The sequence below is a fragment of the Corvus cornix genome, chromosome 3, assembly GCF_000738735.6.
Source record: "Corvus cornix cornix isolate S_Up_H32 chromosome 3, ASM73873v5, whole genome shotgun sequence".
In the NCBI taxonomy this organism is placed as follows: domain Eukaryota; kingdom Metazoa; phylum Chordata; class Aves; order Passeriformes; family Corvidae; genus Corvus; species Corvus cornix.
The window spans coordinates 48,767,033-48,823,530 of NC_047056.1; the positions used below are offsets into that span (position 1 = coordinate 48,767,033).

The following is a 56,498-nucleotide window of genomic DNA, read 5'->3' on the forward strand; positions in this document are numbered from 1 at the left end:
AGTATAATACACAGGAACTTTCTATCAATCAGTAATTTGCTGGGGATCCCAAGAACACTGCAACCCTGCACAGGTACAGAGGGTGCATTAGACTGGAGCACAGTTATTAGGATCTGTGAGCATCTGCTTTTGAAAGTGGAAGTATTATTTAAGTGTCCACAGAGAAAAGGCAGGCACATTGTTCTACTTAAAAATTAATCTGTCATATTTCATGTAAGTTTTAGGTCAGACTGCATTCTCCTAACTAATGAAATGAAGTTTTGCTATTCCATATAGTCAAGTATTTGTTTTTACACCGTCTTGTTTCTAAACAGCCAAAACACTTCTTTTTTCCCTGATGTAGATGTTTTAATTAGAAGCTTGATAAAACATTGGTGGTAAAAGGCTGGTTTCAGAAACGAAGCTTATAGTAAGTTGATATTTATAATGAGTATTATAATGAGTAATGATTTACTGCTACATACTGTTTTTCACTCCAGAAGCTCAAGGTGCTTTGATCTCCAAGTAAGCACTTGGCCTTTCTCATCCCTTTGTGTGCGGCAGAAGAACCAGGTTCCTGCTGGGGCTACCAGAACTCTGGGTTTGCTTGGGACATAGCATCCCAGTGCAAATGCACCACAGATGGCCTGGAGCATCCCTCCAAAAACTGTGTGGCTCACTCTGAGCAGGAAAGAAGCCATGTGCTGGACTAGTCTCCGATATTGGTTGATTTCTGGGTATTGATAAGGCTGATAGGACATCCTGAAAGGGCCCTGTGCTGAAATATGTTGGGACTTTTTCCAGCTCCCAAGGTGTACGAGGCTGGGCAGGATGCAGAGATGGCTTTATTGGATGTTGAAAAAAGAAACCTACCAGATGAGTTATTCCTGTATGTATTTCTGTAATGTTTACTGTAATGTTATTGCATATTTATACTGCCTAGTTACTTCTAAAAATAACATACTTTTTTTAAAACATGCTGCATAAACCCCCATGCAGAAAGTGGAAACCATCTCCTGTAGTGTCCTACCTATTGTTGCAGTATAATTTTCCAGCACAATTCCTAAAATGGTCAGTCCTGACAGAACTTGTGGAGCTTAGTCTGCACAAAAGGCTACTCCTAGCAATAAGCAGCTAAAATGGTTCATGCAGTTATCACTGCTCTCACATAGCTCAACTTAAAACTAAAAATTATGAATAGCAGTGCTTATCTGGTAACAAGTTCTTTAATTCTCAGTCTTCTTTCAGTCTTCAGACTATAAAAGTATTTCTTAGCTGCTGTATTGTCAAATTAGAACTAATGGTGAGAGCATTAGTTCATAGTTCTATCATAATTGTTATGAGAGGGACAGTTAGAATTCAATTAGAAGGTCTGGGTCCATAGATTGATTACTTTAGATTAATCAACATAATTAACTTAAACTAGAATAGGGTTTCTTTTATATTTATCTCAATCTCTTTGAAGAAATACTGGCTGTCTAAATTTTTCAGCAATGAACATTTTACCCAAATCACTAATATATCTAAATCAGCTTATCACATAATATAAATGTTTGCCTCTTTACAAGCAAGACTGCATACCATGTGCTGCCTTTCTCTTTTCTATAATTAGCAGAAACATTTGGAAATTGCAGTAACACTTTCTCTGTATCTTTACAAGAAAGAAAATGACCTAAAAAGGGAAGAAAGGCAAGTCTAGGAAGGAGCACAGCTAATCTAAATATCACCCACAACTTGCAATCAGGGACACCCCCTCCCTTCTCCAACCAGATCCTTTCTGTATTTGTGTTTTGTTTTTGTTATTCAAACTCTCTTCACTACAGATTTCCCTACTTGGAAATATTATCATTTGAGATCACTGTACAGCAAAAACAGATAAAGCTGTTCCAAGCTGCAAACTGGGCCATGGGGTAAAAGTTTGGAATCAGTAAAGAACACGTACACTGCAGACACAGGCTACCTCAACATGGAACTATTAAGTTCATCTGTCATTTTAGTAGTGTTCACGTTGATCAGGTAACTGTGTGCTGTCTCTATACCTAGTAGACACTTTTCAAATAAGAAAATTGTGAAGAAAAATATTACTTTCCACTTGGAAAGCTAATTTTGAACTGCTGTATATTGTCAAACTTCTCAACTACTGTCTTCACTAAAATTTCAGCCAGCAATACTTTACTCAAGTTTTTTGTCTGTAACCAATGGTTCAAAACTCCTAGGTTCACAGAAATATCATGACAATTTTATGCCTGGAAGAGACACTATAAGAAATTAAAGGGACTTCTGCAGAAAGTTAGAACTGTGATTCTGCAAAAGTTTAGTGCACAGCAAGTGAAAATGCCTTTAATGTGTTTTACATGTCTGCAAATAAAGTCACAGCTCCAATTTCTGGACATTCAAACTTTTCCCTAGAATCTTTTCAGATACAGCCATTAGGCAGAAACTGAAGGCATAACTCTTGGTTGATGTTAAGTTGGTACACAGCCTCGGTGAGTCCTCCTGTGAGATCCCCATCACCTGCACAATTTTTGGGTAATAAACCAGCTAATTAGCTGGAAATTACATAAGGCTACTATGTATTGGCACAATTTAGGCGAAATCCACGAAGCAATTGATTCTTGCAGAGACTGTGATTCTCTAGAGTCTGTTTTTGCACACTAATGTGAAAAAATAAGCTTTTCTTTTTCATACAATTCCCCCTTTGCCAGTTAGAAACAGCTTTAGCAAATGCCTGGGATGGTAGCAGCAACAATAAACTGAAGGCTTTAAAATAAACTTGGCTCTAAGCCTCACTGTCTTGCTAGTTCACTGTTTGATTTGAGGTCAATCAAGGCTTCCAGTCAGCAAGAGGCTGCTGTAAGTTAAGTATACTGAGAGATCCTAAACAGCTGTGAGGGACACAAATGCACAACATTTATTATTACAATTCAGACAGACCACTAAGATGGTAGTTTGTTCCCATAGGAATCAACAACTGACAACAGTTTTTGTGACAGTTAAAAGCAACTTGATTATTAGGGTTTTGGCCCCTTTATGCCACAGCTTTTTGATGGGAACCGTAAGGCTTGCCAAGTTGGAATGAGGACTTATGATAGTGGGGAAAAAAAAAGGAAATAGTCATGTTTAATTCATGGTTGTAAAAGATGACTGGATTATAGGGAAAGCTTTTAGGTTTCAGAATAGTGTTGAGGACTGCAGGGGAAGAGCACTGGCCAGGCAGTACTAGGATAACAGGTCATTTTGGCAAACGAAACTATTGTTAATTCCTTAAGAGGCTTAGGGTGACACTTAAAGCTAAATTTAGGGTTATGGCAATGGCTCAACTGTGGAAGTACTTCATCAACTCCTTCAATCCCAAATATTACCAGTAAATGTAACTCCTCCCCACCTCCCCTGCCTTTACTCCAGCTGAACTTCCCGTTTAGAAGATGACAAATCACAGACTATGCAAATCTAACAGGGCAAAAACATACATTTGCCTTTGCTTCTTGACCTTAAACACAAACCTTACAGCACCTTTAGCTTCTCAGTCTCAGATCTAATGCTAATGAATTTTATCCTGTCTACAGCCCTCACTCAGCCTGCAATTTCACCAATATAAACTGCTCTTCTATTCCCACTGTCCCCAGCCATGGGATGTCCCACGCCAATCTACATTTCTAGTTTTTTTCTCAGTCTTGCAGGATCCATCAGCAGATCCAGTTTTTCAGCCCTTCCTGTTGTTCTCTCAACCTAATCCTAATCTGCACTAGGGTTTTTGAGGAAACCACAGGAAATCAAGATGGCAACTTTCTGTCATCTTTAACCTTAATCTAACACACAATATTGACTGCCACAAAATGGATTAAGGCAGATCCCGGAGAAGAAATTGACTGAATTATTTTTAAAGATAGCACTTGACACATCAAAGTCTATGCAACAATTTTTTATTGTTCCACAAGGCTTACAGCTCTAATATGAGGACTCAACAGTTACAGGCATAAAGCATGTAAGATGAAAGTTGCTGGTCTGTCTTTACACTGAGGTTTAGACAACAGCCGGGAACTAAACTGTCAATCAGATGTACTATTGGATCCTGCAGTTTCTTAGCTGAGACTGTGACTGGAATGAACAGAAGCATATGGTTTTATGTAGACACAATATGCTGGGGTGGTTTTAGCACTCCTGTCATGCTTGAGCTTTAGGATAAAACCCCAAACTTGTTACATTCTGTCTTGTCCATGCTGCTAAGATGGTGTATGGTAAAGAGATAGATATTTGAAAGACAATTATGAGACAGAGTATGGGCAGCTCAACTGTAAGGCTGAGCAAAAACAGAGATTAAAATGTAATGCACTGTTCCACAATGGCAGCAGTGCTACAGTGAAGACGGCTGCTAGCAGAAATGGAGGACAGCAAGAATTCCATTAGCTTCCATTAGCTTTGGTTACGTCTGGAAAAGTGGTGGCATATCACTTGCACAAGTTCAATGAGTATCAGCGAAAATCAGCTAAAGCACTCTTAAAAATAAATTTGGCAGCATATACACTTCAGTGTCCTCACCCTTGAATACAGGAAACAAACAGCCATCTTTTGAGGCAGGATTTCTTTTGACTCACTGAAAGGCCTTCATCCTGTTCCCAGAACTTGACCTAAATAAAGTTACCACTCCTCTGTTTCTGTCCTTAAAAGCTTCTGAAATGCGTGTATTCAAGCAGGGACCACCCTATAATGGTTGGATTGCATCCTCTTCCTCAGTCAGTCTTTGTAAGTCCTGAATATTGCTACACGTAGGAGTTGCCAAATTTTCCCCTTCTGCTTGTAAACAGAATGCGTGCAGTGAGCTCCAGATTTTTTTAAAAAGCTTTCTAACCTCCCTCAGAATTTCACATTTCTGCTCTCACCACGACTGGCTGGCTGTCAGCGGGAAAGATACAAACATCATGAACACTAAAGCATTATTTGCAGCCAGTCCTTGTTTGTAGCTGCACGTATGGCAATTTTTAATGATGTGTTTGCTGCGCTAAATTAAGCCTGGGCTCTTCAGAGTAATTGCAGTGGCTTCCTTTAATGCAGCAATAATCCTTGTTAAAGTCAGCATACGTGATGCGTAGCCTTTGGCAACCAGGAGAGCCAGTGTTTAGCTGCAGGGAGGATTTTCCATCCCAGTCCGCACTTTAGGAGGCAATCGGGGGTCGGTGCTGTTTGAACTCCCAGCCGGTACTTTCGGAGGGGGAGTTCTCTCGGCTACGTGCGTGCGGCAGCCAAGAGCCCGACACACCCGCACCGGGAACAAGCCCGCCCGAAGGCGCCGCTGCCCGCACTCCGCCGAGCCAAGGGGCACGGGCGGTGTCCGGCCCCCGGCCCCGGCGGAAGGGCGGGCCCTGGCGGCCTCCCAGCGGCGGCCCCGTTCCCAGCCGTCCTGTAGCAGTACCAGAACTCTTCATTAAACCACATTCTCTCTGCGGCAGTAAAATGCTGTTCCGCTTCGGCGTGGTGCTGCCCGCCCGGGTGACGGAGGGCGGCGCGGAGCTGCTGGTGGCCGGGTCGCGGCCGGAGCTGGGCGAGTGGGACCCGCGGCGCGCCGTGCCCATGAGGCGGGCGCGGCCGAGCGCCCCGCTGCCCGCCCAGGAGCCCGCGCTGTGGCTGGCGGAGGTGGCGGTGCCGGACGAGGACGCCGCCAGCCCCTTCTGGTACAAGTTCCTGCGGCGGGAGGGCGGCCACTTCCTCTGGGAAGGTAACGGAGGTTGGAACCCCCTCTCCGCCCCTCCCGCCCGCGTCGCTGCCCGGCCGCGAGAACGTGCCCGCCCGCCGGCCCTGCCGGGAGGGGCGGAGCGGCGCTGCGAGCCCTTCTCCTTGAGGGATGGCTTTGGCTGCAGCCCGCTCCGGCAGCTCCGCCTGGTTCCTGCCGGGGCCGGGAGGGTGTCCCGGTCGGCCGAGCCGTGCCTGAGCCGGGTGCTGCCGATGCTCCGGCACAGCGGCGGCCTGAGCTGTGCTTGCAGGTGGAGCCGCTCAGGCTGTCGTGGCGTGACGTGAGTTCTTGCAAACAAAAACATTTTTTAACCGCGTGATGGAGGCGGGTGAATGCAGAAGGAAGCTACCCTTCTAGGTTGGTAAAAGTTATTTGAAACGGTTTCATTATTTTTTCCCCCCTTATTTTAGGCATCCATTGTCATCATGTTTTGGTTTTTTTCTTCCCCCAGAAGTACAGAATTCAGGATCTTATGCACTATGGTGTGGGTTGTTATTTTATGTCACTAGGTGAAATGTCATGATGGCATTTTCAGGCTGGTAAATTTTACTGTTGTGATTTCTTAAAGAAAAACCCAGGGAGAAATTCAGTTACAGCTTTTCCAATCTTCTTGCTCTTTCAGTAGTACTTCCACCGTGTTTTTCTCTTGCTATGTGTTGTCAAGCGTTGAATAAACTCTAGTCAGTTTCCATGTGCTGTTCTAGTATGTTTAAGTATCTTAAATACAAGACAATTGTCTGCTGAGTCAAATAAAGCTCTAAATATACCTCTTGTTACTGAGGAATGGATCTGACCTAATGAAAGGAAGAAGATCACTAGGTAATTTGTGAGGGGTTTTTTTAAACTCAGCTTTACAATCCATGTACCAAAATAACCCATTGTAGAGCAGTTACTCTTCACCCATTTTAAGAATACATACCACACTTCTGAGCTGTCTTTCTGTCATGTAAACTAAAACATGCATGTTGCCATAACTGTTGCATTTTTTGTTCTTCTTTATGCTAATAAAAGACTACGTGTTAATGCTACATTCACAGACATTTACATCATGAAGGACTAAGTATGTCATGCAGTAGTAATTGTTTTATTTAGCAGCTAAAACAAATAGTATATTCTGACTGTTTTAACCATGTTTTTCTTTTCCAGAATTGCAGGAAAAGTGAATTTATGGGATAAAAATCTTTACATCTGTCCAAGAAAGGAGAATTGGGTCTCTTTTGAAGGTGCCAAGTTGTATATAATAAGACAATGATACTGGTATATAAAGCTGTCCTCACCACACAGAATATAGAAATAATAATAGAATTAGAAGTTATTAGAATTCTAGAGAAATAATAGAGAATAACTACAGAGAATCAGCAATTGTAAGGCTGATGGTTACTGTCTGGTTTGGAAGTAGTGGTAGGTCAAATTATTGTCTGTTCCAGGGAGCACATTTAGGAAATGCAGACAGAGTAATAAACATACTGTGTTTTTGCAGATTTGCAGTTTTAGGATTAACCTGTGTGGCATTTTGTTCTTGTCATTGTGAATGCTCGGGGTTTTGAGCTCATTGCTTAGCTGGAATGATAGATATCAAATGGGCATATCATCCAAATGCAGAAGAGTTTTGTAATTAGTCACTCATATCATCAATTTTTTCCTAAATTGATATTTACAGGAAAGAACAAATTTTCTTAAACCTTGAACATTTATTATTCTTCATGTATTACAAGAAGGGAGCCTGTTTGAACCATGAACCCTGATTTAACTGCTTTGTTAAACCATTGTTGGATACACTGAAGTAGACAAGGTACAAGTACCATGGTGACTATAATGACAATCAAAACATACATGCCCAATTTCAAAAGCTCTCTCCATAATGGAGCGAGGCTCAACCAATCAAACAGATCATCCAACCATGATGCCCTTTCAACTCTGAATTTGATGAAACCTTCTTCTAACTGTTTTTCAACCAGAAATGCAGCGTTTGTGGTCCTCTGGAGGGCCCTTTGCAGAAAGGAGAACAGACATGGCACAAGGAAGAAAATGAGAAGGATAACAATTATAATTACACCTCCCATTTTTATGAGATCTTTGATCCATTTAGTAATTTGCTAGTTACCAGACAGATCATTAAACCAACCGGACTCCTCTTAATTTTGAAAAACCTATTTGCAGTTCTTTGATATCAGCAAAGACTGACTCAGAGTGCTCAGAAAGATTCATGCAACACATTCAAAAAAAAAAGCATGTGTGAAGATCGAACTCATGACCTTCAGATTATGAGACTGAGGTGAAATGGCACCAAGATGTCGCATTTTTGTACAATGCATGATTTGGAGTGACATCTGTGATTTTGTTTTTATTCTGACTCAGGAGAATCAAATATTATGTAAAAATCCATTTTTACTGATCCAAGGATTTCCAATTCTTGAGGTTCATAGGGTGTCTCAGGGAGAAATTTAGTCCAGACACCCCATTCCTCTGTGGGATTCATGAGGAGTCCTGAAAGATCTGAAGAGACATTTTTTGGTATTGGCCAATTGTCTACCAGTAAACCAACCAAGCAGATTGAGGATGGCTTTTCTGGACTTGAGTAAGTCAAACAAATGGTATCCAGGCCTGAGGCATTGGCTAAGGTCACCCAAACACTGGTTTTTGATTGACTCATGGGCAGGATTGCGTTACTTAAGGCAAACAATGAAGTAATAAGGCACAAGTATGATATCTGATTTAGTTTCATACTTCTCTTTGGTTTCTTTTCTCAGTCTCGTTCTGGGACAAGCTAAGCGTAAGGCACAAAAGTTATTTCTTTTGCATTCAATTCTGCAAATTTGGACCTCTTTAAATTCTCTCTAAAGTTCTCTCCAATTACTATGGAGACGAGGACTGTTTCCTTCCTCGTGACCCAATATAATTAAAATTTCAGTGGCCTTACACTTCTTATGTAATTCTCAATCATAACACGATCCACACCACGCACTTGTCAACAAGGCTTTACGATACCAACATTATTATACTGGCACAAAACCCAAGGTTCACAGCTTCTGCATGTGGTATAAAAGATGTTTATCATCAGCTGTGGTCTTTCTGCAGTTCATGTCTGCGTGCTTGCTTCTTTGCTTCTGGGGGTGTCTGGGTGTTCCTGTGCTTTGTAGGGCTTCACATTTTTTGAAGGAATCCACTTTGGACCAGCACCTGTAGAGATACAAGTGTACCCTTTGCCCCAGGTTATTAGTGGGAATGGGCCTTCAATTTTCCCGATCTCTGGACTTCTGATCAAAACTAAAGGGTTTTCCTTTAACTTTGCTTGTGTGGTGTTGGAAAAACGTCTGATTATTGGCAGATTTGGTTCTGCAAAAGAGCTGTTCAAAACATTTAAAACATATAGCGCTTTATTCAAGCGCATTTGAGGCGTAGCCTCTACCTTCCCCCTCTTTTTGTTTATCCAAAAGGGATTTTAAGGTGTGGTGTGTTCTTTCAATGATTGCTTGCCCTGTAGGAGAATGAGGAATACTGAAGGAGTGATGCACACCCCAATTAATTAAGAATTTATGTGGCTCTTTTGCTATGTAAGATGGACCATTGTCTGTTTTTGTTTCTTGAGGCACACCTAATGATGCAAATGCTTGCAGAAAATGCTGACGTGCATGTTTCGCTGTTTCTCCTGTGTGCAAGGAGGCAAAAAGCACATTGGAAAAATGTATCCACTGCCAGATGAATATTTTTATATTTTCCAAAAAATGGCTATTTGGTGATAACTGTTTGACACTCTGTTATGAGCCTCTTGAGCCTCAGGAGTAAGAATCCTGGGAGACATGATGTCCCAGTCTCCTCTTAGCAAGTGAAAAACTGGAGCAAGTTCATCATTGGTGATCCCCAAAATTGCCCTGATTCAATTGATTTCTCCCAAGAGCTACTGTAGATCCTGCAGGTTGTTGACACAGGTTCTAAGCTGTATCTTCTGTGGCTTGATGTTGTGTCGTTGTATCTCATTGATGTTGTTGTGTCTTCTTGGGCTTGTCTGCCCAGTTGGTAAAGCTAGGTGTATCTTCTGAAGAATTACTTGGATTGTTGTTTGAAAATACTCCTAAATTAGGAGAAAATGTGACTAATTCTCTGTTTGTACTGTGTAGATTGTTTGTATTTTGTAGATTTATGCCTTGTAAAGATGCTTTTCCTTTTGGCTTCAAAGCTGCATTCATGCTTTCTTCCCTTGTGCAGAAATCTGGTTGTCTTTGTGTCTGTTTATCATACATATTTGAGGGTGCAACAGTAGAAGCAGCCACAGGTGGCATCGCAGCTGGAGGATGAAGAGCTTGTTGGCTACAAGATGGCCCAGGCAGAAGTACGTAGGCATTGTTTATGGACGTGACCTGGGGTGGCACCATTTTGTACGGCGGAAGTAAGCTGGGTGCGCCATTTTGTGAAAGGAAAAATCCCATGCTCACCGCCGCGGTGGGGGGATTCTATAGGATTTTGCATAAAAGCAGGCAACCGGGGGGGACCACGCACCGCAGTGACGGGTAAAGTATCACATTATTCTTCTCTCTCACTTGTCTGGGGCAGCTTTTGTTGTTTTGACTGCTCCAGTCACGGGTCGGCCCGTGCCATGGTTTGTGAATTGACCAGGGACGAACCCGGGCTTCCCTGCACTCCCTCAGATGTTATCTGCTTTGCTTTTGCCGTATCTTCTGCGCTGGTAATTGTGTTTAGCATTTCGGGCAGCTCGCAATCCGTTACAAACTCCTTCTGTTCTGGAGTTTTAGCTGCCACCACGTGAGGAGGAGGCGGGGCTCCTTCCAGAGGCTCCGCGTGAGCCGTGTCACTGTGAGAAGCTGCTGGCATCTCGCTGCGCTGTTCTGTCTGATTTTTGCTTGCCATAACTTCGTATACAACTCTGCAAATGGGAAGAAGCCTTGCAGCGCAACTATTTCCAAGAGAGGTTGTATTGTATTGTCTTAGATGTACAGAGTCCCGGAGATACTGAGATCTCTTAATTGTTCTTTCAGGAGAGCTGTAGGGTGTTCTTTTACCATAGATTCTAACTTACTAAGTATGTCTCTCTGCAATATTGACATAACATTTCCCATTATGAATTAAGATTAACCCTGAAGCATATAAATCATACCTGACTTGATGTCAGAAGTCTTCCTCGTGCCTGTGTTCTGGGTCTGTTCAGCAGTCCAGTTCTGGTTCCTTTCACCAGCCTTTAGGGTTTTTGAGCTCCTTTTTCCCCAGGGAATATTCTTCTTCCTTTTCCTCTTCCAGCTCTAAGCTGCTTTTTCTTCTTTTCTCTCGTTTCTTCAGGGAGTCCAAACTCGGAGTCCTCACACACGGGCACCAATTGTTAATTTTCCCCGTTTCTTTTCTTTTCTTTTCTTCTTTGCCTCTGTTTCATGAGTTCTTTTGCTCAGAGTTCAGATTGAAACGCAGAAGACAGGGAGTTGTTCTTTGGACTTAGATGTTTATTATTTTCTTATTATGGTACAACTGCACGGGATGTGCTTCTTAGTTAACAAGGTGGAAAATGGCCCCGAGTTCTAACTTCCAAGGCCATTTAAAGTCCATACTATCCAATTATGGAATGCCAACTAATTTATTTTTACTTATAACCCAGTAACTCTTCATTTATGATCCACACTGTGGGTTTTTTTAACCAATACCAAACTTCCCAGATTTGTGGAGAGGAAGGAGGGAAGAAGAACAAACCCACACCCAAAATCCTCCATCTTGTTACACATATATGTATCGCTATATCCCATAAACCTAAATTTTCTAAACCCAGGGTTTCAACAGGAGCCTAAGGATATTTTCGTATCCAATAATTGAGCAATCTTGCAGTTCTTTTTTATCTAATTTGTTTTAACGTTTTTTGGGTTTTGATTTTTGTAACTCTTGATCAATGAAAGTTTTGGCTGTCATCTGTTTATTCTTATAAAAATCACAATTTGAAAAGACAACTTCCTTTTTTAAGAACTTTTTTTTTGTGCTAAACAAATGGTGTGCATTGTCTCTTTAGTATCCTGCGTGTTTAGAATTAAAATGTGCTTTGGGAAACATTTAGCACTTGCAGAACATCTGCAGTTTTGAAGATGTGGTTATGAGGGATAGAGGAAAGTGGAGCATGATACTTGCTCTAAGTTTATGAGTTGAGGCATTCATCTGTAACCAGAGAAATTCTACTCCAGTTATGGATGTCAGATCTTTACGTATACTGGATGTTGAAATCATGTGTTGTATTTAAGAAAATTACTTCAATTTTTTTATTAAGGCATGTTTGTGTGTGAGAATTCTACTGGCAATGCATCTTGTTTTTATAATAGTACAGTACTTACCGTATCATATATTTTGAGTACAAATTGCAGCCATTCCAGTGCTGTGGGGAGACTGAAAGATAAAGTGAGGGTAATTATTTCTGTGGACTGGAAGGGTCAAAGTCACAGGCCAGTGTTCTGTGGCTCTTGGTAGGAAGCTTTCAGGCTAGGCTTGGCCTGTTCAAGATTCGCTGGGTTGTTGCTTGTGCCTGGAGAGAACAAGTTCCCCTCCCTAGCAGGAGGAGGTGGGAGAGGACACTCCCCTGTGCTCCTGAAGGATCAGATACTTACCTCTGCTGTCCCAGGGAGATGTTGCTGGACTGCACCCAGGACTTGTCACTTAAAGCCTTTGAGCATTTCTGGCTCAGATCATGTGAGCTGTGTGGAGTACTTGTTTACCTACTGTGAAAGCTGAAGCCTGCTATCCAGGAGGGTTTGTGATATGCTGTGGTATCTGTAGAAGCAGGTTGGTTATGTTGAGGTTTAGAATTTGGGAGCAGGTTTAGAAAAAAAACCCCTAAATTCATGTATATACCTTTTTTCCCCTGACTGTACCTGTGTCTGTCTGTGTACTTTGTTTTTGATGGTGATTCTTCAAAACTGGACACAATGTCTCTCAGCTTGGAAACTAAAAGTATTTTGTGCCAACTGTCAAAATTAAATAAATGCAAGATGAAACTTATACTTGAATTTGGTTTTGTGAGTTTATGATGGAACACTCATCTGTGCCTTTATCCCCTTACTTTCATCTAAGTAAACTGTAGGTACTAATCAAGAAACATGCTCTGTAAAAGGACAGATAATTTACTAGGGTTATGCCCCAAACTGTATTTTGAAATGATGGAATACTATCTGCTGACACTTTATATTTTTGAGAAGGAGAAAAATAAATTATATAAAACCCATATACTTGTATTGTAAAATGCTGATTCATTGTTGCCCAGAGAAGTTCTGGATTCCCCTTCCTTGAAGTGTTGAACACCAGTTTAGATGGGGCCCTGAGCAACCTGGTTTAGTGAAAACTGTCCCTGCATGGGGAGGAAGTGGGGGGCTTGGAACTGGATGATCTTTAAGGCCCCTTCCAACCCAAACCATTCTGTGATTCTGTGAGTTTCATGTAGGTGTTAGTTTGGTGTAGATGGAGCTTGCTTGAAGCTTGACAGGTACAGTATGGCCAATGAAAGCTCAAAAGCAGGATCAGCCTATATTCTAGTAATTTGTTCAGGTGAGCAGAGCTTTAATCCTTCCAAAAAACCCCATCTCTGGTTTTGGGAAGGGGGAGGAGAGAAAAGGAGGTGTCTTGTTGGCAAGACAAAACAAGCAGTACAATACAGTTCAGTTTAGAAACAGTTATGTTATTCAGCCTGTGGTATGTTGGCCTTCCAACATTTCCAGCTCCTGTGAGCTTGTTCATATAAACCTGAAGATCAGTACATTTATCAAGTAATAAAGATTTACATATTGTTGTAATAGCAGTCAGTGAAAATATCAGAAGTAAATTCTGGTAATAGGTTTCAAGGGTTGAGCACCCGATTGATTGGTTGAAAACATCAGTGGTAGTTAAACACATTAAAATTTCATTTTTTAAGTGTGTTGAAACTTCAAGCAATCTGACTTCTTGGCTTCAGCTCTTTGAAAAAAACAGGTATAATTTCTTAATTTAAAGGAGGAGATTCTTGCAAGGCTGTATGAGAAGGTAAGGCCTCGTTGCTGTTTGCAATGGAGATACCGTAACAGAACGAAAAATACTTGGTGCTAAGCCTTAGCAGGATACACAGATATTCTCTTGAGGCCATTCTAAGAAGTAGAGTTGGATACAGTGCTAATTTCTGTAACTGAGATCCATTTTTTTTTCTTTTTCTTTCTCCAAAGCTAATCTACAGATCCCCAAAACAGGTAACAGTTCCATTATTAAAAACAAACAACCAAAACCAAACAAAAAAATCCGGCAAACTCTGAAGAGTTACATTTCTTCATCTCTCTTTTAATGCAGGTATTTCATGTAGTGCTGTTCCCACTGGGTGGTGCCATATTCCCTGTGTATAGCCAGTGGCTGCCTAGTGTCTTGCAGCTGCTTGCAAGTTTCATGAGTATTTAAGTGTAATCTGTTCTGGTTTTGAAAGTAATCCAGTTTTACTTATTTTGCCTATCCCAGTCTTGTTCTGAAGTAGGTGGTAACTAGAAATTAACATAAAGCACAGTTGGGTGTTGATAGTTGAATAATTGTGCATCATAGACATTTTGTTCCTGCAAAGCTGTTACTTTCTGGACAGTGCTAGATACCTTAACACCTTTCAGATGCGATGAAATTTAATGAGTAGAAGTGGGTTACTTTGAATTCTACAACCCAATACCTCTTTAAGGAACTGAAAGAAATTGGTTACGAAATGCAGTAGCTCCTGGTGTTTTGTTCTTCAGCCCCCCTTAAGACATATGCATAGCATGCATTTTGGTGCAATTAAGTGGTAGCAAGTTTCTCATTACTTTCTATCTGCTTATCAGCATTATTCAGCTTATACTGAGCAGACAACCAGGCATCAATAAAACAATGCAGAGTTGCCTATGTGAAACTGCAAAATTAGAAGAATAAAAATAAATACATATACTTGCATTCCTCTGGATTTGGCAGGTATGTATCTTTTCCTACCCAGAGAGATAATCAGAGGCCAGTTCTGATTGCTGTGAGAGTCTAATTAAAGCCCTTGCGGTTATAATGGCAAATTTACAATAAATGCATTGCTTATGCAAATCCTGTATTTACCATTTTTCCTGTCCCTCACTTCCAAGTGATGGTAGCGTGCAATAGAGCTCAACAACATATTTTCAATGGCAGGAAACACAGAGAAGTGGTAAGTAACTGGGATGATACTTTGGTTAAGGTGTTGCCATGGTTGCTGTTTTGATGTGGCTTGTTTCCTGCCTGTTCTTCTTCTGGTATGATAAAAAGTAGCAATCAGTAGTAGACAGTACAGTAGAGAGTGTCAAAGCAAATGGGTATTATTATTAAAGACAGTATTAGATTATAATTTTGTTGCTATCAGCCATTATTCTCTCATCTGTATTTCCTTTAGTCTTATTTCTACCATCTGTCAGAAAAGAAACTGTCTTTTACATGAGATAGATTTCCTTTTAGTTGCTTTTCTCTGACTTCATCTTTAAACCAGGCATTTGGTTAAAATCTCTTAGTACAGTAGAAGTTCCCACTGAGAAACACCTGTGCCTGAGCAGACCTAGAGAGAGAAATAAAACATGTTTTTGAAAGTTGCCTTTGAAAAATCAAATTTTCTTATCTCTGATTAAAAAAAAGAAAAAGAAAAAAAGCCTTGGTGATTAACAGCTTTGAGTGCTGAGAATGGCTTTCTTGTAAACCATTTAGTTCTAATTCTGGCATAATTTCAAACTATAGTTCCATAAAATAATTTCTTAGGCTATAAGAATAGACTAAAAATTCTCAAATTCAGCCTGAATTTTAATTGAATTAAAACTTATTTCCATGGTTCTATCTATCAGCTCTACCAAAAGGGAAGTTGAAGCAGTCTGCTTTAAGTCTGGTAAAATATAAACATGTGGTATATGACGCATGTGGTTTTCTGCTTTTTGGGTATCTCTTTCGGGCTTGCAAATGCAAGGAAACATTTCTGAAAATCAAACCAGTTATGAAGGAGTTACTGAACTAGGTGTGGCAAATTAACAGTTTTGTCTTATATTAATGCTAGGTGTTTAAGTAATCCAATAAATTGATCTACCATTTACAGAATCTTAAGGGGAAGATGATTTACTGACTGTAGAAAAAAACAGCATTAAAAATCAAAGTATGCTTTTCTTAGGCATGCAGGTAAGGTTTCGTACATGGCATACAGAATTAGAGCTATTTGTCAGAGCTGTGAAAACAAAGGGCTGCTACTGAGGGCTTTGCTGAGACTTGAGGAAGGTGGGACTCTTGAGCCTGTGGCAGGCTCAAACTCTCCAAAACTTGACCTCGCGCAGTTCCAGCGAGGGGAATCCAGCCTCCCCTACTTCGGTTTTTTAAGGATCAATAGCAATTCAGCCTTGGCAAGATTGAGACAGATGCTATTTCAAAACATCAGAGATTGAATTTTTTTCACTTTTGTGACAGGATGTGGTGTGAAGGGTAAGTAGATTTGAATATTGTGAGTGTACTGAAGGAAGTTCAGTTAGAGTTGATGTGTGGTAACAATGCTATGCAGTGGTACATTCAGATAACTGCATCCAAAATAGGATTTGAGACTTTTCTTCATTGTAATGTTGGTATAAAAGGTAAGGAAGCTGGCAAAAACTTAAACCTTTTAAATGCTTTATTTTGGAGATTATTTTTGGTATGTTTTCTTTACTTCCTGTTCTATTTTTTTTTTTAAGAAGTCTTTTATTCCGTGCTCTGTTTCTCTGCCCCCAGAGTGCTTATTATAATTAAACTCTTCCAGGGGAATTTCTAAGCATGAACTTAAGGTACTCATTTACCTTGTTAAAGGACCTCATTTGATACAGCAAATGGAATTACTTAAAATATTTAGACATAGTTAAAATTTTGAATTGACACTTTGTCATAGGTTAGCAAGCATAGTCCCAGAAGTGATGTTCTTGCAAAGGGGTGCTTACAGCTTCCTCTATGACCTGACAGAACCTATCAGCAGGCCAGTTTGAATATGGACAAGTCTTTAAGCCACTTAAAGTTGTGACCACCTCTGTGATCCACACTTAAGAACAGACAAACCCCCCCCAAGCTCTCTCTCGTTTTCCGGTGCTGGGACAGGTGGCTGCGGGCCCCGTGCGGGGGCCAGCGGGCCCAGCCAGGCCCTGCTTGGGCCGGGCCAGGCCGGGCCGGGCCACAGCCATCCTGGAGCTGATGGGCCCTGTTCCACCCGCAGCCCTGCTGTGGGCAGATGGCCGGCTTGGCAGCCCCCACCTCCAGTGCTGCCAAGATTCAGCCGAAAGCTGCACCGCTGTCCAGCAGAGATCATGTGACCAACAGCGATAAGCAGAATTCCAGCTGCAAGGCCTAGGTGAGATTAACCCTTTTAGTGCTATGAAGAACTGAAAACCTGAGGGAAGAGAAAGAGGAGATGCTTAAAGCTGAAATTCTGTTGTGAAGCTGTGATATATCAGAGTATCCTGTTGTAATTTCATGAAGATATGGGGGGTGGAGTGTTCAACTCGTAAGCAAAAGCACCTGCACTGAGATAGGCAGATGCTGACGCAGCTGTAATTTCATGAGAAGTTTGAACAGGGAGAGATGGAAGCAATGAGGACTTTTGCTCCAAATGGGAAAGGAGAAAACCTCAGTTCCTAGAGATGCTCCCAGAAATAGTCCTAAAGATGAAGATGAGGAAGACCCTTTGCTCCCAGGGAAGGAGAAGGGCCTCTGTTCTTAGAGATGAAATGCTCCCAGAGATGGATGAAGAGAACTTTTGTTTCTGAACGGCTCAACCTTAAAATTGTACCCCAAAAAACTTCAAGAGTGGACCCTCAAAAGTAGTTGTGGGAAAAGCTGCAAGTTGGGGAAGGGACTCACATGCAGGCAGAGAGACTCCTCTTCCTAAATGGACTGAACGAAGTTATTTGGAACTGGGTGGCTGTCTCGTTGTGATACTGTTTTCATAGCATGGGCAAGAGAGACTCCTCTTCCTAAATGGACTGAACAAGGTTATTATGGAAGTGGTAAACAGACTGAACATCTCAAGGATTGTCTTTTTATATTGTCACTTGGACAAGGGAGAAAGGTGGGGGGAGGAGAAGAGTTCTGAAGGTGTGGTATGACTTTTTTTTCTTTTACGTCTGTTAATAAACTTCTTTATATTCTTTCAAGATTGGTGCCTGCTTTGCATTTCTCCTAATTCTTATCTCACAGAAGGTAAACAGTAATGAGTATTTTGGACCAAACCACTACACTAAATTGGTGTTTCCGCCCAGTTACAAACCCAACCCGCTACACACTTAAAATGTGTTTGTTCATGCAAAATTTATGACAAAGATTATAGGAGTTAGTCTTTGCTCTAACTGATTTGTGAGTAGGCAATCTGAAAATTGCCTGGCTGCTTGTGGTTTGGGTTGGTTAGTTACTGTTGAAGCTAATGTGTGTGTGTCTAAGGTTATCTCAGTAGCCCTGTGGTTTTTAAAGAGGTAGCAGTGAACTGAGAAATGCCCTTACCTTACTGGGGTTTGGAGGCTTGGAAGTTGCATATCAGTGTTTTAAGGTCAGGCTAAGGCACGGATGAGATACCCAGCACCTTCATGGCTGCTCTTGTGCCCTGGAGTTCCTGCATACGTCTCCTTACGCAACACAGAACAGAAAAAACTAAAACTTAGAGCAAGGTGTGCAACAACCTCGTAGCTGAAAGAGCAGTGGCTGAGCAGAGCCTTTGCTGCAAAGAGCTCTGCAGAGACAGTGGGAGAGGCAGTCTTATTTTTTTCATTTATTCATGTGGTTCACCCTTAATGGTGATAAGAAATTTCATTGACCCAGATTTTGTTTATTGTGTTTTAAGATCAAGCTGGTAATTTCTTCACTGTGACTCTTTTGTGCAATCTGTGTGCACTTCTCTGCTGTGTCAAGATGTGTCTGTGCTGTTGGCAGACTGTTGGATTATACTTCTTTCACCCCTGCAGTACAGCTGTAAAAAAATAGTAACTGCAGGTTTTTCTTTGTGTTTTGTTGTTGTGCCTCACTAGATTGAATTTCAGAACATCCTCTTCTAGTCTCTGCTTACCTTCTTCCATTCTAGATCTTTGCACGCCTTGTATTACTTACTGTATCTTCATCTAGTTTTCACAGAATTGATCAGGCTGGAAGGGACCACAGTGGGTCATCTGATCCAACCTTCCTGCTCAAGGAGGATCAAAACAAAGCTTTCCTTTGCTTCATTCTGGTCTCCTTCTTTTGCCAGTGCCATTTATCAGTTATGTGGAGATCTTTGGTTTTATTCTTTTGTTTAGTTATTTGTACAGCTGCTTCATACACTACTTTGATCATCCTTCATATGCATTAAACAAGGAGCCATAAACTGCAGTCATGCAGATTTTGAAAGAGCCCTCTGTGAGGCTTGAGCTGTCAGTGGGGCTGGTTGGTTGCTTTGCTCTCCAGCAATTCCCTACATCAGTGGTTTCCGCCACACAGTCATCTGCAGTACAGAGCAACAAGGGCAAAAGCAATGAAAAACTTCATAGTTTATTGCCTAGAAACTTATCTTAATCTCTTTCTCTTTCAGATAAATGTTTTTGCAGTGAAGAATCACAGCAAAAAAGGGTTTTGAATAAAAAAAAAATAGGGACCTAAATAAATGAAAAAAAGTGCTATCCTAGAAGTTAAACTAGGACCTGTATATTCTAATAAACTCTTCCAAAATTATTTTCTTCTTCAATTAGGAAAGCCAACATGATCAATTAATGGGAAGATTAGTACTATTCAAATACGTAACTTATCCTTTTTTATGATTGAATTTTAGATGTTTTCAGATGATTGTGTATTTGCTTCCCAACAGTATGTTTTGCCACTTGGAATATGAATAAAAACAAGATGAAAAAAACTACTGATACAGAAATGGGTTTAGTTGTAAAACTATGTATTTGCTGTTGTGTGAGCCCTTTCTCAAAGGACATTTGTGTTTGTTTTCTGCAAAGATGAGCAGGTGAATGGAAAACATTTGATGTTCTTGGCTTTACTATAGTCTCTAGGAACAGAAAAGTTGAAATGCTTTATAAATTGCATTGTTGTCTAACGGTATCCAAAATATTATGGAGTTTCTGTGACAAACTGTGCTAGCAGAAGCATGATGTGAACTGATACAACAACTTTTTCTTTTTTTGAAACTTTTTAAATGCATCTTGTGAAGCAAACTTTGGTGAGAAGCACTTATGTAATCACGTGGATATTACCTGGGTAGTGAAACCTGATCTTTTTTGGTAATTGCAGATTTCCATAACTCCCTTAAGAAGTGTAGTGAATTCAGCTTTCTGAACACAGTGCACTTTGATCATACCATCCCCTAAATTAGTATTTCTTGAAGATGGTAGCACTCCTTCCTGTATGAAACTATATCACATGTGAATATATGTATATGTGTTGAAAATATGTTGATATACATTCTGTTGCACAGATGTCTTATTTCAGTAGGAAAGTTATTTAATTCATAGATCAGTATATAACATAAGGAGTAGTAAAGAGCTAGGCAATTCTCATGAAATATGATTCGAATGCAAACTGTTATTCTTTACCTGATTATTAAAGGCAAATCAGAACCATACCTTTGAGATTCAGGCTTGACTGTAGGCCACAGCGGGAAGGTTGAGGCTGTTCGGTGCAGAAAAATAAACGGTGATAAGTATTGATTACAGAAGAAAGCATTTCAGAATGAGATTTGACCAAACCTGTTTGAGGGAACAAATAAAACAAATTGCTCTTGGCAACTTACTCTTGGCCCCATTTCCATATGTGATTGTAGGCTATTTAAGGGAATTAATGATGGTGAAGGTGGTAAGGTTACAAGGCAAAGAGGTTGCGGCTTTTTAAGAATGCAGAGAGAAGGAAGAAGGTCATAGAAAAGGAAGGAAGGCAAAAAAGAGACAAGAATTAAAGCTGGAGGAGGAGGATGAACTGCAAAACTGGCAGATGGCAGAAGTGCGTGCATCTCAAGCAGCAGCAGTTGGAAATGGGGCAGTAGAAAGCACATGGTGGGTACCTGAGTACAAGGAAACACGAGGCTGGGAGTAGTAAAAAAGCCAGAGATCCTGAGACCATGGTTCAAAACTGCCAGGGTGAAGTGAGGGCTGGCGACTCTGGGGACTGCAGGGACACCCCACGGGACTGGCAGTCAGGAACAGACAGCCTGGGGGCATGAGGGCAGCCCACGCCCTGAGCATTGGGTGGGGACAGGCTGAGGCTGGGACAGGACATGTGCCCCTGGGCATGTGGGGGTTAGGATCAGAGACAGCCTTATGATGGCAGGACATGGCCACGGTGATGTGCATTGCTACACACAGTTGTTGGAGGGTAGAATGGGGAAGGCAAGATATGGTGTTTGTGGTTGTATTTTGCTGAATGCATGAAGTCAGTTAAATGTCATAAACATCCATAGATTTTGTTGTGCTGTTGTATGTGTTGATTTATGCTGTTGTCTTCTCATATTATTTAAAAGTGGTAAGAATATATAAACAATTGGAAATGTGAAATAAAAATATAGTGATAAGATTTGCAGCTTCTGAAACTATGTACTGATCTTGCTTACCTTATTTATAATCAAAATAGTCAAAAACTATATGATGCATAATTGTTCAGCAGTGTGAAAGAGAAGATAGTTTTCTGCCTAGTATTTTTATTTTGGTAAATAGTAATATTTCACAATTATGATAAAATGGGCTGCATGTCATTTGGAAATAAGGAGATGGTTTGGGCTTTCCTCTTAAATGTTATTCTTACTCTATAATCATTGCATTAATATAGCTCCCAAAATGCTCTTGTTCTAGCAAATTTCCGTAACTGTGGTGCTTGAAAACTGGTCATGCATTTACGTGCAATGTGAAATTGAAGATACTCCTTTGGGCATGATTTTGCTCAGAAATGTTTTAACATCATTAATAATGTATAAGTGTAACAGGCTTAAGCAAGCCATAGACTAGGTCACTTCTGATCTGCACAATAATAATTCCTACATGGCAATTAGTATTACAATAAGTATGTAAAAATGGTGGTGAGGGGTGAATATACGTGTACTTTATTTTTGGAAGCTAGATAACCTTTTGATTGATGACATAACCCATGTCAATTCAAGTTGTTTACTCTGGCATGGTATTACAAACCAGTTTTCAGACTAAAGCTCACACTACTGCTCTAAGAGAAGAAAAGGAGGTAATGAATATTAGTGGAAAATCGTAAGAAAAAGAGTCTTAAACTAGGCCGTTTAAGGTAGTTGTGATCGTTCACCATTGCAATTGTGATCGTCTCTCTGTGGGTCACCTTGAGCAACTTCTACTGTGTATGAACAGACTCTTGAAGTGTGACGTGCATTTGGAGACAACAAAGTGAGTGTTTATTGGTCAGCAAACATTAGAGACAGATAGGGTTTAATGAACTCTTTGGCTAGATATCCCTATGTGTCTGGTCTGCAACAGGAATCTGAAGAGTCTTTGCTGGCCAGGCAGCTGTGAATTGTCAAGAATGAGACTAGTCTTGATGTTAATTAAAAATTAACAACTGTTTTATCAGAAGAATAATTTTGAAAAAATTAATTAAAGCTAAAATAATTCGGTCTGGGAAAATCCACTAGTAAGGAAAGCCAAGTAAAAATCCCAAAACCCGGGTCCACAGCGATTAGAGACCTTTAGGCCTAACTGGCACAAGGCCCCAGTGCAGGAAGCCTGCAACGCTGGGTTAACTTTGGCTAGTCCAAAGTTAGATAATTAAAATGGTCTCTCTGGGAGATAGAGGCCTGAGTCACCAGCATTGGGCTTCACCCACAGCTAATCTGAGGCAAAAAGCAAGCTCCCGTGCTGTGCACTGAGTTTTATGGTGTCCATGCTCCGCCCAGGTCTGCCCACAATCCAGCCCCCATGGTCTGGAGCGATTGGTGGAGTCTTGAAGTGAGGTCATCTGATCCTGCCAATGGCTGGCTGTCGTCTGGGGTAAAGTTTAGGGATGATGTCACTTGCTTGAAAGGCGGGAAAATGTCCTCGTTGAAATTCATGTTGCCGTGGAGCTGAGTTGCTGGTTAATGGACAGGAGACTAAAAATAGCTTTTGACAGTTAAAAGTCTGCTCTTGGAGCTGGGCCTGGAAAATTGTAGATCTTAAGGAAATTAACAAAAGCATTAAACTGAACTACAAACACTTCAAAAAAACTCCAACTTTTAAAACAGAACAATCAACAAACATTTTAAGGAACTTTTTAAACAGAACTATAAACACTTTAAGGAACTTTTAAAACATACTAATTAACTTGGATAACTTGGGTATGTGCAGGAAACAATACATTTGTAAGGTTAAAGCTTAAGGAAGGGATTAAACTTATTTTATTAATTATTATAAATATTTTATTAACAGGGATTTTTAACTAGGAACTGTGTGATTAAGTGATTCTGAGAATTAACTCAGTAACTTTAACAGTTTGATGGGCAGTTTTAGTATGTAAAGACTTAATTTGGCAATTGAAACACTTAATATGCAAAATGTAAAACTAGGACATTTAACATCTTATCATGCAAAATCAGGGCACTTAACATGCAAAGGCCAATTTGGTGGATTTCATATATAACAAATGAAATGGAAGAGGGCCACCCTTCTTTGCTCCTTTAAAAAAGTCTCCATTGTTTCTAGGTTGCTGTCTGCCACCTGCTTTGGGCATTGATGCCTTTCCACATTGTTGTTTTCCTCTTGAATCCTTAAGCTGGTAGCAAATCCTGTGTCACCAGTCCTAACTCTCTTTTGGTTTTACCTTTCTGATCATGCATTGCTGTCCTCTGAACTTTCTCTGAGGTCTTTCCCATATCTTGGCAACTTCCTTAGAAGTCAGCCTGAACCAAGGTGAGGCTGCCGTGGCATGTCTGAGCCACAGGAAGATTGACCCCCTAGAGAGAGGTCACAGAGCCAGAACGTTAAACATTGAGGTCACATACTATGAGACATCAAATGAGGAACTTAAATGACATTAATTATTCCTTAAATTTTAAGTGATTCAGGAGTCTTTAATATTGGGGGGGGGGGGGGGGGGGGGCTAAGATAAATAACTAAATTAAAAAACATTTCTAATAATGATATGCAAAATTTTATTTTAATGCTGAACATTTGCTTTGTGGCAGTGCTTCTGTTGCCACTATTTCAGTTGTTAATAATGTGTTACGAGAAATGCAGTTTGAAGAGGCAGGAAACACTACTCCAGGCCTTGGAGGCTCAGTTCAAATCTCCCAGCAATTTTTTTTAAAGACTATCCAGATACACAGCCTGCAATTGTCCTTTCTTCTGTTCTAGGTAGTGGGCCCCATCATGATCGAAGTTGTGTTTACAACCACAGTGACATAGTAGATGGAGTTTACTGCCTCCCGATAGCACACTGGATTGAAGTCTCTGGACATACTGATGAGATGAAGCACACAACTGATTTCTATTTTAATATTGCAGGACATCAAGCTATCCATTACTCCAGGTAAAAGAAATGTGCAGAGCTTGGCTGGTGTCAAATGTTACAAACAGAAAATCTAAACTGGCATGTCAGAAAACTGCATTTGAAGTAGTGAATGCTTGTTTGTGTGTAACAGTAAACTTTAACAAAGATTCAGCACCTCTTTGCAATTAGATGTCAGTTTAGCAGATCCTAAGTTCAAGGATACCTGTACCCTGTAGTGGTGTGTTATGTTGCATCATATCTGAAAAAGTTTTGTGGCAATTTATGGACAGTCATTTTCAAATGCTTGTCTATATACACAAGTAAAATTGCAAATATGTTATGTGTTTGGTTTGGGATGATTTTACTGAAGAATGTGTCCTGGGAAACAAAAAGAATATATTCCAGCACCAGAACTTAAGGGTGATATGTTGTCGCTCATGTGTGGCAGCAACTGCAATTAGTGACAGCCGCTGTAGATGACTTCTGCTTCTGGACACGTATTTAACAAAATACTAAAACTTAGACAAGTCTTAAAATGTTAGTATTCCGTAGTGTTCACTTGAGTCCACTGTCCCACCAGTGAATCATCCTGGCTTGAACTAGGAGACAGTAAAGATCAAGGAGAGCACCCACCCTTTAGGGCTACAGATGTATTGCAGGCTGTGTTTAGAGCAGCAGCCTGAGCACTGGTGGTTAACAAAGTGGCACTGAGGAAGGTGGGATCCTTTGTAGCTTTTTTCCCCTTCTGCAGTCAATGGATACAGCCACAGGTTTGTAGATTGATAATAGTTGTGTGAATGCTGACAGTCCCGATATGCCACATGCATTACAGAGCAGTTAGTTATCCCAAAGGGATATGTATTTTTTTAAGAAATCACACCACCTTGTACTTTCATTAGGCCTTAGCATTGCTTTGTGTCAATTTCTCCAGACCACTGTATCAGCTACCCCAACCTCACCATCTTGTCTCTTCTTTGTACTCTTTGTCTCCACCCTCTCACAGGGTGAGGGAAGGAGAATTCTCTCTTCACTAGACTTGCAGCGTGTGAGGGAAAGATTTCTTCCCCTTGATATATTTTGGAATAGCATGGACTCATAAACACTGGCAGGCATATGTAGGTATTTGTGGGACCTTTTCCCTGAGACCCCCTTAAGTAATATACTGTGCCTGATAGACTGTAGTGTTATGTGGATCTTAAACATCTGTTTCCAACATCCTATCAGAGTAAAGATCGTGTTTATTCCAAAGCACAGATTTGTCAATCCCAAATAATCTTTGCTTGGCAGAGAAATTTTTTGAGAAAGAACAGCTGTCAGAAAGTGAATATCTAAGTACCGAAGGCTAACTTATCTTCCTTTCCAGAGGCAGCAGTGATCCATTTAATACTGCCTTATCTGCATGACTATGTGTTTCAAAGATTAGGTAAAAAGCTGCAGATTCTGCTAGAGAATATTTGAAGAAAATTTTCTGAGCTGTGTAGTCTTTTGCAGATGAGGATCTTCTCCTTCATTCCATTCTCATACACATGTACCTTCATTGAAAGGCAACCTTATATTTACATCTCAGTAATTCTTATCTCATTTCTTTGAGCTATATTAAGTAAGCATACTCTGTAACAGTCCTGTCACATAATTACTTCTAATACTTTGAAGATATGCAGCCTTAAATGTTTTCTTAATTATTAACAGTTGGGGGCAGATTCACCATTCTGCTGGTTATAATAAAGCAGCCCAAAAATACTAGCTATTTTAGATTCTTTTTTTGTTGTTGTTGGCAGAGCAGCTGAAGTGAGCTGATGGAAATGCCTTTATTTTGCTATGGATTTATTGATTCAGAGGAGTACTACGAATATTAATCGAATAAAAAATAAAAAAACCCCATGTGTATATACCCCCAATCCTCCCCAAAGCAAAAAAAACCAAAACAAAACAAAACAAAAAAACGAAACAAACCAAAAAAACCAACCAAACCCAAAAATCTCAACCAAAAAAAACCCAAACAAGAAAACCCCAAACAGAAGCAAAAAGCCAGTCTCTCTGCCTGTACAGTTAAATCTCAGCATATGATCAGATCATGGTTTTCCAGCTATGATTACATTTTTCCATGCTGTAGTGAAGGCAGCAGTGCTGCGGGGAGCGTAATGACCACAAATTCTGAGTCCTGTCACCACTTGCAGGATTTTTACAGAGTGGTGGAGGCTGGAAAGAAGTGATTTATCAATGAAAACTTTTGATGTGAGCCTCTCTTCTGTTGCTTCACTTAATAGGGTTGCCATGTGTGAATGAATGAGAAAGGAAGGTTCTCCTCTGTCAAAGGGGCTTCCCATATGAGCCCTGGGACTGATTTTACTTGTCGTCTGTTGAATCACAATTAGAAACAGTTCCTCTGAGCTTTGCTGCCATCTTGCTTCTTCATAAAACATGAGCTTCTGCTTTAAATGGGCTGCTGCAGGATGAAAATGGCCTGCTTCTGGCTGGGGCTAAAACCAATTTTGCATTATGCTGAGGCTGATGACAATGCTCTGAGGAAGCAGATTTTTCTTATTTGATAGAGATGTATCACTCATAAGTCAGTGAACTTACATTTAAACTTATATTTAGAGAACTCATTTTGTGTCGGTCATTCAGGTAGGAGAGTATAAAATGCGGTTTTTAAGCACAGCAGGATTTGGACTAATTTCTTGTAAATGTCAAATGGAGCTTTCCTACAGCTAGAATCACGAGTGATACCTCTGTGGCATTAATATTCACTTGGTTTCAACATGTAATAACACCTGTAACCAAAATCTGACTCAGAAAAAAAAATAACAGTCAGTTTCTCTTTTGTGTTAAATATTACTGCAGTAAGATGGCTTCAAATTGCAGGAGAGTTCACTTAGGATGCAGTAATTTTCTAAAGTAAATTAGAGTTATTGTAATCTCCTCTGGGAGAAGATGACTTCAGAAAATTTGTGAATCTGGGCCATATTATCTCTGTTTCAGTTCCATCTGTGAAAGGTGGAAGTTCCTAATTTGTGGATGTAGTATACCTTATTATTTATATAAAAACATCTGCATTTCTCAGAAGAAAGGCATTACATAAGAGCAAGAGAGGGAGTGACACCTGAAATTACAAAATCCTTAAATAATATGTTGAAGACAGTGATGCTTGATGGCAGAATTAGGTGATATGGAAATGAATATGTCTGATAGGAAAAGCCATCTAGTTAGTTTCCTATTTTCAGATTGATTTTAGGTGTGTGCTTTGTGTGAATCATATTTCTCAAATCTGACAAAGGAAAGTAATTTTTACATGCTTTGCATATAAAATGCAGATAAACTGGGATCTGTAAGTGAATTCCTTAGACAACAATGATAGCTAATCTGTAACTGAGGTATTGTATGGCTGCTAAACATTTTGGAGGAAAATACACAATTAGCAATCCACAATCAGGGGAATCACTACATGAGAGTAGGCATGGGTTCTGACGACAATTTTTTGAGGTACAGGTTTCTTTAGTAGCTTTTTTGCATTATATATATATATGTAGGCCATCAAATACTAATATTTCATGTTCATGTTTATGGAGTGATTGGGAAGTTGACAAACATGTTGCTCTCATCAGTGTTTATGTCCCTAATTTTTTTCTCTAAGACTTAAGGTAACGGTAAAAGAACATTGAGTCCCATGCTTGGAAATACTATTTTTGTTTCTCAATGATCGCAAATGAAACACAATTTATGATGTGGTATTTACAAATGCTTTGTGGCTTGTTGGTAAGAAAGTTTCCTTCAACACTGCCAGTAATATTGGTTATAACCTAAGTTAGGTGTTAAGTGGGAATGATCAGGAGAGTCACATAAAATGTGTGTTCCTGCTTTGTACTAAATGTTCATGAAGACAGGTGAGTGAATGAAGAATAATCCAAAATGGACAAAATGGAGATGCTTCTTGTTTACCTTTTGGAGGCAGTAGAGCAGTATTTTGCTGATGGAGCACAGAATTTCTTCCTATGGAAAAAATGAGCATTTACTTGATTGATATGCATTTTTAATTGGGGTGGAAAACAAGAACCTGGTTGAGTATATTTGGTTCAGTATGAAATTAGAATTACCTTTGAAAAAAGTACAAGAGAGAGCACCTTTTTTTTTTTTTTTAGTCTTTAATTTCTCTGACTGGTTGTAATTCATTCACAAAATAAAATACCTTTCTGTTTTAAATATAATTCTGAACTAATTTTTTTATTACTGAATTATAAAAGAGGTTTTAAAGAGTAAGCTGTCACAAAAACCCCCTAGAGTGCAGTGACCTATGCTACTGTAATAGAAAGCTGCACTGATATTTTGTGCCTACATTATCAATTAAGAGGTGATGATGTCTACAGAGATTACCATAGTTAACATTAAAAGCTGAGCTAGCTGTCCCCTGTGCCTAAAGAATGCTTGTGATATTAGAGAAAAGAATAAGAAATAATGAGCTCTGGAACAAAATTCATTGATTGTCTTCTAGTGAAATAGTCCTGATCAAAAGGACTTAACATCAATAAGAGTTCAGCCTTTGATTTCAGTACTTGAGGCTCTAACTGTAAAGTTATCTGGTCGTTTTATACATTAAGTAATGAAAATATTCTAATGCACATTTTTGGTATGTTTATCCCATAAACTAGGATATCTGACTACTCCTTTGAATATTGTTTTATTGTACTGAGCTATAGTCTGAAACTAATCTAAATTAGAACCATTGTTTACTTACCAGTGGGAATCACCTTTTATAGAATGATTTAAAGGTTAATTCTACTTTTTGTCCTTTGTGAATCTTAATTTTTTTTCTATATCACCCCTCACTGGAGCTGTGAAATGCTTTTACTAGCCACTGTTGTGAAGAAAATGGGTTTCAAATCAGTGTAAGAAGTGACATTTAGGCAATTTTTTATTTAAGTTCTTGAAAATTAAGAGGGAGTGTGAGGAAATAGGAGCAAGAGTGAGAAGAAAAATTATGAGGCTAGAATTCAATCAGTTTTTAGTCCTTATTTGTTTTCATTTATTTGATTTGAGTGATCTCTATATTGGGTAACAAATGCATTTTTCTTCCACATTTGTTGTCCATCCAAACCAAAAGCTTCTCCTTTTGTCAACTCCCCACACTGTGCCCTACATAACAAAGGCTAAAACCAGGAAAAATGATTCTATTTTTCCAAGTTTTGTGATCTTGCATGGGCAGGATGGCACCCAGCTGGGATAGCCCAAGCCACGCTATTGATGAGTTAACTACAAATCCCAGTCTTGTGAAATGTGAACTGAAATAGAGTTAGGATATGCCAGCAGTGCAGTCACATGCCGTGAAGTTGAATACTGTGGATGAACTAGATGGCAGGAACTCGTTTTTCCATTATTTTGTTTTTCTGAGTATTAGCAAATAGCTTTTGCCAGCACAGCTCTGGCTCTCTTGCTGTGACCTACGGCCTGAGCACCCAAAAGGAGCTTGACATGGAAGCTCCTGGATGTCACTCATTTCTAATGGCATTACTTGTAAGTGCCATAGTAGCAAGCAAAATCTACCTTCAGAAAGGGTGATTTTGCCAGAAGAAAAAAGTCAAAGAGCTTCTAGATTGAAGATTTTTGCATGACTGTCATCAGTGTTTGAATTCCCAGTATTACTTCTACCTACGGTGACTGGTCTGTTAAACCTGATGAATGGCTATTAGCCAGCAGGCTGCCAGGTTTGTTGCCTCCTGCAGTGGCTGAGGGACACAAATTATTGGCTAGACTTTGGGATGAAGTTGAAGTGTCTCATGAATGGTACATTACCTGTGTGAATAAGCTACAGGGGATCTTAGCATGGTGTCTGGTTAGTCTTGTGCGTTTTTTCCTGGAGGTTTTTTTCTGTATTTTTCTTTACCATTCTGCCATTCATATGTGGTTTTTGCAATGGGTGTTTGATTGAGAATTTTTTACTTAGAAGGATGATTGTTCAGGAATGAGTATTTTATTAATAAAATGGCAGCAAGCAGAAACTGGCTGTTGGTGAGAGGACGAGGCCTTTAGTCAATTGGCTGGTAATGGATGATATTTACTTAAAACCACTGTTACTCTATAAAACCGATCTTTTCATAGGTGTGCCTCTGCACAAAATGATTTCCTTACTTCTAAAGAAAAACTTATAGTTCTGTGTCATTCTGGGAGAAAAAAAGAGAAAGAAGATTGGGAACCCTCCATGGAAAAACCTGGAGGAGTAAACGTAGTTCTGTTTTTCTCTGTGGGATATAACAGAAAAATGTTGATAGTCCAGTAAGTATGAATTTGATGTGGGGATCACTGTTAGGGAGCAGAAACTATTGTTCCTTCTAATTTCTCTGTGTGTTTTACTGTGTCTCCCTGCCGCTTGTCCATATTTCTTCTGGAGGTTTTCAGCCCTTTTTCCTGCCTCTTTACTCTTTAACAGTCAGGCTGTCAGCGAGGAAGTAAAGTTCTGTCTCCATTGGAAAGCAATTTGCTGGTGTTGCTGGCTGTGAATGAAATTGACTGAGATTGTGAAATCCTGGGCAATTTAGCTCACAGCTGGGATGACGAGGAAGGGGTAGCATCACTCTCTCACTGAAGATGATGTTCCAGTTGTCTTGCAGATATTTATTTCCTCCCAGCTTTTACATGCATTTATTAGGTGCCGGGTAATTGCTGGCATTTCTTAATACAGTTTATCTAAAGATAGCAGAACTCTTTTTGAAAAGCAGAGACTGTGTATTCATCCTTATTGCTATTTAGTTTACCCAGGAGGGAGTGAATTCAGATTTCTAGTTGTTGTTGGAAAAACTTCATTAATGCAACTCCGTAAGTTACACCTGGTGAACCTGTTTAACCAGGGATGTGTGTTTGCAGAGTAAACCCACTCTGCCTGCCCTTCTTGTGATTTTTTTGCAGGCACAGCTCCTAGGGCAGGTTGGCCCAATCGGCCTGAGGCTGACTCTTCAAAAAAAGAAGTCTCAGAACAAGAGGGTTTTTAGTCCCCAAATGTGAAAAGTGACACCATCAGATGTTTTATTACCACCAGCTGGTTTGGTGTTTGCTTACTTGTTCAGTGTATACTATATTTCTGAAAGAGGTGACCTGAAAGTCAAAAAAATATGAAATAAACAACTGCATAGTTACTTCAAATGAAATGGGAAAAACATTAGAGATACTTCATTTGAAACAGTAGCAAGCTGAAGCTATTAAGTTATGAATTCTACCTCCATCTTCAATAATTTTTGTAAATGCTGAGAGATATAAATGCTAGTTTTCATGCTTAAATGCTCTACATATTTACAAGATAATTTAAAAAATGCACCTGCATATGAAAATATGGAGAGTCCTACTTAAAGGATAAAAAATTATTTATTAGAAAGGAAACTGGAATATAGCTCTAGTTCTTTGGAGTGTGTCTCAGAAACATAAGTATTTTATTTCCCAAGAGTAAATAGAGATTATCAAATTGTTGCTGTATTTTCCTATACATAATTTTCTCTCTGTAAGAAAAAAAAAAAACAAAGAAATGAACTGCATTTGTCTTCCCAGGGAACATATTAAGAGGCTGAACTGAAAATCTCTTGTTCCCTCCTTTAATGCTTGTACTTTGGGAAATTTAATTTCAGGGAGTCAGGTACATAATTCCTGCTGTTGTTCAGAAGTTTAATGTGTGTCCTTCCATGAACTGTGATAAAAATTGAGTCAAATGTCATAGACATTGCCAAGCTTTAAGAAATGTGGATTTCTTCTTTATTGGTTCAGTAGACAGCAGGCTTTATAAGTTTAAATGAAATGTCTTTTTTCTTTGATGTGAAAACCTAGTAATAGAATATATGATTTTAAGCATCAAGAAGAGGATAAAGAGGAAATATGCATTTCAGTTTTAATACAGACACAAGAAAATGTAGAATATATATAAAATAAATAATGAAATAGGTGCTTATTTTGTCCCTTTCTTCCCTTTCCTTCCCTCCTCTCCCCTCCCATCTATCAGCTGTGGGTTAGCAGCAAGACTCTCCATGACTCCGTCATTTATTCCAGGGGCTGGATGCCGGGCAGTAGTACATGTGGGTGGGTGTTGGTGGGCTTCTAGAGCCTTTTCTTTTTTAATTATTATTTTTTAGTTTAACTAACTTCTCCAGGACTGCCGTTTAAAAACTCTCCAGAACGGTTATATCCAGTGCCTTTATTTTCTCATGGTGATGATCTGATAAGGAGGATATGCAGCTTCCCTAATAAAATAATTTCTCTAATGTTCCTTCTTTCTGTGGTCCAGCTGCCAGCCATGTGCAGACCAGTCCTAAAGAGTGTTAAATATTGCTTTCACTGCAGAAGAATTTCTCAGCTTCCTTGTAATAATGAGTTGCTTCAATCTGGTGAGATAAAAAGAGGAAAAAGCTTCTCAAATATATCTGTAGTCTTGGTAATAAGGCTGTCCAGTATGTTTAACAAATTTACAAAGTCAAGCTTCAGCTGATAATGTAAACTCATTTAAACAAACTTTAGTAACTGTAGATCACTTTAATATATTTGTTCAAATGCTTGGAATTTTGATTTCCAAGCAGATGTGATGATACTGCTAGGAAAAGAAAGAAATCGGAAAGAAAAAAAAAGACATTTTTAAAAAACCAGAGAACCCCTGGTAATTCTTGTCAATCTTTGAGCTCCAATAAAAACTGCAGCACTGATTGTTCATAAATTTAACTCTCATGATTTTTTCCCCTTTTGTCATCCAAGACTTTTTCAAGAGATTCCACTATACTTTGTAGTTTTGAATTAAAAAGACATACATAGGTTCTTCTGGGACCTCTCAGTAGCTCCATTACCATCCCAGCCTCAACCTTTGTTGTTGGCTACTTATCCACCATGGTTATTAATCTTATGTTTAGAATCTAGTAACCAGGTACGTTAGCTAAAATGAAGTTTTCTGACAGTTTTGTTATGGTAGCACTATACAGCTGTCGTTCCTTTGATTTGACTTTGCTGTGAGAACACCTTATTTTAAATATTTATGTAGCTGACTGTGGTGAGGCATTAATTCCATTTTTCTCCATATTTTTAAGATGTTGTCCCCCAGCCTGTGCTTCTCTAGTATGTATCTGTCCCTCTTTAAAATTCAAATAAATGAACTGTTATGGTTTTAGAAATCCTGGATAAATTGGAATGAACATGGATACAGAGCTCATCAAGGCTGTTTTCAAATGGTACCACAAGGGATGAATGTGCATCTTCCTCTGACTGTTGGAGTTCTGAGAGATTCCATTAGTTTGTACATGTGCTTATGGTGCCCTGTGGATCCCAAGGCCACCTAGCAATAATCTGTGCTTTGCAATTATGTAATTTTCATGAATACATACTTGTTTCTGAAGCTTTGAAATGTATTTCCATTGGATCTGAAATGCTACATTTTCAAAAGTGGATTTATTTTTTACTGTTTTTGCAGTCTAGGTTCCTAAGCAGCTGGTAATAGGTAAACTCTGAAAGAAGACAAAATATATTTTTGCCAGTGATTCCCGAATCTTCTCGGTCACTAACTTAGAGTTCATTTGTAGCAGTTTAAGTGAATTTTGTTGAGATGCTTTAACTTACAGGTGCCAGCAGTGGCATCATTCCCATTGCTAAGCATTAATGTTAGAAATTCTCATTCCTAATGCCAAGAGATTCATGGCTTATTGCAATCTGGCTGAGTTTAGCAGCCTGTTGTTCTTGTGTTTCCGGGTATTTGTTCTTATTCAAAACAAATGGGAATGTTGGCATTCTAACAGAGACATATGTAGGAAGTAACCATTGGCAACCGCGGTTGCATGAGACAAGATTCTATAATTGGAGCATTTAGGCATTAATACTCACGAGCCAATGGAGGAGTCCTTTCCAGGTTGTTCAGTACAAGCCTTGGAACCTGATTCTCTTCTCAGGCTGTATTTTTGTAATTGGCATACTGTCTGCTTTCAGAGAATGTTTATAAAATGAAGGTACAAGAGGAGTCATTTCTTACAGAGGCAAACCTTGCTTTCTGCTGTATACAGTGTGCTCCTTAGGCATCAGGTGAAACCTTGTATATGAGTTTGGAAATAAATTCTGGCTAAGTCCTGTAAGTCTGGATCTGGACACCGTGTCCCACAAGGCATTGGTGTGCTTGTGAATAATTTCTTTCTTATCTTCACAGTAGAAATATGTAGAGAAATATGACATAAAATATTTCACTTTGAATACAGGGAGGATAAAATTTAATCTTCCACATTTTAGTTTTGGCTATGTACATAAAGTCTTGTGTGACCATGTTATTTTAGATCATATCTAGAGTAGAGACAAAATAGATTATAAAAATTTATAAGAGATAAATTAATTGGCTTTAAGCTTCTTAATGGAATGAAGTGAAAAAGAGGGGAGAAGAGTTTATGTTGTGCGTCTTTTCATTGTTTAGATTTGAATGTACTGCAAGGTTGATAACAGCAATTCCACTGAACTTACTGGAGTATGTGAGCTTAGTTTAGAGACAAAATTAGATAAATTTGATCCATTATTTTGTCTGGAGAACAAACATGCAATGAATGAGTGCATTTTCCATGGGATGTATAGCTTTTATGCCACTGGAGTTGAAGCAAGATAAATTGGCTTGAAAGGAGCTCTGTGCTACCATAGTTTGACTACTTCTGGTGCCTGGGATAGACAGCATAGTTTAATGAGGACTAAGAAAGAGTATCTATTAATATTTGTAAAAGACATTTGGGAATTGGTACAAAGGGAGAAGAAGAAATATTGAAATTGAACTTGTTTTAAGATCAAATGGATATTAATTGCTTCTCAATGAATTTGGAGTGTAAATTAGAACAAGGTTTCTGTCATCAAAGGAATGATGTCTGAATTCCAGCATGACCTTTCAAATAGGGCAGGAAGGACAAGGAACCTAAATTATTTCAAGATGGAGCTTGATAAATGGATATAGGTAGTGATTCCAGAAATTGAAATTAAAGTTTATGATTATAGTATCATAGATCATAGGCTCAAAGAGACCTCAGAAAGTATTCAGTCCATTTCCTTGCCCCAACTTAATCTCAATTACATTTGAATCATTTCAGGTTTATCCAGCCTGATCTAAAATATGATCTCATCTTAGTGATGAGGCTCTATAGGCCTGTTACTCTTCCGTTCAATTACCTCACTATTCCAACCATTAAAAAGCTTTACTAACCTCAATTTAAGTCTTCCTAGTGCAATTTAAGTTAATTTCTTCTTGTTCTCTTTACAGAAGACTTGGAGAACAAATTAGTATCCTGCCTCTCTATAGCCCTTTCATATATGCTTGGAAACTCCTTTTTTCCCAGAATCGCAGAGTGGTTGACTTTGGAATATTTCAGTTTGTTCATTCTGATATTAGGCCTTGGATCTTTCACTCTTTTCTCTGAAAACTTGTCTTCTAGAACTCTGATTATTCTGGCACTCTCTGCTGGGCTTTCCAGGTGTTTCTCTTCCTTTGTTCTATTTCTCCTGATGATGGTCCAGTATTGGTAAGTACTGAATACAATAGAAGGATTATTTTGTGACTTTCAAGCATAGTGCTACGGCTTAGCCAAGTATTATTGTCATTTTTGCAGTGTGGAATGTGGTTTACTTCCCAGTTGTCTAGGTGTTTTCATCAAGTAAGTTCCCTGCTGTGGCAGGGTATAGGATGTTAGGAATGTGCTCAATCTCTGCATCTGTCCTTGTGAAATGTTTTTTGTGAGTTTCTTCTAATAAAGCTCTTATGCTCCTTCTAAGGGAATGTTTGGGATTGCTATGGAAGGGGAAAATGGGCCATAAAGAGAAAATTTTGTGGATCTGTCTAGACTGAACTATTATGTGACTGACTAATTCTTCTCACGTGGATCTTTTTATCCTGTATCCCTGGTAAATTCAAAGCTGTGCTGTGCTTAGGCATTAGGATGGTTGCTCAGTGCCTCATAACCTGAAGAGTGTTCCATGGCGCCTGCTGAAAGAGCAGTTTGGTGGATAAAGTGAGGACGATCAAGCCCTTTTGTACCATCAAGCTGCTGCTATGGAAGTCTTTTCCTGAGACAGCAGAACCTGAGGGCAGTGTACCACTGGAACTACTTTGTAGCTGAATGTCTGGGTAATACTGTATTTCAGTTACAGGTTTGATATTATACCTGCTTTACTTGTAGCACATTGTCAGCTTGAGGTCAAACCTTAATGGCTTATTTGCTTATGGCAATCAGCAAACGAGGTAGTTTTATGCCACAGAGTTGTGAACATGGACTAAATAAGATACTATTAAGCATAAGACTTAGAATTCAGGGGCTTGAGAAACTTTGCATATTGCTCAGCTGACAAAGTGTTGTTCTAAAGTGATAAAAGCAGGTGTTTCTTTTTACATTCCAAGTCTGCTCCCATGTGAGAGGCTAGATAAGTAGTTCAAATTACATCTAAGAAGAAAATTTGCCAGACTTGAATTGCTTTTCATCAGAGTGCCAAATAAGAAGAAGTAAAAAAACACCTTGAAACTACATTGTAGTCTGCTTAATTCTCCTTGTTTAAAGCCCTGAGGTAGAATTCTTAACTTCAAAATAAACAGCACTCTTTCAGTGGTAAAGCAGAACAAATTCATAAGCAATGGCTTGTGCTCCTTCTACGTTTGACATTTAGGTAAGAGCAGTTTTTTGTTCAAGAGTATAAATAGTTTCTACAAGGCCTGCAGCTGTGTTGTTTCAGTAGGATATAGTTTTATCATTAATCAGTGCTTTTCTTTGATGGCTTCTGCTAAGGTTATGGCCATTTACTCCATCTTTCTTGATAAGAGTGATCTTATTAAGCCCGATTATTCTATCTTGGAGTTAGACCACGGCATCACCAAACCTTGCTCTCCTGCTCTGGCTACTACTGCTTGACTCTGCTGGGAAATCGAGTGCATCCAACTGTTCCCAGTCAGTCCTGCTTAAGTCAGGTCTCTTATCATGAAGGGTCCATCAGTTTGTCTTCTGCAAGGAGACTTTATCAGTAAGTCAATAGGAGAAGGGATTAAGACCACAGCCATTACCCTTGTGCTCTATGCAATATGCAATGAAATGTCAGTGTCATACCCCTCAATTCTACCTTATTATTTCATTGGTAAGGGGGCATTTTGCTGAGAGATTCTTCTGTCCTTTGTTTAAGCAGACTATAGTGAAACCAGAATTCTTGTACAAGACCAAACCAGGGACTCCTCTGTTTTGATATCTGCCTATGTTGTCTGTATTTTGGAAGAAGACACAAGACTAAAAAAATTATTTTAAAATGTTGCCATTTATCTCATATCTTGGTAGTTGCTTTATAGGTGAAACAATATGGAATTTGATATTCTTTACCTCTTTTATGTAGATAAAGCCAGTTGATTTGCCCATTCCATAAATTTTATCTTTAAGCAGGGGTCCAATTCCCTCTTAAGAACATTAAATTCTTAGTCTGCTCTAATATAAAAGTATTTTCACAAGAAATATCTGGAATCTTCTGTGTTTTGAATGTTTTCATTTTTCTGTATCTTTCTTGTTACAATAAAATATTAGTAGAAAGTTCAAAGTTTGAGTGCATAGAATAGGATCAGTGATTTTTAGACCATTACTATAAATTTTCTGTTACTTTCAGTTCACTTCTTGGTACAGGCTCAAATTACCACTTTGACCTCTTTATAAAGCAATGTTTTCACCAAGCATCACTACAAGCAGGTACTGTTTCCCTTTCTATTTGTATATAGTTATCTTAAAACACAGTGATGTGCATGTGAGATGATTTATTCCAAGACATATTGCTGAGGTGCATTCATTAGCTGTGAATCTCATCTGCTCCTTTGCTGCATTTAATTCGACACCACTGGCAATTGAAACTAATAATTCTGGTTTGGACAAACTTTTGTCTCTCCTTGAGTAGGTTCATCTGTTTGGAAAGATCTTAACTTGAAAGAAGAATTCCATGTTGAATGTAGGTCAGCAATGACATGCTGTAGAAGGACTGCCAGGGAACTATAAAGAGGGATAAAGCCTTTGAAGCACAAGAAGTAAGTAATCTTTGGTTCTTCTCAGAAATGTACTCTTTTCAGTACTGGGCATAACATATTCAAAAAGAGAGGGAGTCCAAAGGCAAACAAGAATGATCAGAGGCTTTGAATATGTGACAAGTGTGTGTGTATGTGTGAAGAATGCGAAGCTGTGTTGGATGGTGTTAGTAACTTAGAGATAAGTAAAAGGATTCTACAGAATGGAAGGAAATAATCTGTTCTTTGTGTCCATTGTGGAGACAAGAAGGTGTCTCTATGACCTGGGACTGCACTATTCATATTGGACAATAGAAATTTTTTTCTGAGGTGAGGATAGTAATCAGTGTGTTTTCTACATATCAAAGAATATTTGAACATGCTCAGATCTTCTACTGGAGAACAGAATTTGGTCATTTGAAAATCCTTCTCAGTTTGTGAATGCATTTCAGGGCATTAGACAACACTCTAAGTAATGTTTCTAGATTGCTCTGACGAAAGTACAGGAACCTCATCTGATTTCTAGCAAGTGCTCACTGTCACAGGTTCAGAGAAAAGAACAAGGAAGGCCTGGAAGAGAGGTTTCTAATTTGGTACTTGTCTCGGTCTTTGAGACAAAACTTCAGGAGGAAACACTCCGGAATGAGTGTTCCTCCCCTTCTTCTCCATCAATGAGACAAATGGGTCACAAGGAGTGAAAGTGGGAAAAAGAAACCAAACTGTTTATTAACACACGAACAAAACGGGGTAGAACAGGATTAAAAAACCCCTCAAAATACAACAAATTCCCGAAGAGGGAACAGACACACGGGCTCAGACCAGCTGGGGCCACCCCACAGGCTCCCCGGACCAGCGAGGAGGGAAGGGAGGCAGTGAGGCAAGGGGAAGGAAAAGGAAAAAAGAACAAGGAAAAAAGCCAAGAGAACCTTTTCCCAGCTAGCTGGAACCCAAAGGAAACCAAAAAGCAGCACAGCGCTCCCGGCGCGCTCCCTCCCGAGCCCTGCCCGGAGCCTGAAGCCCTTGGGCTGAACCGTTCAACCGCCCCCTCGGGCCCTGGCTCCGGCCCCGCCCCCGGGTCCATCCTAAAGGCACAGCGTCCTTGGGCAATGAGCGGGTGGGTAAGGAATAAAGCGGCTTCATAACATCACCCCAGGACAGTACGTCAGGGAAGGCACACATAGACCTCAGAATAAGCTGCTATATGTTGTTAGAAGGATGCCGCTAGCAAAAGAAGGAGTACATGCAGGATGATACTTCTGGGTCATCATAATCCAGTGGTATCACCATTTAAAGTGATGTGCCTTGTCTCAAGGCAGAGAATACAGAAAAGATGAAAGAACATCTCAGCTATAGCTGGTAGGATTTCCTATATTCTCATTTTTGCCCAAAGCAATACTTCTGGAAATCTCTTTTTTTTTGTGTCAAATGAGACAGGGAACAGACATCTGATCTTTGAACTAGTTTAAATTTGGCTGAAAGTTGAAAGTTTCTATGAAGCTTTTGGTTCAGACAGATCACAATTTTCCATTAAAAATCCACCTTATAAAAAAATTCTGAATGAGTTCCTACTTCAGTGCCATCAGGGGAGGAAATAGGAATGCAGTGTAATTTGAAACAGTCTCTAGTAGTTCAAGTGCTGCAAAAATCATCTGTAACTGAGTTGTACTTCAGGCCTATATTCCCTCTGGGTTGCTAGCTTGTAGTGGCACCAGGGTAAGAGCACTACATTGGTACAAAAAACCACTCTGTATGCCCAGAAGCAACACAAAATGCTGGGGGTAAATTGACTGAATTATACATGTTGCTCTTCTGGGAATGCAGAATAAGTTTTGCTGCAAGTTCCATGTAGCTGTGATTGCATGCTATACCTTAAGGAAATAAGAGTCTTGAGGGAGGACAGAGTCAGTTTAATCATTATTTTGTTTGTTGTTTCAGCTAAATTGCTCTGTTTTGTTATATATTAGGACTCATCCCCCTGTCATCAGATGCTTAACGGGATCTAAGAAAGTCTGGTGTAGACAAGTGAAATGCAAGCTTTAACACAGGCTACACCTTGACCTGGCACTGAGGGATGAATCAATCCATCACTTTTCATTTAAAATAATAGACTGGACCTTGGTCAAAAATATTAGTGGTACAAACAAATGGCATCATTGATAGATCACTCTGTTGCCAATAACCAATGACAAATACCCTACTATTTTTCCTTAGCTTGGCAAAGTCCTCTCTTTTGATTAAAGCTGGAAACTAGCAGGATAGAAGGACATCTAAAATACTGTACCTGATACTCTGATGAAATGTGTCCCTAAAGTGCCGAATCCTATCCTTTTCCATAAGAACTGTGACTCTTTAGAGGGTTGATTGACTTTAAGGTAGATTCTAAGATGCCTCCTCCTAGCACACTGATGATTGCTCAGATCTGGAAGCAGTACCTGAGTCATCCCAGCTTACAACTCAGCATTTTAAGGAAATTTGAATTTAACATCTGTCTCAAAGCATTATTAACAAAAGCAAGACAGGAGCTGCTGAAGAAGCAGAGTAGACACTGGTGTCATGGAGGAAGAGCTGACTGCCTGATGCAGTAACCTGGTGTCTTCCCCTAGGTCAGGTCACCCTCCCTGGGAATCAGATCCCTACAATTACAGTTGCTGGGCTGGTTTTGTACTGTACTAGGATTGAAAGGTACAGTGTGTCATGCTTTGTGAACCAGCCTGAAAATTAGTCTGCACCATTAGAAAAAAAGTTTTACAATGCTAATTTTTCATTGCCTCAGACTCATCTTCTCCTTAGGGATGGGAAGACGATTTGCATACGCATTGATTAAATGGAATGCGTTTATTATTTTGGATGCATTCACACTGAATTGTTATATTTTAATCCAGGCTGTGCAGGGTTCTGGGGGGAAGCCAGCAAATAGAATATATGTCTAGATCATTAAAAATAATTTAAGTGTGCTGGAAAAGAAGTGTACAAGTGATTGCAGGTGTTCTGTATTTATTCTGTGGTAATGATAAATAATGGTTGGTTTTCTCAGTTTATAAGTCAAAAGGCAGATTTTAAATATGTCAGCCTTCAGTCTGGGCTCTGTAAAGTAAATTGAGTAACATTTGTCTAACATTTAGTCCTTGTTGCCACAAACTCAAGCTTCTCACATTAATTCATCCATTTGACCCCTGGAAGTCCCCTTAATGTATCCATATTACTAGTGGAGAACTGAAGCGTAGGCCAGGCTGAAAGTAGTTGACAGAAAGTACCTATAAAGAAAGGGGTTGCAGACAATCAGCACGTCTTAATCTCAGAGTATTGCTGAATATTGTTGATGTTCAAATCACTCTAGGTGGTTTCTTCATTTATAAACTGTCTCTGACTGAATTGACCATGTCTTCTGGAGCCAGACATATTTTACTATCCTTAATGCAGAGAATTAAGATGTACAATGACAAAGTGCCATTTTTATATTAAAGCAGAATTCCAAGTAGAATTTTGCTAAAACACCATCCTGTTTTGATATTTGGGGAACATCAAAGGGGTTAATGGCTGAAAAGATTAAAGGTCTATTGATCACTAATAATTTCTAATGTTTTTTGAACTTAGGGATCATATAATCTGCTGCTGGAATACAACCACATGTGAGCTGGAAAGCAGTGGCTATCAGAGAGCTCAGAGCACTATAACATGACAGTTTAGAGGGGAAGGTAAAAGAGTTCTCTTTCCCATGTCAAATAGTCTTGTGGCTTAAGTCTAACTACCTACTGAAGTACAGTGGCAACTTAAGAAAGGCCACATTGGAAAGGAAATCTAAGTTATATTATTAAGAAAAGAGATGTAAAAATGAATTTACCACATTCCTGCTTGGTTCAATGTGTATGTTTTCCTGGTCCTCAGCATAAGGAAACCCTCAGTAGGGCTATCAAAAAAATCAATATATAAAATATAGCTGCTAAACTCTCCATTAGTCTCTGTACTTGCACATGTACAAACCCCTTTTATTCCTTCCTTCTGATGTCAGAAAAAGGTGAGGTATGAATTAGATAAATAGAAATATAGGTACTATGCAGTAGGATTATCCTAGAACTATTACATAAATTGGCTGATAGGACAGCTCTGAGTACTGTTTTCTGTGTGATAAAAGGGTGGTTAAGCCTTGTCCAGCAAGACCATTAATTACAGTTATTTGCAAGTGGGTAGATAAGGGGCTTGGAGACCAAGGTCAAGGCTACATCTTGATCCTCTCAAAGGCTAAACTTTAGGACCTGATCATAAAATTAGTTCACAAGAGTTGCTGCCTGTCCTAAATACATTTTTTAGGTCATTCTCTGAATGCTTCCACTAGTTTGGGTAATTACAGGGAAAGACAGTGGTAAAAACTTGGTAAACTCTTCAGATTGTTCAGTAAATGCAATTAGTGTTGTGCAATATAGGGGGTCTTGTCATGTACAAGACGTGTTAGGCTACAAGAATGAAATAAACAAATGGTCTGTATCGCAGGGGCTTGCAGATAATAGCACAGCTGTGATGTCTTCCCATTAAAAAATCATTGGGGGAAAAAGTTATAAAGCATTGGTTTATCAGTAAGCAAGAGTACTACCCAGAATTTTATTTCTCTCAGGAATGCTTTAGTCATTGTTAATTCGATCAAATCCTAGAAAACACACTTTTTTTCTCACATCAAGGTAATTCAGTGCATTAGATGTTTCACAGAGTATCAAGTGAATTACATATGTATGAGTCTTCAGGAAAGCCTTTGAAGGAAGGGTACTAATGTTCTTGTTCTTGAAATAATATCCTCTTAATTTGACAAGGTTTTAGTGAAATTGCCATTTTTCTTTCCTAGGAATGGAGTTTTGTGGGCATTGCTCATCTCCAGCCATTTGTCAGCATCTGCTAGGGCACTCTAACTCACATTTGCCACCTTGAAATGCTCTAATCATTGTGGCAGATTCCTGTGGTAGAATCCTGACAGCGGTCACTCGTTCAGATTGGGATGGGGGTTGCTGTGGGGCTGGCACGTGGGAAGGGAGCCAGTGAAGCAGTTGTTGCAGTGGACCTTCACGCATCCCTCAGATCAGTGAGAATGCTTGAGCTGGTTGTGTCGCATTTTGGGCAATTCTTGAACATGTATGTGAAACAACAACTAAGTCAAATCTTTTCAAGTGGTCTCACTTGGAAGATGGTTGAAATGGTTATTTGCTGTGTAATATATTTGTTTAAATTGGTCTCAGTTACCATATATTGAGATGAAGGGTGTTGTCCCACTGGAACAGGGGTTGTTAAGGCCGAAGACTGTGTCTTTGTGGCTGGTGTGCAACTCACCATGGATGCAGCTGACAAACGGGAAACAATAATAATTAATGCTTCCTGGATCTGAATTTTTCTTTTTGATAATATTTCAGTACTAATATAGCAGGATTTAATAATTACAGTCAATTACAGGTCTTAATTAAATGCCAGTAAGCACTTACTACTGTGATAGTGAAATGGAAATGGCTACCTGATAATTTAGGAGTGGTTTATAGGCTCCTGAAAAAACATAAAACTTTCCTTATTTGTTACTGAGGTTAAAATTGGGAAAGATCGTAAGACAGGCATGGCAGACATTTTATTTCTGAGGATCTTGCTTTTGCTATTTAATAGTGTTTGCTAAATTTGCAGTTAATAGTGTTACAGATTTGTTGCTGTTAATGTTTGCAAAGTTGTTAAATGTTACATGCAGGGATATTTTGTGTAGTTTGTGGATTGCACCTTCAAAATGGAAGTTTATGGAAGCAAAAGAAAAAGAAAGTAGATCACTAATAATTTGACCATCTAGATAATCCATTGTGGATACCACCAATTTAATTGCATGTGCATATTAAAACTCCTCATTTGAAAACAATCTTCTTAATATCCAGTTTATAATGTCAAAATCTGTTGAAGTATACAATAGTTTCATGATAATTAGCAATGGGAAAACCATAGAAGTCTTGAAGTTTGATTTAGATAAGCAACCTTATTTCTGGAACTTAGGCATCCTACATAAACCTCTTGTTTTCCTGAAAAATTTCTGACCCTTCAAGCCTTGAGGATAGCTAGACATATATTGTAATTCTGTATTTGATTCCCACTAGACTCCAAGAGATCAGAGGAAAATTAGAAGAAAATTACTCATTAATTTTTAAGTTTCATCACAGAAGGATAGATCAAATTGCTTTTTTTTTTTCCCTACTTCCCTCATTACGGTGGAAGCTAAAGAGTTGGAAGAGTTCTTTATGTTTGACCTATTACTAACGTAATTCAGATCTTGATCATGTGAATTCTTTCTTTTTTTTTTTTTTTTTTTGGTCTGTGTGCAAATTGCATGGATCTTCAGGGTTTTCTTTTTTAATCTATGATATTAGTAAGCTTCTACTGCAAGCTTAGTGATGAATGATGCCTTGGAGACCTGTGCTATCACTATGCTCTGAATTTTTTTCTCAGTTCATCTGGCTCTTTGTGGTAGGCTAGGAACTTGATCCACAGCATCAGACATCACCAACTCAACTGTAACAAAATAAGAACCTGTAATGAAACCAGAAGTTTCTTACTGCCTGACATGAAAAGGCTGTGCTTAGCAGTGTTTGTGTGATGATGTCGAGCAGGTTTGGAACTGGAACACCGATGTACTTGGCGGTTTCCTTGTTAAGATACTGTAATCAATCCCACTGCAGTGTTTTCTCCATGCTAGGATTCTGCCAAACATCTGGTTGGGAAGTTGCCCTCGGCAGCTGGAGCATGTGACCATCAAGCTGAAGCATGAGCTGGGTGTTACAGCTGTGATGAACTTCCAGACTGAATCTGACATTGTTCAAAATTCCTGGGGCTGCAACCGCTACCCAGAACCCATGAGCCCCGAAATCCTAATGAAACTGTATAAGGAAGAAGGCCTTGCCTATGTCTGGCTGCCAACTGCAGACATGAGTACTGAAGGTAATGCTCATGTCACTCTTGCAGTAAATTATAGCAAACACTTGGAGTTACTAATCTGTCACTTTCATGACAGTTTGGGGGGGGGGGGCTGTGGTTTCTGTGTACATTTTGCATTAAAATATAGCCGGCATACAAGGCATGATTTCTTTGTGTGCTGTCTTTAACAAATTATTCATATTTTCTTGTAGGCAGAGAGGCCATCTGAATTACTTTGTGTCTGGCAGTATTATGTGTGTCTGAGTTTAAAGCCATCTGACGTCAGTAACTGCTTGCCTGTTTTTGCTTTCAGCTTGAATTCAGCCTATATAAATATGCTGTGTAGGTGGAAGACTGCAAGTTTGCACAGCAGGGCAGCTTGCCACCCTAGCAAATTAAAAATGGAGCAACAGTGTTGTCTGTCTGCTGTTCCCTTCCCAACAAATACTTCAACTGTAGTATCCCAGTCTGATGAAACTCCATAGAGACATTTATATAATAATTTGCAATTAATTTAAAATACTCATAGCACCTGATCCGTAACATCAATTACTAGTACTTTTAAGTCCTTGGTTGGAATGCTCAGTTCAAAGTCTTGTTTCCAACCAGAAGGTTAGAAAGTGAGTGTGTTTTCAAGAGAGCAGCCTGCCAGCAGAAGAGAGTGCTTTCAACTCAGTTAAATACTACTGCTCCAAATAGAGATGTGTCATATCAGCAGTAGGACATCAGGGAAGACAGGACACCTTAAAACAGGGATTTGAAAGGGTTTAATGTCAGTCCTCATATGTGCCATGAGGAGAATTTGGGCTCTGCTGTTTGCAGCTGTGGTTCCCAGGATAGCAGGAAGAAAAGTGTCAGAAAATACAGTATATTCATCCCTTTGGGAGTGAGAAAGGCTATTCTGTGTTGTTTAACTGTATTCTTAGTATACAATGAAGTCATAGCAATTTTAAATTGTACAGTAAAATGTTCTTCTGCTCTCCCTCCCTCACTTTATGGCCTTCATTACAATGTTTTGGAAATCAGCAGTATGTAGGTACCTTCACAAAACTCTGGTATTAAAAAAAAACGTTTCATTTTTGGCCTGCTAACTTTAACGCTATGTAAGTTGTGCTGTTCTCTATAATGTGCTGCCTTTTCTCAGTTCATTTGAAAATGAATATGCCACACACACCAGATGTTAATCAGAATGTATATTTAGAGAAGCCTAGGGGCATTTTACAGTTTTGTGTGATCTACGTTGCAAGAAAAAACCAAGATAGCCTAGAAGGTCATTTGAAAAAAGAAAGAAAAAAGTCATATATGTCAGGTTTACCATTACATTTCACAGTTCATCAGGCTGTGCAGAATCTCAGCCATGAACTGACTTTGTCCAGTGCAAATGAAAGTGTCTTGTTTTTAATCTTAGGAAGAATACAGATGTTGCCACAAGCTGTCTGCCTCCTGCACGGGCTGCTGGAGAATGGACACACTGTCTATGTCCATTGCAATGCTGGTGTTGGCAGGTCTACAGCTGCTGTCAGTGGCTGGCTGAAGTACGTGATGGGATGGAGCCTGCGGAAAGTGCAGTACTTTTTGGTTTCCCGGAGACCAGCTGTCTACATAGACGAGGAAGCTCTGAATCGTGCTGAAGGTGATTTCTACCAGAAATTTGGGCATCTTCGTTCCTCATACCAAATACAAGAGTAGAAAAGCAGAAGAGGAAAAGGAAGGTGAAGAGGAATCCTTACATTTGAACCCCAAGAAATTTCTGTGACTCAGGCACCCACCTCACCTCTTCAGATTATGAGCTTCTTGTAAAACTGATGAGAATTTTGTTTAAAAAGTGCCTTTGAGTGGTTTTTATTTGCTTTCTTTAAGCTGATATGATTCATGTTTTCAAGCCTTTTGGTGCAATTATGAGACCTAGAAACTCTGCAAAGTGAAACAAGATTTTGTTTTAACTAATTGCCTATAGGAACTGAGGTTTTAGGGTAGACACTAAACAAGATGTGAGGTGAAATAGAGTGGGCAATATTTCAGTGACAAGAAAAAAATACAAAGATTGACTGGATTAAGGTTCAGGTTAGGATGGAGTAGATCATCATCAAAGCTGCTCAGTTATTTTAGGCAGATACTAGATTGTTGCAATGTTTTGTAGTAATTCTGTAGACAAGTGGTGTTAATGAGAAAGACCAGAAGGAAACCAGTTCTTCAACTCAATGTTTAAAAACAAAAAGCTAATGTCTAATGCAGTGAACTAAAATTTGCTCTTCTAGTTAATGTTAGATATTATGAGTTCCAGCTATATCCTTCTGTGACATCGGGGTTATGCTGGGATGTGGCACGAAGAGAGGAAACAGCTCCAGCTGTGGCAGTCTTGCTCTGTTGTGGGGAAGGACCATTGTTTATTACATGATCCTAGGCTGTGAGTTCTTGGAGTTGAAGCTACATTTTGCTCCTCTGGTCCATGCAGTGCTGTACAGGGGGCTCCCTTAGGTGCCAAGTCAGTCTGAGCAGTAACCACTGGGGCAAGACAGGACCTATAGGAATTGTGTGATAAGTGTCTGTGCATGACTGGCATCACAGCCTCTGGGCTGTTGACCTAGATCAGTGTCTTCAGTACAGCAAAAGCCTCTCCTTGTGCAAGCAGTGGGTGTATGTTAGGTTTAGCTGGTTGAAGCTAATGCAGGGCTGTGAAGTGAATGCTGGGCTGAATGAAGTGAATACCTTCCTCTATAGGAACAAAGAGCAACTCTGCAGAGGATAGTTTCTCAGGAGCTCAGCCTCAGGGTTAGCTTTGCGGATGATCCCTAATGTTTTCCATTGCTGCTTGGTCCCTTAGCTAAACTAAGCAGTGGCACCAACAGCTTCCAGTCCCACTCAGATAAAACCAATTTGCTGTAGGTTGAGTTCAAGAGAGAAGAGAGGATTAAGGATGCATAAACATTAAGAAACCTAATTTCTATAGGTTTATTCTTCAGTGAAATCTCTTTTTTTCCAGCCAATTTGTTTCTCTAAAGAAGCAGTCAGTGACAGATATATATCAATATATCAATATATATTGATTTTCTGAATACTTAATGGAGGAACTATTACATATGAACTGTTTACAGAGAATGTCCAAAATAATAAGTTTTATTTATCCTATACTTCAATCTTGAAAAGGAGAAATGTTTATTTAAGTTATTCTATGTGTGGTTTTGATCATGACTTTGTTTCTGATTTTTTGAAATAACACTGCCTGTTTAGAAAGTGGATGAGAAAAGTTCTCTGTTAAATAAAGACAAAATGACAATTCCAACAGCCCATTTTGTCATATGTATTTGTCTCCCAATTTCACAAATAGCAGAAGGGGTCATGACTGATATTTCTATGCAGAAGTGGAACCAGCCACTGTAATGGTAACAGCCCGTGTCTTGTCTGGTGTGCTGTGTCAGTTTGACAGAAAAAAAACAGCACAGCAAAGGCGTGTGGATCATATGGCACCTCTGGTACCTTCAAAGACAAAAACAGGTGTTTCTTCTCCTAGCCCAGTGCAAAGAGCAGAGACAGTGTGTGAGGGCTCCTCTCTGGCTGTTGGGCTCATGTGCAAGTGTGCAGAGCTACAGCTGCCTGCCCAGGAGTTACCTCATTTTGACTGAGTTTAAAGTAAAATTGGCGAGCTTTTGCTACCATGTTCTTCTCAAAATCAAGCGCTGAGAGAAGGAGAATGGCATAAGAAGTAGAGAGTACAACTTGCTTAAGTTTTACATTTCTGTTGGGATCTGTTTGAAACCCCAAGCTTAAAATGTGTTTCCAAGCATCACTGACAGCCTTTCCGTCAGATGCAACTTATAATAAATGTTGGGGCAAATAGCTATAGATTTGATTCTTGTTCCACAGGTAGCTCTATACATGTATGTGTTTTAGGGCTCTCGGGATTGAGCAGTGCATAACATGACACAAACAAGTAAGTATATGGCTAAGTAAGTACAGCCACTCTGTACCGGCTACTTCCTAATTATATTTTTATTGGCAATGGAAGCAAACTGATGTTTCATTTGTAGGGCAGGAATTCTTACGGTACAGGAGTCACAGATTCAAGGGTGCCCTAGCAGGCTGTTAATTCATTGTTTACTGTCATTTCAGCAAGGGGTTGTTGATTCTTGCCACTTCAGTTTGCTTCTCTGCTGAACTGCTTGGGAGCACATATCACAGAGATTGCATTAGCTCCTGCATGGCATGAAAGCAATTTGCCAACATCACGTTAACAAAGAATGCAAAGAGATCCTGGGGGATCCTAGGGGCTTGCAATCCCCTTGAGCCTATTTGTAGCATCCGTTTTTTCCTCATTGCTACCTTCCTGCCTTCATCATTGAAGGACACTCTGTCAAGCAACATTCATTCAAAGCCTTTTCTGTGGAGTGCAACTAGGAAATCAAATGCTGAAGGGATCATTGCAAGAGACTACAGCAACAGAAAAATCAAAAATATAAAAATACCCAATTTCTTCAAATGTATAATTACATATTAAATCTGCATCTAGAAATTATGTATTAGATTTCAAATTTGTAATGTGTTCTTAGGCTGATTGGATCATTAGCTCTTTCCACAGAGTAGCCTCTTGATGTAATTTGGATGAAAGGATCAAGACAGGCTCTTGTTTATGTACTTGTAGATTTCCTTGCTACTTTAGTCCTAAAGCACTACAAAATTTAGAGAAGAACAGCTCCTACAAAAAGAATTAGACATAGATAGACAGTAATGGTTATTACTGTCTATAACAGGGGCCCAAGAAGCCAAACTGATACACAGACAATAAAGGGAACCAGGTAGAAATATTTTGATATCACAGAAGAGCATCAGTTGGGGAAAACGGTTGTGATGCTGTGAGCATCAGTATTCTCTGCCCTGTTACAGCCATGTTTTTACCTCCATTAAATTAAAGTAGAATTTGCTGCTTGAAATGGGAACATCTGTAACTCCAGGTAGTTAGAGTATCTGAGTGTCATTTTAAGGCCAAACAAGAGTATATATTCTTTCCTAGGGCTGTGCACATGAAGGAGCTAAGCAATTCTCTTACAAGTGATTTTGGCACAAGCACAGCCCCTTGAGGGATAGGTCAGGCTTTGAGTGGTATAGTTTTGTGAGTATTTTTCCTTTGGACATCAGAAAAGTACTAGAGACAATCTTCTGCAGGACATTTTAGATTGGTGATGCAACCTGATGAAAGGGGACTGGGTCTGGCTGGTGTGACTATTGACTGCCTTCCTTTCTCCCTACTCCTTACTTGCTATTTTACACTTTGAACTTTGGTCCCTTTGCTTATGTTGTAACTTTATGATCTTCCCTCTCTGTACAGCATCAAGCACAATTAAGCTCTGGCTGCAGGTTTGATACCAGGATGTTCTCCATGGTTGAAAAGTCTCAAACCTGGCAGCTGAGTTCTATGTGCTGCACAAAATCATGTGCAAAACAGTCTCTCTGCTCTGGAATGAAATTAAAATTTGAGACTGCCAGTCAAGCTCACTTGGGCAGTGGTAAAGAAAAAAGGCTGTAGCTTGTGCAGGAGCAGGTAATAAAATCCATATTTAAAACAAGAATGCAAAAAGTCAGACTTATTCTATTACCTATCATGATGGACTTTTTGAGCTCTAATATATAAAACCCACTGAATTTACTGGTCTATAACTGAGGGAGGAAAAAAAAAATTTGAAGTAGCCAAAGACATTTGCTGTAACTGTATTACCCTGTTTCTCCTTTTATTCGTCACAATTAAATTGCAGTGAGATGTTTCAAACCAATGATGAAGTTACAAAAAAAAATATTCTTTTGAAAAATACACTATGCAGCAGAAAACAATCAGAAAATACTTACAAGCATAATAACTATTGGAAAAGCATATATTTGGCAAGGAAGAGTTACCTTCTGGAAGGATAACGAACATCAGGCTGCTGTTACCTAAAATGGAATCGGATTAATGCAGCAAAGGATAGCTGAATGTCTCCAACTCTGTTTACATTCTCAGTGGTAAATCACCTCTGCAGATCTTTCTTAAAGAATATTCTGCTGGGAAAAAAATTGTGGTTTATTTTCCTCATGAATATAACATGAAGGGAAAGGAGCTGCTCTGATGGAGCAGACTGGAATGGTAGAAGTGGAAAGGAATTAATAATTTTTATGGTTTTTAGCAACAAGAGTGACATCACCACCAGCAAGACCAAACCACATGACTTCATAATTGGTATCCTTCCTAAATTATTAGAGGAAAGCAGTATTTTCAAGGGCAATGACATTATCATATATTATCATAATTGCATGATTTTGATACAAGCAGCCAAAATACATATTGTTGGCACTTCAGTTATGCTAACAGTGAACCTATGGGGTGTTCATTCTTAATTATACATATTTTCCTCTTGTTCTTCCTTTCACCTCAAGGTCTTTCATTACAGTCCTAAATGGTTTACTTTTTAATTTTGCAGCTAAAAATTTCCATATTTGTAAGGATGACTAATGAGTATTTTATTAAACCCTTTTTACATACTGAGACTTGTCTTACGAAGTAAGAACTGTTATACCCTGTAAAATAAAGATGGCAACTAACTTAACCCAACATCATTCAATCTTTTTGAGCTTAAATGTGTTGTCTTATTTGGGAGATTGAATTTATAAAGATTGCAGGATAATGTCTGTGATTTGATAATTACTTCAATGCTGATGTTGTTATATTTACATCAAGGAAAATAGAAGGCCTGTTTATTCATGAGCTGGTAAAATACTAAATGGTATCTCATTCTTGATTTAGATAATGTGAGGAAAAACCATAAAACAGCTGCCAAGAAGAAATTTCTAATGCTGGACAGGTTTCTGTGGCCTTCACTTAATGTCATTATAACAAAATTTATTTTGTGGTAATGCAGTTTCAGCAGGGAAATAATTAATGGTCAGGCCATCATCCAAGAGTAACAGCCATGGTTAAGTTGGGCAGCCAGCCCAAAGTCACTGCAACAAATCAAATGCTGAAAATTAATCCAATCTTCAAAAATTCAATAAAATTCATAAACACAGAGGTTAAGAATGAAAGACTGTATTTAGGCTTAAAATGCAGTTTGCAGTATTTAGCTAATATTTAGCAATATTAGCTATATTTAAAAAAAAAAACGTGAAAGGGTAAGCTTTCAAGAACACAGACCAGTTGGATTCATGGAGTGTACTCAAGTCGGTGAGGCTTCATGAGCACAGAAATTGTTGCTGGTGCCCTGTGGTTTGGCAGTCACATAAATCCTTTGCATAGAGATGTGTGGTTTGGAAATAGGATCGATAAGACTGTGCTTTAGAAGAGCTAATGGGAAGGGCACCACTTAAAATATGCTTAAATTATAGCTCCAGAGGGAAGTCTAAACAAAAACATGTCTTGATGAAGTCTTTCTCTTCACATGTGTCTTGCTGAAACAGGCAAGCCTCTTAGAGGTCTCCTGACCTGCAACACTTGTGCTTATAGCCAGAGAGCCAGAATGGGAAATCCTTACGTAGTAGCAGTGGCCCTGACACCAGCTACACTCTGTAGGTGAAATGGATTGTTTAATCTCTCTGCTTGAGTTGTTCTGTTTCTTAACATGACACAAAGGATATTCAACCTCAGTCCCCTACCAGTAACTAAATGGGGGAACTGCTGTTCCCAGTGCCTCCACTCGCAGTGGCTGTGGGGGTGCCTGTGAGCACTTGATCAGACAGTATTTTAGGTTCTTTGGAGCTCCATCTCAATATGGTCTAAATGACCACCTTAAATTTCACTGGAGTTACTTGTCCATGACCCCTACATACTTTCCTGCCACATGTGGGAGTACTGCAGTTTGATGGCACTCACAGGCAGCTCACAGTCTAGCAATAAGAACCAGGACTCCGACCATGCCTTCTTCCCACCTGAGATACCTTACTCACCTGGAACAAGGATGCATGAACAGATACTGTCATCTTTAGCCAGACTCAGTGGAACTTTTTTGGTGCCTTATGGCACTTTCCATCTAAGTGCCCTCTTCAAAGAATAGTGTAAGCAATCATGATAGGGTATTCTGAACACCACTGAAAATCTCATTTGTGGGGTGGTTTTAGTTAGTTAGTTAGTTTGTTTTTTTAATTAATCTTAATTTAGACATACAGCTGTGGGCAACTGAAGCAGGAAACGCTGTTCTTAATTTTTGAAGTCTTCCACTCTTCCTGTATGGTAAAATAAATGCATTATTTTTCAGCAATTTTCATGCAAAGGACTGCAAAATGTTTTGTAAGGCAATAACTAGATATACTAGGCCAGCAGAGGAAGATGGAGAAACAGGAGTAGGAAAATATGTGAACTGAGGAAATGAGCAGTCTACTGAGATAAGACAGAGGAAGCGGCCAGGTGGCCTTCCCTCCTGAGCTCTCATATCACCTGAGAAGAAGCAGAGGAGAAAGTGAGGCTGGCAGCAGAGGCTGAGGATGGGGAGGGGAGCCAGTCCGGGGAGAGCTGTGTGAAGCAAGAGTGGCTGGGAAGCGGCCGCACTCCTGGGCAGAGGCTCAGGGCCGGGGTGCGCGCAGAGCCCATTCCCTGGGGACAGCAGAGCCGCAGCCACAGTCACAGCGTCTCAGTGCACTCGGAATTACCTCATTCAGCAGCAGTGAGGCACAAATGCATCTCAGCACCCAGCAATCACCATAAGCACACAACACCCTTGGGAACAGCAAAGCTTGGCAAGCTATTTAACAAAATTTGCCAAGATCATTATTTTTGAGAGGAAAAAATCTGATTAGGTCTCTCTTGATTGCTGGGAACATGACTTGAGTACACTTTAGAAAATGCTGAGCTCTGCCATTTGTGTATTTCTGCTTATGGAGCTAAAATCAATAACTTAATTTTAGCTATAAGCACGGTTTTATTTTGCTTTCCTGAGTAGCTGTAATTTCAAGGTATCTTTCAGTGGCACTCTGATTTAAAAAGAAAAAAAACAACCCCCCAAAGAATTGTATCAGAAATTGATGTACATTGTATCAATAGGGTAATTTCTGTGCTTTTAGGTCTGGTTTATTGGGGTGTTACTAAACTCAAAATGTGCATTTATCTTCTTTTTACTCAACAGTATATATTTTATACTTATAACTGTCTTATATTCCTGACTAAAATATATTCTTTAATAGCACAGATAATGTAAAACTATATTTGAAACTGTTGTTTTTGTATTGCTTTGAAGATTCAAGGTTCACTGTGTTAAAATTTTTGTTAAAACCCCCACACCTGTGAAACAAACATTGATGAGAAATGCAGTAGCTACGAGAATCTTCTGTTATCCTGCTGTTACCTGCTTTTCATTTGGCAAGGCAGGAGAGAAAATGATTTGGAAAAACTTGTTAAAGTCAAAGAGAAAACATATCTGTGCACATCGGTGTACCTTTCCTCCCTTTTTTTAGCAGTGGACTTGGGCACGTGATCGGCTGATTCTCCTCCTGTGCTCTGAAAGGCTCTGCTCAGGTCACATCCTTTAGCTACAAATTGATCTAACAAAATACACACAGTTTGTGGAAATTTAAGTGCCAGAATAATCACAGGGATTTCAAGTTGAAAACTTTACACATGGTGCCCAAGTGCTTTGTTGCATTCTCCACCATGATATTTGATGAAACAAGTTAAAAATTAGTTCATTGCTGCAACTAAAATGCCCCCAGCAAATGCCATGAGTTGTGAGGCTAAGGACATGCTCTTGTTACGTGGCTCTGTGACTCAAACAAGCTGTGTAAGGTGGCAGAGTGAAATCACTTCATTTTCCAGGATACTGGGTGGTAATAAGTGTTGGAACTTCTTCAAGAAAACAGTGTCTGACAATATCTGTTGTGCACACCAGCAGAGTTTTCTGAGCATCTGTGTTCATGTGCCACATGCCTCCCTGCAAAATAAATAAAATGAAGCGCAAGCCTACCCAAGATCAGGGTTTTCAAGGCTGCACATTAAAAGAATGGAGGTGTACATGTCAGATACATAATGGCTGGAAATGCAACTGAACTCTGCAGTGTCTTGGTGAGAGTCTGCATTTTTCAGCAATATTTCTGTTGTGTTATGCATGAGCATAATTTTCTCTAGTGTGTACCCATTTACTCCTGTACTCTTCTGCTTACTTTCTCCCCCTGCTACTCCTCCCATTTGAAACAGACTCAAATACTACAGAAATCTTGAGGAAAATTCTTTGACTTGTGGAATTTTTTTCTCCATGGGCTTTTGTACTCTATCTTGGTAACTATTCATTCCAGACTTTCCAAAAAACAAAGCAATACTATACCTACTTCGGTGCCACAGCTGCTTCTTTTCACCTATGTTTCTTCATAGTTCTGTAATTCAGTGGAGAGAAACAAAAACTATGTGAGGATTCTGCATGGCTCTGAATCACCCACAAGAGATGTGCAGAAATCATAGCAAATAGATAGAAATCTTCCTACTGAAGAATCCGGATCCTACAGCTGAACAGGATTTTTCCGTAAGTCCTTCTAAAGTGAGGCTAATAAAGCTGTTCTCCCGCAGGCCATGGCTGCACAGAGAAGTGGTGTGAGGTCACACTGAGGGTTACCCCAGCCCAACACCCCACTAGGATGGTGGGTGAAAGCAGAAGCCAAGGGCAGGGGGAGACCAGGGCAAACATCAAAGGCACTGTGCTGCCCCCAGGCTCTGAGCATTTGTAGCTCGAGAGTTTTCCAGAGCTGATGTAATTTCTCTGTTTAGTAATCTAGAATACATCTCTATTTAAGTCCTTGCGCTGTCTTCAGTGTGCAGAAGCTTCAAGTATTCACAGCGGCCTCTGGCAAGGAGCTCCATGAGTCTGCTACATGCTGGAGGAATAACCACATTATTTTGTTTGTTTTGCAGTGCATTTCATATCCCCAAGTTTTCATACCAGAAGAGACAGAGTGTAATTAATCTGTTCTCCACCTTCTCCATCTGAGAACATGTGCTCTGTTAAGCACACACATAACAGAATATTACGCCTTTGATGAACTCCACTGGGAATTAACGAAACCTTAGACCAAACCTGAATACTATCTCACCTGCAAATGCTTTGCTGAGCTTGAGGACTCCAACAGCATTGCTGTGGAGCTCAGCTAAACCAATCTTTTTCTGTTTTAAAGCAGAACTCCCTGCTCTGAGCCTTCATTTAGGTGCAGAGATTTAAAACGTCCCTTCTAAACCTCTGCTTTCCTTGAGACAAACTTTTTCCCCCTATCCCTATTTGTTATGTGCTGCCTCAAAAACCTTCTGGCTTATTATGTTATTAAACAAAGTGTGTATGCCATTCCCACATAACTTTCATTCTTTTAACTCTTCCTTACCATTGATTTCCATTTTTTCACTGCCTGTGGTCAGAGGCCACCAGCACAAAGAAGGAAAAGAGCACCTACACTTATCTGACCATCTCGCAGAGCCTGAAGAAGTAGAACTCCTATGAGCATCAAATGCTGTTTCTAGGTACTTAAACAACAAAGTGGACGCAATCATCA

General features: G+C 39.5%; 1 protein-coding gene across 2 annotated transcripts; it reads left to right on the top strand.

The window, feature by feature from the left end:
- Positions 1-5,347: 5,347 nt before the first annotated feature.
- On the top strand, positions 5,348-48,308 carry EPM2A (EPM2A glucan phosphatase, laforin). 2 transcript variants are annotated; one of them, XM_039569228.1, is made up of 4 exons: positions 5,348-5,692; positions 23,980-24,154; positions 44,803-45,044; positions 46,429-48,308. In XM_039569228.1, exons 1-4 carry the CDS (start codon positions 5,431-5,433, stop codon positions 46,707-46,709), a joined length of 960 nt encoding a protein of 319 aa, XP_039425162.1. In that variant the 5' UTR covers positions 5,348-5,430; the 3' UTR covers positions 46,710-48,308. The 2 variants fall into 2 exon arrangements, with proteins under 2 accessions (XP_039425162.1, XP_010397635.1); XM_010399333.4 differs by lacking the exon at positions 5,348-5,692 and adding an exon at positions 5,758-6,064.
- The last annotated feature ends 8,190 nt before the right edge of the window (positions 48,309-56,498 follow it).

Coding starts and splice junctions, on each gene's coding strand:
- EPM2A (XM_039569228.1), top strand. CDS start 5,431: ATGCTGTTCCGCTTCGGCGTGGTGCTGCCCGCCCGGGTGACGGAGGGC. Junction 5,693..23,979: donor CGGCCACTTCCTCTGGGAAG/GTAACGGAGGTT, acceptor CTTCTGTTCTAG/GTAGTGGGCCCCATCATGAT. Junction 45,045..46,428: donor TGCAGACATGAGTACTGAAG/GTAATGCTCATG, acceptor TTTTAATCTTAG/GAAGAATACAGATGTTGCCA.